This window comes from Salminus brasiliensis, chromosome 2 (genome assembly GCF_030463535.1).
Source record: "Salminus brasiliensis chromosome 2, fSalBra1.hap2, whole genome shotgun sequence".
NCBI lineage: Eukaryota > Metazoa > Chordata > Actinopteri > Characiformes > Bryconidae > Salminus > Salminus brasiliensis.
The window spans coordinates 34,653,343-34,725,431 of record NC_132879.1 but is presented as its reverse complement, the minus strand read 5'-3'; the positions used below and the strand labels follow the sequence as shown (position 1 = coordinate 34,725,431).

The window sequence follows — 72,089 nt, the reverse complement described above, 5'->3', positions numbered from 1 at the left end:
GGCACTGGATCATCACAGTTACTTTACATTAAACTGCAGTGTATAAGCTATGAACAAAGCTTCCGAGTGGTGGAATTTATATTTAGCCAGATAAAAATAGTGTCAATAAAGATGAAAAATGTTGAGAAGAAAACTCACTTGTGAGCCCAGGTAAGCCATTTCCAAATGCAAATATTTAACGCCCTAGTCGCTGAGAGGGTTTATTGTGATGGAAATTATTTATGGATTTCTGCAGAACACAAACAGCACTGCCGCACCCAAAATGACTGTACTCAACCACCAAGTCTTTGAAAAACAACATAATAATTTTTTTTGACACCAGCTAATCAAATTTAAGTGATGAATGAAGAATCATAAGAGTGGGTTTGATCAGCGTTGCTGTATCCTAAGCCACTAACACACTGCAAACTGAGACAAAAGACCCAGCTGCAGTTTTCAGTGATCTAAGATCTAAGTTCGGAACATCATTAGGCTGGTATGAGAAGTATGAGTTTGTGGTGTACTACAACGATATGATCAGAATTTGAGAGATAACTGTGGGGATGGATTCAAGCATAGGAAGTGGATGGGAACTAGTCAGGCACCAAAGAAGATCAGACAAACAGGAACTACAGTGATCCAGATCTGACTGTAGCATAATCATAACAAAGGTGTAAATGCCAGAAATCACAAGCATATGAAATGAATGCTGGTCATTACTGCTTCTGTGGGCAAAGCTCAGATACTGAGATACTGCTGAGAGTTCTGTCTCATGCTGCAGTTTTTGGTGGGTTCTGGTTTATGCATCTTTTTTGTATCTGAGAGGGAAATTTGAGATTTGGGCCACCTGCAAATTTGTTGTCCCTTTTCAAAACGGCAGTGCTGGCACCAACACTGACTGGTACATCTGGTTGGTGAAGATGCTGACAGCACACAATAACGAAAAAATAGATATATTAAGCAGCTTGTTAGCAAATGCAGTCACTAAACTGCACAGCTCTCAGATGTACCGTTGTTGTTGTAATGAATTAATACCCGACTATCCAGACAAGCAAAAAGACAAAAAGAAAGCCAGAAGAGACAGAGTATGACTGATTGTTCCCCGTTGGCATGGCACTGGCTTGACGCTGGCACCGGCCATCTAAGTGGCCAGGGTTCAACTAGACAGTTATGTAAGGATTTACTCCCACACTGGAATCTGACAACGATATTAAAGACTGGATTAAGCCTCAGTCACATACCTCACATCCCTTATACACTGTAACAGCTGTAAGAGACAAGTGAGTGCCTAATGAAAGCTTAAGTAAACCCCACAAGATCTCCACAGCTGGCTAAAATTCAGTTTGTTGACTAAACATAGAGAAAAGCATCCGGTTTACCATCGATTGTAAAGAGAGATTTTTTGACGGACAGCAGAAACCAGCACATGGCAACTTATCGACATTGCGCTCTGTTTTCTGTACCAAAAAGTTCACCAGAGATGAACTTCTGATGGAGTGTAGGCCAGCGTACCCATGTGTCAGCCAGTAGGGGACTGTATGGGGCGGGGCTTCAGTCAGACTGAGATTTTAAACGACCTAAAGGAGATACTGATTGCTGCTGTCAGCTCGCACACAGTTAATCCATTTAATAAACACACAGCAGGACAACGAGCGGCCTGATTAAACCTACACACTTGTTGCTTATTACATTTCATGTTTGAGTTGAGTGATGAACTTTTCTAATTTTGCCTCATCTCTCAGTCCTCAAGATGTTGGGTTTTTCATTGTGGGTCATCTTCATGCTAAGATTGATGAATATATGCATTTATATAAAGTCAAGAGGGTGTTTTCTTTTTAACAGCTTAGCTTGTAGCCATGATATTAGAGTAAGCAACATAATGGAAACAGTTGGTTGTGCCTCTGATCTTCTTTATATTACACCGGCACAAGAATATTCAAGTATTCTCTGACATGGGGGGAAACTGATGGTTCTGTAAGTAACCTTGTTTGTTTGTTACTTATGGAGTAGTCCAGTAAATGCTTCTAGATATCCTTTGCTATTCAATTCAGTTCAGTCCATTGTCATTATCCTAAAACAGGCTTGCACATTACAACCAAACACTGTTAGGCATTTAGTCTCTGCTGCAGTAATAGGTAGGACATGATACAATAGTGCAAGGTCAATAGACAAAACACGAGACAGGGTGCACAGACAATAAGTACCAAGGCAATAAACAGCAATAATACAGATATGTGCATGTGCAGATGTGTGCATGAAGGCTGGGTGATAAAGGTCCAATCTAAGTTACTATATGAACAGTAAATGGAATAAATATGTAGAGAAGGGAAGAGTAAAACAGGGAGTGCAGGAGTGTATGCTGAGGTAGACCAGCATCTCGTAGGTAAACAGAGAGTACAGTACAGGAATAAGTATAGTGGCCAGTGTTCAGGTAGAGAGAACAGAACATAGCTTATGTCCAGAGAGTTGTAAGGCATCAGTTGCAAAGCAGTTCATTTATATATATTAGATATATCTATGTCTATTTTATATATATATATATATATATATATATATATATATATATATATATATATATATATATATATATTAGATTATGATTTGTAATTAGTTTAGAGGTTTCATTGCTTTGAATTAGTTTAGTGCACAAATGAAAAATGCAGGAGGGAAAATGTTAGCTTGACCTTTCTCAATAACCTAAGCTTTATGCAAACAAATATAATGGAGCCAACACTAAAACTGTAAGTTCTGACCTTTTTATTTAACCCTGGCCAAATATGTTATTCCAAACCTCTATTATGGAGAATAGCTTTACCAGTTTGTACAGACGACCCTGTAGTTACTGTGTAATACACCCTAGTGTGTAATAAGCCTTGCTGCGTTAAGGGCTTCAAGGCAACTGTTCTGATAACAAATGTGGTTTTACAGTAAAATCAAGTAATGGAAAGAGTAGCCCCATGTAGCCTAATTTTAACAATGGGGAAATGCTGTATTTTTGCACACGCCCCCTTTCCTTTCTGCACTGGCATTGGGAGTAGGACTCTCTGAGTCAGACATTGCGAGCGTCTCTTGCGCACACCTAAATTCTGAGCCGTGTTCTTCCTGTGTGTATCTGTTTTGCCTACTCTGTGCTTGACCCTTGCTTGTTATTTTGACCTTGATTTTATATCTGCTCTTTATTCCTTTTGTCTGCCTTGTGTTTAGATATCCGGAATATATCTGGAACATCCTGACCTTGTGATTGTGCCTGAGCCCTTGTTAAACTACTGTCTGCATTTGCATCCAGCTCTCTCTCTTCATTCAAATGTGTCAGAAGACTTCGTCATCCATGGATACGGCAGAAAAATCAAATACAGTGAACGTTGCTGTTGCCATCACCATCACAGTCACCGTCACAGAGCGAGGTCAATTGCTGGGAGAGAGGAAATTAGGCTGCGCCATTAATGAAGCTGGTCATTTGCTACACCAACTCACAGTCTCTCCTCCAGACCCTCTCTCAGCACCTCCCAACAGGCAGCATCTGTAGCCAATGCCTCAGTCTTCAGGCAGTGGAGGCTTACCCCAATGCAAAATTGGCACTGTAATACCCCTACTCACTGAACTGGAGAGCTCTGGACTGGGCTGCATTATAAGAGATGGGGTTCTGAGATTTACACATTTGATCATTCATTTCTACACTCAGGGCCAGGTTTGATCACAACTAATGCCAAAGAGGGAAGTAAGTAGCTCATCAGTATCTGTCAGGGGTCATGCACTGCTGAGTACGCTCTAGAATTTCACACTGTGGCAGCTGCTAGTGGGTAGAATGAGCCTGCCCTCCTCACTGCTTTCTGCAGAGGGCTCACAGAAGAGACGGCCTGTCGAAATGATATACTCACGCTTGACAAGCTCATGGACACATCCATTAGGTTGGACAACCTCTTCAGAGAGAATGAGAGGGCCAGGAGTTCCCACCATATCCAGTGAGAACGATCCTCTCTCTGAGACCTCCCTGAGAGCATGCACCTTGCCTCCATAGAGAGATGAAGAAGACAAGAGAGGGGAGTGTAGGTTATTTAATTGACAAATTCTCTTCATAATTTTTTATTACATTAGGTTGCTGTTTTAAAAACTGACCACAGAGGGAACTACAGATGAAAATGTAGGGCTAACTCTGGCTCATTTACAGTAGTTTGTCTTTTGGTTAATGAAGACTGTCCCTGTAAAATAAACAAAGAAATGAAATTAAATAAATGAATGAAGGAATAAGTGAAGTGCTTAATGTCCCAGCCAATCAATTCAGTAAGAATTGTTCATGCACCAAAGCCATGATTCTCTACAGACTGGAGCAAGTTCCTTGCTTCCATCATTGGCTAAGAAATCCTACCAACTACAGCACAGGAACCTTATAGATGAGGTGGCAACGGATCCCCTTGATTCTTTTCCCATTCAAGCCACTGACGGTAAACCAGTCCATAAGGTTCTATTAGTAACATTACTTCACCCATGACGGCTGTATAGACTGTGGGGGCTGTTAAGACTGTTGAGACTGTAAACTTGCTTACAAAACCCATATCCATCCTATTGTGTAAGGCCTACCTTGGCTGCAGCAGCATAACCCTACATTATCCTGGCCCACATCAGACATGACAGCTTGGTGTGAGTCATGTTTTACCTCATGCATCAACCTACCTTCTTCTGCCTCCTTCATTGAGAGCCCAAACACCTATTTCTCCTTAATACCACAACTTGTTGCTAGCAGGGCCTACTTGAATTGCTAGCATGTCTGTTTCAAGAGTATCAATGAGGTCAGGATCCCCAAGTCCTCAACTCATCCCAAAGGTGTTGGATGCTGGGGGGTTCTTTTGACCCCTCTAGCCTAGGCATGGTATTATTCAAAGTACCAAGAGGTTCATGTGTATCTGCTCCAGGGAACCCTTCTCCATTGGCAATACTGATCACTGGCCATGCCCCATTCCATCAGAAAGCAGGGTTCATATGGACTCTCTCCTCAGTCAGACATTGCTAAGCAGAAACTGTGCCTGAGGCCTGCATTTGCATCCAGCTTTCTCTTCATTGAAATGTGACACTAAGTGATATTTTAGTTCTTTTGTTTAGACGTGTGAGTTTTTGAAGGCTGTGGTTTTGAGTGAGTCACGTTGTTGGCTCGATTTCTTCCTGTATTATAGTATTAAGAGTGTTTATGCATGTTGAGCATGGTGCGTTTAGAAGTCATAACTATAGAGCATCAGTTAAAGTCAGCTCGTCTTAAAGCTTTTGCAGTGTCTTTGCTATTAATAGGAGTTCTACCAGTCCAACCTAAGCTCACAGGCATCACTGAAAGGGGTTTTTTGACCTCTCTTAGTATCATGACCAGGATTCAGACCAGGTCATGGCATGGAGGCTTTAACACTGAGGTGTGTTACTACAAGAGCAGGTATCAGTAGCGGAAGGGTGTATTCCATTACGCAACTAGGTTAAGAGTCAGAGTAGTAACTGACCTAAACAATGACTCATGGACTACACCAAACATCTCAGCCATTCATGATGATAAGTCACAGCACTGTAATACAAACAAGATACACACTACTAATACCTGATTAGTAAGAAGTACACGCTCATTGAAAGTGTGCTATTGGAATGATCAAATATCTGATTATGCAAAGGAGCAGTGATGAGGTGTTTCCAGTAAAAGGAACACGCTGTGTGGAACATGCTGCAGCCTGTGAAAACCCTGTCATTACATCGCACCCTGTCATACACTGTGCTGTGCAGGCATGTACTTTTAGGTAGCGCTGAAGAGATAAGTGCTGACCAAGGTGTTGGCCTATAACTTTTTTTGGCAGATACTTGTCCATGTGCTCCTGCCCAGCTTAAAAAACAAAAACATGGTTCAACCACACCATGGTTCTAGCTGGCGCATGTGTAGTCTGAGTGCAGCAGTGTGTAAACGGATGCTCAGTGGCGTCTCCTCAGAGGAGCTGCCTGAACTAGCCTTGCTCAGGGTGAGTCAGCATTTATTAAGTGATTCGCTGCTGTGAGTGACTTGCTGCCTCATCTCGGCGTAACATGCTTATGTGGATCATGTGAGCATCGTTAATGATGAGGTGTGTTTGTGTTTGAGCAGGGAGGAGCAGAGAGTGTCAGGTTTCAGGCTCGCTATCAGCACACTAGTAAATAAGGCAGTCCCGTGAGGTTTATATACACAGTGTGCAACACAGTAATTGAAAAGTGCTGATGCTTGTTTGTTTCCGCTGCAAATAACTGGTTAACGTGCACTACAATCCATGCCACTCTTGTCTCGTAAACCTGCTGTTGAGGAACTGTATGAAGAGACAGTAGAGTGAAAGCATAGGCACACTGTGACTCAGCAGAGATCCATGAAAGAAACCGGTGCTTTACTGGCATTATATGTCTCAAGGAAAGACTCAGACTAACTTAATGTCTTGAAAAAGTGCATTGTTGGTGATATGCGGATATGCTGCTACAACATGATCATCATTGATAGTTATTCTTCAGAAGATTTAGCGCTTTAGCCAACTCAGACATATGGAGAGCAAACGTATGTTAAGATAACTACAAAATTCCTGTCTGGCAAATGATTGTTTTTGTGTTTAAGATGCAGTTTTAGTATGAACAAAACAAGATAGTATAAATATTGATAATACACAAGTGAACACTGTAGTATTCGGCCAGCATAGTTACACTCAGCATTTCAGAAAACATCCACTAACATCCAGTCAATGAGAAAAGAAAAAAGTACTGTAAAATACTGCCGCATACCTAAGAGAAGGTAGCCTATAGGGAACGGCTACACACTGGCGGTGAGTGAAGGGGTGCGGAGGACATTCCTAAATAGACGGATGCAAATAGACAATGCCAGCAGCCAATGGCAAAAGTTCCAGGAACTGCTTGTTTTCTTGTCGTTCGTTGGGCACACGTTCAATCAGCCACATTGTGTAACGCAAAATGTCTTATTCAGGTAACACAGAGAGTCCTGTTGGCACAATATGGAGGGGTGACATCTGTTATCCATAGCATAGCTACTCAGCCATGGAATTTAGTTAATATTAGCACACCTATTAGCACAGAATGGCTTATTACACGCTAAGGTGTGTTATTCAGTAACTACAGGGACTTCTGCACAAGCTGGTGGGGCTATTCCTTGGTAATAGAAGTGTATGATAAAAAAAACAAGACAGTCATTTTACAGGGCTGAGGTGGCAACCCTGGAACCAGCATCTTAACCTCATTAAGGGAAACGGCTAATACACTTTCACTTATATCAATGTGGGACTTTGAAAACTTTGGATTTCCTTTACAGTAAGTAAAACATCACTAACCTGTGAAAACGACCCTAATGATGCGTACTGATGATTAACATTACTACTGCAAATTTGAAGCAAGTTAAGGGAGGGGGTCAGTGGCTTTTGGCCGAGAGGAGGCCTGTGCGCAAAAACGTGTTAACGGTTTATGAAAGCATAACCTCTTGAACCTTAGGGAATCTCTCGGTTGGTCATTTTCTGACTGAGTAACCGAATGTGCAGTGACTCCCACAGTCATTGGATGTTATTTTTTCCACTTCTATTAATGAAATAATCATTTAAAATTTGGGCTATTCTCTAAGGTTTCAACCTACAGGATCACCACAAGTAATCCCAAACATAGTGCTGAATCTGAAGCCTCTTCTTTTCAGTTCAGCCTCGTTTACTCTGTTACAGCAATTGCTGACCTGAAAGGTCTGGCCTTGATGCACCGTTGGGTAAATGTTGATTAGCTAATAAAGTGTGTCCTGGTATGTCACTGACCCAGCTGCTGCTGAACGACAATCCAGTTCTCGAAGTTTCCTGAATGTGTGCTTTGGTTAACACACACCTCCACAGTGTCGGCCACTGCCCCCTCGATGGTGCAATCAGGGAAATGATTGTCCTACCTTCATCACTTATCAGAGTCAACAGAGCAAACAGTGTAATGCTGACATCAGCATGTGTTTCCAAGCCATAAAAATACATGGTATTATCTTTTGAACAGTGATGGGTTTATCAGGACGAGGCTCTTTATAGCACGCTCTGGAGGAGTAGCACATGTGTTAGATGTGTGGCTCTGTTTATTAAAGTGACTCAGCACATTGGCACACTAGCATTCGATTAAGTCTAGAGTGCAGAAGAAGCTAGAGTGTGTTTCCGGCTGCTTTTTCCACCACAGCTTTAGGAGCTGATGTAAGATTCACTCTGGTGGATTTGCTTAAATTAAGTAAACCCCCTCACTTTAGGATTAAAACTCATGTGTGGGAAGAAATACACTGCATAAATAGACCTGATCCAGACTGGAGCTGGATTTGGCATCACACACTTTGCTTTGGTTTACCCAGTGTTGCCCTGAGAAAGAATTGTTCCTTTTTGATTAGCGGAGCTCAGCATTGGCCTTGCTATAGATAACCAATGCACAGCTGTTGCCCTGGGTTTATGATTCTTAGAAATTCCATAAGTACAGAAACATTCCCAGAACACCAGACCACCAGAGCTGCCACTAATGATAAAAAAAACCCAAACACTTAACAAACCACAAACCATCCCTATTCTGAAATACCTATAAAAGACTATAAAATATTATATATATATATATATACAGTCATGCCCGAAAGTATTCATACCCCTGTCAAAGTTTGACTTAAATTTACTTTTATTTAACCAGAAATTATATTTTTGCCTGGAAATGACACAGGTATATCCCAGGAGATAACACGATGATGTACAAGAGGCATCATTGTGGGAAAAAATATTTCTCAGCTTTTATACACATTTGAACAAAAAGTGGCATGTCCAAAATTATTCATACCCTTCTCAATAATTAAAAGAAAAGCCTTTATTGGCTATTACAGCAATCAAACGCTTCCTGTAATTGCTGACCAGCTTTTTGCATGTCTCCACTGGTATTTTTGCCCATTCATCTTTAGTGATGAGCTCCAACTCTTTGAGGTTCGAGGGTCTCCTTGCCATCACCCTGATCTTTAGCTCCCTCCACAGATTCTCAATTGGATTCAAGTCAGGACTCTGACTGGGCCACTGCAAAACATTAATGTTTTTGTCTGCTAACCATTTCTTCACTACTTTGGCTGTGTGTTTTGGGTCGTTGTCGTGCTGAAATGTCCACCGGTTCCCAAGGCCAAGTTTCTCTGCAGACTGCCTGATGTTGTTGTTGAGAATCTTGATGTATTGCTCTTTTTTCATGGTGCCATTTACTGCGATCAAGTTCCCTGGTCCATTGGCTGAAAAACACCCCCAAAACATTAGGTTCCCACCACCATGTTTGACAGTGGGGATGGTGTTCTTAGGGTTGAAGGCTTCTCCTTTTTTACGCCAAATGGTGCACACATCATTGTGGCCAAACAATTCAATTTTTGTTTCATCTGACCATAAAACAGAACACCAGAAGTCTTCTTCTTTGTCCAGATGAGCATTTGCAAAGGTCAAGCGGGCTTTTGTGTGCCTTTTCTGGAGAAGTGGTGTCCTCCTTGGCCTGCGTCCGTGGAACCCAGCAGTGTGCAGTGTCCGTTGAACTGTCTGCCTTGAGATGTCGCCACCAGCAGAGTCCAGATTCACCAGGATGGCCTTGGTGGTGATCCTTGGATTTTTCTTCACCTCTCTCACTATTCTCCTGGCCAGCACAGGTGTCACTTTTGGCTTCCGACCACATCTTCTGAGATGTTCCACAGTGCGGAACTTCTTGTATTTTTTAATAATACTTTGCACTGTAGCCACTGGAACTTGAAAACATTTTGATATGGCTTTATAGCCCTTTCCTGACTTGTGAGCGGCCACAATGCACAGCCGCAGGTCCTTAGTGAGCTCCTTTGTCTTAGCCATGACTGTCCACAAACCAACTGCAGAGAGCTGCTGTTTTTTTCCTGTTGAGTTAATTAAAACAGCTGTTCCCAATGAATCAGGGTAATTAGGATGCTTTAAAACAGCTTGGACTATTTGGAATGGTATAGAACTTTGGATTTTCCTATATACTGTGACAGTTTTCAAAGGGTATGAATAATTTTGGACATGCCACTTTTTGTTCAAATGTGTATAAAAGCTGAGAAATACTTTTTCCCACAATGATGCCTCTTGTACATCATCATGTTATCTCCTGGGAGATGCCTGTATCGTTTCAAGGCAAAAATATAACTTCTGGTTAAATAAAAGTAAATTTAAGTCAAACTTTGCCAGTGGTATGAATACTTTCGGGCATGACTGTATATATATATATATATATATATATATATATATATATATATATATATATATAAATAAATATATAACATTCTTACAAAAAGGGTTTATTGACCCCTAACAGTAGTGGACCCCTGTTAGTTACTAGATAGAACAAAACATGCCCTTGCTCTGATCTCCAGCCTAAGGATGAGCAGTGAGGACATTCAGGTGTTTACCTCATGTCTACATGGGTTTTCTCCAGGAACTCTGTTTTCCTCCCATCTCCCAAAAACACATGTTAAGAGAATTATACAAAATTGGCCCTAAGTGTGGGTGTGAGAGTGAATGGGTGCGTGTGTGGGACCCTGTGATGGACTGGCTACTGGATTGAATGCATTCAAATGTTGTTTTTTTTAAGTTGTCATGGTCACTGCATTCATTAAAGAACCTTTGAGAAGAACCCCTTTTTTAAGAATTGTGGAAGAATCAATTAAGAACTCTTTGATGATTCAGCTGGTGCTTTTAGTTGTCATGGTCCTATATAGAAGCAACCTCTTTTGTAATGGTGTAGCAATCCGACTTGAAATGCATCCAAATTGTGTCCATATGGTTATGGGTCCATGGGGACAAGTTGGAGTACATGCACAATTTTTATATAGTTTATGGTCCTGAAAAGTGCTGACTAATAATTGCAGATTTGTTTAAAAAAGCACATTTTAGTGTTTAAGTTTAATCAAGGTGCAGAAATCAAGGCACAGTGCTTCACACTGGGAGGAAATATATGACCTTTATGTGGTGGCATTTCTAAAGCGATTAAGGAGTTCACTTTTTTCCATTTCAGCTTCACAGTGGAGGGCAGCCATCGAGTTCAGAAATCCTCCAGAATGGCAGCTTTAGCCTACGCCACACAGTCATGCTATTATACTGGGATTACATGTGAGCTACAGGCATGGCCAACAATATACGTAGGTGCTGGACGAAATTATTGGCCCCTTTTCAAAATTGGATTTCAATTTAACGTAATTCATTTAACAGTGAATCATTAAGACATTACCTAATTTTTGTCCAAGGCCACAAGAACAGCGCAGTATTGCAACACTTTTGGTAACTTTGGGTCACACTCACAACATGACCCGGTGTCAGACCCCCAGCACTCTGTTACAAGGCCAGTGTCATGAAGTGCCCAGACATCTGACCACGTGGGTGGTGGACATAGTCCAGTGCTAAATGCTTTGCCAATACGGGAAGGTAGTATAAGGTATTGCACTTCCAACTTTAGCATGTGTTACACTCTCACTTTACTATGATTAATGGACTCCTCTTCTTATATACACACACTCATACATGTCCAGTAAAAAACATGTATGTCCATTTTTGTCTGGTCTTAGTTTTCTCCATGGTTTGAACCCTGTAGCTGCTCTGTACACTGTGTGTACAACTAATGCTGGATGACTGGACCAATAGAAATACTCTTAATAAACCCTCATTTTACACTGACTGCCATTCAGATTTGGGCCTTATTCTGTAGAGTCACCATTTTGGAGAAACATGCCTACAAAATGCCCAAATTTGATATGGTCAGTGCGGACGAGGTTTATGTACATATTAAACTTTACAGAAAAGAACAGGAACTTCCTAGACTTTGTATTCCAAGTATGCTTGGAATAACCAATCAGACAAGACAGCCTAACAGGTTTTGCAGTCTGAGAGTTTGATTATAATGCTTATAATTTGAAAAGTGAGCATACAAATGTAAAGTCAAATTCATTTAGTCAATTTTTTAAATACTTTTCTCCATAGTTTTACACACACACACACACAAACACACACACAAAACCCAAAATATGTTGCCTGATACCAGAAACATAGTTTTATTATGCGTGAGAAGCATTTGGCTGACAATATATTTTAAAACACATGGAGGCACATTCAAGAACACATGGAGGCAAATTAGTGCCTGAGTCACACTATTTTTCCATCATAAACATTAAAAACAAGTTTATGCTACATTTGCAATCAACACTGCTTTAAAGAAATTGAGAGAATTTGACTTTTTTACTACAGTGAACCATTTCACACGAAACCGCTCAGGACTGGGTTTCCTGAAAGACTGAGTACTCCGTCAGGGCCTGTGACATTTTCCTCGGAAATGAGACACAGCGCACCCACCTGTCCGTGTGACCCTTGTGTGTGCTGGAACATACTGTAAACTAGGCTGGGCTGAAATAGTCCCTGAATCACATATTTCACATGTTTGGTTTATATTATAGACTCAATGGACTCTTCATTCAGCCAATCAACAGCTGTTGCTTCCAGCCCTAATTCACCACCAATGGAATCAGTTAGGTAGAGTAGGAATTCACAGATTCACAAATGTATATCATTTCAAAGAAAAATTGTGCTTCAGCTTCACAGTGGAGGGCAGCCACCGAGTTCAGAAATTCTCAGGACGGCAGCTTTAGCCTATGCCACACAGTCATGCTATTATACTGTGATTACATGTGAGCTACAGGCATGGCCAACAATATATGCAGGTGCTGGACGAAACTGTCGGCCCCTTTTCAAAATTGGATTTCAGTCATGTGAAGCTTCTTTAATGTAATTACTTTAACAGTGGATCATGAAGACATTACATCACTTTTGTCCAGTTAGAGTAGAGCAAGAATTCACAGTGAATTTGTGAATTCCTACTCTACTATAACTGGACAAAAGTGATGTATATAATTATATAATTATATAATTATATAATTAAAAGTGATGTATATAATTTCAAACAAAAACTGTGTATTTTTGCAGAAAGTAGATTGTAAATCTGATGCACTTTTCCTGAACACTCGCTCAATCAGTTAGGACAATCATAACACTAATAATTGCTGAACTACTTTGTTTACATCTCAGTGACTGACTTCTGTAGAAATCCTTAAAAACGTAAAAAATCTACTACTAATGCAACATTTGTAAGCAGCCCACGAGGGAAAGGTTGTGCAGGAAACCTTAAGCGGTGGCTAAAACCGGCCAAGAACCAGCACAGGTCAGGGTCAGTACAGGATCAGCTGAGCCGGTGTGTTCTGAAGGATCGTGTTTCTACGCTCTGCTTGTTTATGGAAGAGCGAGAACTCTGTAAGGCTTCCTCTGAGGCAGGCCTCTGGCGGATCTCGGCAGGGGCCAAGCAGCGGGGCAGCGAGGGACTGGGTCAGTGTATTACAGTACGCAGCGGGAGGTCAGCATGGCAGAAGCCTCAACGGTCTGGCTGCTCTAACGCCCGGCTGATGCTTTTGACGCGTTGTTGCTAACTCTGGGGTTGATGTGAGCGCTGTGGAGAGCGTGTAGAAGGGGAACAGAGTAAGCTAGAGAGGCAGAGGCAATGTGTGGGCGAACAGCTGGACTCCAGCTCCATCAGGGCCTGCACATCTTCCCCAGAAAGAGGACAGAGAGCACACACCTGACTATGTGACCCCGATGTGCTCTGGAATACACTGTTAATTAGGCTGACCGATTTTTCATGTGTTTGTTTCATATAACGGCTCTTCATTCAGCCAATCAACAGCCTGCTCATCCTTAGGCTAGGTCTTCCTTATTTTCTTTCTCCAGTCTAGTTTTCTAATCCCACTATTCCCAATCAGTGGTTTGGCCTGTGCCTTGTTTCTCTATGTATTTCATTATGTATTTTTAAAATGATTTATTTCTAATTTTCCATTTCCAATTTGGAAGGCCAATTACCCAATCCCTGTTCATGTGAGCTGCTCCCCATTACTTGCAAGGCCCCAAACACTAAGATGGTGAAGACTAGCACATTTCCTCTTGTGCTCCACATGTGTATCCAGCCACTGCCTTCTTTCAGACTGGTGCTGATGCAGCATTTGCTATGCAGGCAGCGTGCTCAGGGAAAGCGCAGCTCCCTAGTTCAGATGAAACAGCTAAAAGTGATGTGGGGAGAAAGTGGCAAGCAGCATGACCCGGGATTCAAACCAGCGCCCCCTTAAATCATAGTGGCAGGTATCAGACGGATCAGAGCCCCCATCTCTTTAAGTTTAGTCCTTTCCTTGTTTGGGGCCTTGTTGTGATCAAAGGACTTGAGGGGTATAATATAATCTCCAAGGATAGGTCTTCAGGAGCTGTAGTTTTCAGGAAGGGTCTCCCAAGGAGAACAGGCCTGGGTGCAAGGTCCAGAGGATGAGGTGCAATGCCCCTGGCATCATGAACCATGGTGATTGGAACTGGGTTTTTTGGGGGGGGCTTTGAGTTAAAAAAGAAATCTATACCTGCAATGCTGCTGGTAATGAATGCCGGTATGTGGAATGTAACCTCATTGTAGGGTAAGGAGCCTGAGCTGATGTGGGAGGTTGAGAGATACCAACTAAATATAGTGTGCCTCACCTCCATCCACAGTTTAGGCTCTGGAACCAAACACCTCGACCAGGGATGAAGTTGCTTGGGAGCTGCTCAGGATGATAGGTGCCAGGAGGGTGTGGAGGACACTGACAGTGAGGCAGTTGCCCAGTTGGAGTTTGGCCTGGTAGACGAGATGGTGACCTCAATACGACTTTGTCCAAGAGCAGTTCAGAGTATGCTGCCTTCCTGGAGAAAGTGGGTGAGTGGAGAGAGTCCTGCTAGGGGCGCCTTTAGGGCTTTTAATTCAGGGGCTCAAGCTAGCCCTCAAGATTTCCATTAGACAGTGAATGGTTAAGCAGAATGTTCCATTCAAATTTTTAGCAAACTGAACCCCAGTTTCACATCCCCTTGCGAACTTTGACTCACCCCTCGGTTGTGTGTCACACCTACACATGTAGCCTCTCGCAGCATAATGAGTGGAGGGCAGAAGGAGGAGTGTCATTTTCATTAGCCTCGGTGTGCTAATCAGTTAGCTCTGCAATCTTTGCAAGTGAAGAGCATGCCAAGGTCAACTTATAAGCATTGTCCTGCTTCAGTAAAATGGTTTGCTGGTTTGCTGCTATAGCTTGCAAACAGCCGCCATTATGATTATTATGTGGATACAATGGAAGAAATGGCTAAATTATGCATTTTAATGAGGCTGATGTTGTTTTGCTAGCTAATAAAGTTTATTTCATGGTTTCCTAATTCGGAGTTTGACCTCTTAAAGCAAGAGAACCGTTAAGGAGAGGACAGGAGAAAGGATAAACATGAGATGAGAGGACAGATGAGAAAGTAAATGAACCAAAGATTTAGAGAGGAGATAATACATGGAGGTAGAGGGCCAATACAGAGAGGCGAGCAGATGCACAACACTACATCTCATCATATGTGCATTAAACTATTCCATTGTTCTGCTGGGGGACTTGAATGCTCATGGGGGCAATGACTGGAAAACCTTTGGACTTGGTCTGGACTAGGGCTCTCTCATTTAGACTAGTTCTGATCTTGGCACTTGACTCAATGATTCAGTTGGTCTCTTTCATTCAGGCTGTCTTATTTGGACTTGGTCTGGATTCAGTCTTTGTCATTTGGACTCAATCTGGATTCGACCTCTGTCTAAATTGGGCTTGACCTTGACTAGGCCTCTATCTCATTTGGACTTAAAATTGATTCAGCCTCCATTTCATTTGGACTTGATTTTGATTCAGTCTCTATCTCATTTGGACTCAACCTTGATTCAGTCTCTATCTCATTTGGACTCAAACTTGATTCAGTCTCTATCTCATTTGGACTCAAACTTGATTCGGCCTCTGTCTCATTTGGACTCAAGCTTAATCCAGCCTCTGTCTCATTTGGACTCAAGATTAATTCAGCCTCTGTCTCACCTGAGGCCATATGTTTTGAACATCCAGGTAGAGAGAGGTGCTGAGCTGTCAACTGATCTTGTAATGAATTGGATCAGGTGGCAGAGAAAACAGCCACACCGCCCTGGTAGGCCCAAAAAAGTAGTGGGGGCCTACTGAAAGGGGCTGGCAGAATAGTATGCCATGGCCAAATGCTTGTTGGTGGGATGTTATGGTGGCAACCAAAGTACGCATTGGTGGACACTGGCAGTGAGGCAGGTTGTCAAATAATAGAAGGAGGCTTTCTGAGCTTGGCTGGCTTGGGGCACTCCAGATTCCACTGATGGGATCTGCAAGGCCAAATAGGGTGCAGTTTTGGCAGTGGTAGAATCTCAGGAGCAGCAGGAGGGACATTGCCCAAATTGTGCCCAGTTAGGTATTTTGTTGGGTGCTGGGAGAAACACTTTAAGCAACTTTGAAACCCAAGAAATATGTCTTCTTCTGGCCTTGAACTCTGGGGAATGACCAAAAGAATGAGATTGTGAATGCAATCCGGGTGGCTGAGCTCACTCTTTGTGAAAGGATGAAGAGCTCTGATATCTAAGACAGGTTTGGAGTTGAATTGTTGCTCCATTGTATTGAGAGGAGCCAGATGAGGTGGTTTGGGCATCCTCCAATTGGAGATGTACCCAGCATGACTTGCTGAGAGAAACCTCTGGGAAAAAACATGACTTGGAAAAAAACCCAACACCTAATAACTGGATAATTCCTTTAATTTGTAACCAGTGTGTTTTTGGCTCATGGGCTCATTGGTGCTGAAGAAAAGACAACAATGACTGCAGCACTTTTTCAAAATAAAAATATGCTAGACAAAATCTAAATAAACTATTTTTATTGTAATCTCTGTATAAAGAGAATAATATATGAAGACAATGACGAGTGTGTGTCTTTGTTAGGTCTAGTTTTTGGTATGTTGGCTGTGTTGTGTTGGTCCCTTGTATTTCCCCTTTTGTAGTCAGTGTTTAGCCATATTGCTTATTTTATCTGTTTCTCTCTAGTTCTGCAGAAATTAGAACTAGAAGCAGGTAAAGACTACACCAAAGACTCTGGACTTGGTCTTGACTAGGGCTCTCTCATTTAGACCAGTTCTTGATCTTGGCATGTGATGACTGAATGATTCAGTTGCTCTAATTTGGAATTGGTCTGGATTCAGTCTCTCTGATTTGTGGACTCAACCTTGATTCAGTCTCTATCTCATGTGGACTCTACCTCGATTTAGCCTCTATTTCGTTTGGACTCTACCTTGATTCGGCCTCTATCTCCTTTGGACACAATCTTAATTCAGCGTCTATCTTATTTGGACCATTTGAACTTGGTCTTGATTCAGTCTTTTCCATTTGGACTCGACCTTCATTTGGCCTCTATCTCCTTTGGACTCAATCTTAATTCAGTGTCTCTCAAAGGTCTGGGTCTCCAAAGGCCTGGAATTGCATGATAAATGGACCAATAGGCATATTTTAAAATGATCTGAAATAAAACTGTGGTACATCGACTTACACTATAATAGTGTTTATATAATAGTATAAACAGTTTTCTCTTTTTTTAAAGTTGCGACATGCTGGTGTATATTTAGGTCTAACAAGAGCAAGAGATTATTGTGCATTGTAGATGTACGGAGAAAGTGGAAGAGGATCATCTTGGGGTGCCTGCACTCAGGCTTTACATAACCAGCTGTTTATGCACACACAGGTCATGGTGGGGAGTGTGGCTGAGGCCATATACACATTCTGCCTTGTTTTGATCTCTGTCTCTTATTTGGACTTTGTCTTCCTCTTGTTTGGACTCTTGATTTTGACTAGGCTTTGACTGAGTCTCGACTAGTCATAATCTTGGACTTGTCTTGGATGGAACATAGATGGTCCTGACTGTAACCCTCTCTTTAGGAAACCACATTGTTCCTCTGTGGCATTGCTCCTTCACACATTTTTCAGGGATATACCAAAGCAGTTATATGCATATTGTAATACTGTATGAAAACCCTGTAACTCCTGTAGGCCTATATGTGACAGCTGTCATATGTGGCTTTCCTATGTGGAGTGTTTTTATATAACAACATAATAATGTTTTATCTCTTGCCCTTTCTTTCTCTGTCTTTCACTTTCTCTTACACACATACACACACATACACACACCTCACATACTTACACATACTTGAACACATTGTTCTTTCAGGCATTACGCTGTGGCCTAATTTCCTCTTACCTCTTCCGCTTCCTCTCTATCTCAGTCTATTTTGCTTTGACGTCAGTGATACGCTGTTAGGTAGCCACCTTTTACTGACACTCCAGCATGTGCCAGTATGTTCTTAAAAACACATTGCTACTTGTGGATAGCTGTGTAAAGCTAATAGCAAATTAATAATGTGCAGTGGGCTCAACTTTCTTTTGCATTTACTAGAACTGTAGACTACACTGTTAAAAGTATACAATTCTTGAGGAACTTTTAGAAGTGTGGAGGAACCTCTTCAGGTGCTTTGAGGAACCTTCCTCAAGGAAAATGATCTTGTACTTTTAATAGTGTAGGTACAGGTATAGAATCTATGAGTACAGGTGGAAGAAAGAGAAAGAGAAATGATTTAAGATAACAAAGAGTTCCTGGCCAAGTTTTACTTTTCTTTTCTGTACAGTGAAAGGTACAGAGGGTTTCAGGGATTTAACATATGATGACCAAAAAAAGCCACATATGATATATATATATATATATATATATATATATATATATATATATATATATATATATATAGTTCACAGTGCATCTGCAAAACCTATGTAAACACATTTATGCAACTTGAGAAGACTTAGGGAAGTGTTGAGCATGTACCTCAAATGTCAGTTGGTGGCTGTGGTGAACTGTGATTATGAGAGCTATGCCTTATATTCGGGCTATATATGTCAAAAACACCACTTCTACAATGAAGCTCATCTCTGCTTGCGCCTCAATAAGAATTCTAAGAGTATACTACTGCACTAGACTCTAGATCTAGGCTGTTCCAGATTAAATAGATACATTTAAAACTTGTAAAATATATTTCTCATGTTTTATTTGAAGCTTGTATCAGACAAAGAATATTTCACCGTGCGTGTTTAAGGTGGTAGTAACTTCAGACTCCTGCAGATGGTGTTATACAGGGATGAACGATCAATAAGACCTGCGGGGTGTGCGACGGAATACATAGGTCAAGAAGAGGTGATACAGTGCAGTGAATGCCGCGTTCAATGTGTGGGAAATGGGCTTTTTTTTGCCACTGCTGGTAGACCCGTATGACCGTACGGTTTGATACGCCTACAAATTCAGCTACTTCCTTCACACTATGGCCTTTGGCGCGCCCCAATGCAGTCACTCCTTTATGCCAATCATTAACATCTGCTTTGTGACGCATTTGCGACCCACTGTACCACCTCTTCTCAAGCTACGAATCCACAGGTATTTTTAGCCGTCTGTAGACGCCCAGTTCAGCTACAACTTAACGAGAACAACTACAAGTTACAAAACAGTGGGCTTGGGCAGTATAACGGTAATACCATGTACTACGGTATTTGAAAATCTCAAATATCTCAAAATGAGGACAGTACTTCAACATTACGAGGTGTCTATTGTGTCCGATTTCTATTCAGTGTCTATCTCGAACATTGGCCAAATAAGATCATTCCACCCATGAATTTAGTGACGCTACGTTTGACTCAAAGACAAGCAAACCTGAATGAACCAGTCTGCTAAACATGGCTGAAAACAGTCGAAAAACACTTCTAAGACCAGATATGAGGTTTTGCCCTCTAAATGTGCACAATTTGAGCCTCAGTTAGCTGAAACAGTTAGACTGCTAGCTTAGCTTAATTTAGCGAAGCCTCCACAGTCAGATGCCAGTCCAAACACGGCAGAACCGGCCTCATTTCGACTTTCTGTTACTCTCAACACCAGTCGCTCGACTTCTCTTAACACTTGTGGCTGTAGCTCAGCAGATAGTCAACAGCAGCTGCACTGGGCAGCTGATACTCGACTGAGCTGTAGCCGAGAGCTAGGCCCAAAAAGGATCCAACAAAACCATGAGGAAAAACCTTTAAATTCAGCTTTCTGTCCTTTCAACAGCAGTCACTCCATCATTAGTGACCACTCGCTCATGTCATTCTCGTCTAGAAGTGGGCTTTCTGGCAGACAATTGAATTTGTTCTGTGGTGAGCAGACGGTCATGCTGCTAACTAAGCTCATGTTGACCAGCCTCACTTCTCCTGATGCAGAGCAGTTTGATAATTATGATGGTCAGACTGATGATTTATCATTTTTTGAACGATTTAACCCCGCACAGTGTTCACTTTGTCACCCTACGAGCAAACTGAGCGTTGTATTTGGTCATTTTTTGGTCTTAAAATATGGCAGGGTGAGATCGTATGGACGGCACGTAAACATACGACCAGCCACGGCAATATCGTATAGTGTGGTAATATTTGAGGCTGGATAACCCTATTTAAAAAAGTGGATACTGCCCAACTCTACAAAACAGCTCTTTTCAGTTCTCAGAAAATAATAGATATCTAAAGGGCCTGTTATTTGCAGTGGTATTTTTTATTATTAATTAAAAATGAACAAATAGATATGACTTTAAATAATGTGGAATAACCTCTTGTTGCAGTAGGTTCAATAAAAGCTAAAACATGTGTATATTTAGGTCTAATAAGAGCAAGGGATTATGGTGTACTGTAGATGTACAGAGAAAGCGGAAGAGGACCATATTGGGATGCCTGCATGCAGGCTTTACGTAACCAGCTGTTTATGCACACACATGTCATGGTGGGGAGTGTGGCAGAGGCCATACACACACACACACACACAGATACACAAGCACACACATGCTCTAATGTGTCCAAACACAGCTTTGTTCTATGATGTCCACAACTCACACCTACCATTGGTTCAGTGTATGCAGTATGGTGTGTATGTGTTGGGGGGAGGAAAGGGCAGTGTCTGTGCGTGTATAGGTGTGTGAGTGGTTGGCAGAGCAACGTGTGTGGACAGGAGGTCAAAGAGAGCAGATCACCAGTGTGTGAGGAGATCAGGCACCATTGCAGGCTGGTGAGATATTCTGCTGCCGGGTAAAGGTGTGTGTGAGTGTGTGTGTAAGGATTTCACCGCTGCCCTCGCCTGCTCTCTGGCTGAAGAGTTATGACCACTGCTCGTCTACTACCGCTCATTTAGCTGGACTGGTAGGCCAGCCTGACGGCTTGCATCACATACACACTAACTGTCAGAAGCCTCTGACATGTGAACTGGTTTGAACCGGTCTTTCCTGTAGAGGTGTAAGCTAAAGAAAAGCTACAGCAGAGGGTAGCTCAAGTGGTTTTGGACCTTTGTGTTTTCTATCTATTTGACTTGAAGAAAACCAGTAGAATTACCAGTAAAATTACCAGAGATCGTTCCAGGGTTGAGCATTGGGATTTGTAGTGTGGGCAGTTGCGATTTCTATTAAAAAGTGGTCAGACGCAGCTCCAAAACCTGGCTGTTTGCCTCTGCACTGATGAACATTTAATAAAACCTAAAGTCTAGAAAAGCATCTCAGCAAACCTGAGGAACATAAGTTTGATGTGATTTTAAATCCAGATTAGAAGCAGAGTTATTTGTTTAGGCCAGTTTAGCCTAGGCCCAGTGTTGGGTTTTGGCTGTTATTTCATTTATTTTTAGCTTCCCCATGTGGCTCAGTGGTATAATGTGCTACCACTGTGGCTCGGGGGTTGTGAGTTCAAATCCCCAGCCATGCCATTTTGCCATCAGCAGCCGAACTCCAAGAGAGCACAAGGCCGCGTTCTCTCCGAGTGGGTAGATGGCGCTCTCTCTGGCCAGCGCAGGCATCTGTTATTGGCTGGTTACCTGCCAGTGAGCTGCCACACCATGTGGGAAACTGGGGTTCGATTTCCAGTCTGGGTCTTTATGCTGTGCTATACCAATAAGAGTTATTGGGCAAGTCATTGGGTCATTGGGCAAGACTCCTAACACTACATTGGCCCACATCTGTAATACGAGTAACCTTATAAGTTGCACTGGATAAGAGCGTCAGCTAAATGCCATAAGTGTTAGCTGGTGTGGTGGGGGTGAGCTGGGGGACCCGGCGCTTTCCTCTAACTGTGTCAGTCTACAGAATTAAGGGGGTATTTGTGTGTTACATGAATGAGTGAGTGCTCTGTCTGCAGCGTTCTGAACAGGTTGTGTTCTGTCAGTTGTGGTTTAGGGTACCCCACAATCATTTCAGGTAACCCATCATAAGATGCCTGTCGCTCCTGTGCGGTTCAGTGTTTAGAAACCTTTAATGTAGTTGCTAAAACTGGACCACAATAAAATGCCTACTGTCAAATTAAGTCCGTAAGTGCCGTAACTGAGCCATATTTGGGCAGGCATCGTCCACAGTCTTGGGAGATTGATAATACAAACATATAGGACTCGTACAGTCATGTAATTCGAACATATAGGGCTCATACGGCAAATGCTTGGGCACCCCGGAGAGTATTTCACAAAGCAGGATTTCTCAGCTTAGCCAGCTGATGTAAACCTAAAGTCTAGAGAAGAGGTGAGGAACACTCTATAACTAAACTAAACTGATGTTAAGTAATAAAGATTATACATGTAGGACGAAAAGCTCTATTCCACTCTATTAAAGGTTTCATTGAAAACCTTAGCTATCTAGCTGGAGAAGTGATTCAGTGGTGAAGAATGCCTGCCTGAAAACATTGGAGGACTTTTACTGTGCAAATGTAATTAATCAGAGGTTTGGCCTCCAGCTTTCGCTTTCTTTAATTTCACGCTAGAGGTATGAGCTAAATATAGCTAACAAGTAATGGACGTCACTGAGCATCAATTGGCAACATATTAGCATCACAAGCATCACAAACTGCATGGAGTTGTTAAGTAATCTCAGACAGACTTGCTAAGTTGCTAAGTTGGTTTCTTACACTGTGTGACATGGTTATCTAGGACAAATATGTGTCATCCTGGCTGGGTTCACTCAAGTTTGATGGTTTAGCTGGTCTACATACATGCCCAGCTTAAACGGTTGGAATGCTTTTACTCAGTCCAGCTGGACGTCCAGCTTTGACAGTATAATATTTTATACCACTTAAAACTGGGGCTCCTTCGGTCATTGAGATATTGCGAGTTTGACCCCTAGCGATGCCACAACCATTTGGTGTAGCATAGCGCAGTGGATAACACCACCTCCTTTCCTGTGGGAGACTAGGGTTTGATTTCCTACACCACACTTCACCAATAAGAGTCCCTGTACTAGAGTGCTAACGCTACATTTGACTGACTATCTGTGTAACATTACACTCTAGTGTAAATCGCTCTGGATAAGAGCAGCATGAAGCCCAAGTTAGCATAATTGGGGAATGATGGCCCTCTATTTCTATATTCCCAATTCTTGCAATGATGCTAGCCAGCACAGGCTTCTCTTCGCTGGTGTAACAGAACCAGCAGTGAGCGTTCTCCTCCAAGCGTCTACAGATGTTTAATGATGTTCAAAGAGAGCCTCTAGGATACGAGATGCATATTCCAGCCTTTCCTCTCCAGGTGCAGGTAGCTGTGTGATAGGGTTCCATCTGAAATCAGCTACCAACGACTGCTCTTTCAGCATGAATAGCTAAATGCAGTATTAGCAGGAAAATTGTGCGTCTTGCAGAGGACTGTCCTCTCATGCCAGTTCTGCATGAGGCTCTGTAATGAGGAACAAAGACCAGGACAGCACAAGGAGGAAGTTCATTTATCATTCTTTTTATTTTTACGTTACATAATGTTGAAACAGCTTCACTGATACAAAATAAAACCCCTTTTAACCTGGCAAATATACAAATTACGCTTAATTGATCCACAGGAGGCAGACGCTGGTTGGCTAAACAGTGTGCCAGCGCTTCTTGTGGGTTTGATGGCACTCAGGTAGATCGTTTAGCGAGACAAGTCGAGCTCCAGCTGCGGAGTCGAGCTTCATCTGCAGAGGGTCGTACGGCTTTGAGCTTTCTGTGTCCTTATTAGCGCTTTGAAAATCAAGCAGACGCTAAAGAGTATCGTACAGTAATAAATAATTCTGAGAACACGACTGAGGTATTGGTGGGGGGTGTGGGTGTGTGTGTGTGGGGGGAGGTATCACCGTCGTAACCTCCACAAATCCAGCTGGACTCTGTTTTTGAAATACCTGAGGGAAAGTCAAGGCACAGAGCTGAAGCTCATCCCGCATGGCATGACACTGGTATAAGACACTGGGCACACAGGTGTGTAAAACATGTATGACTGCTGCCTGGTGTGCAGCGAACAGTCTGAACTGGACACAGCCTCATGTTGAGGTGAGACACTGTGGCTATGCTTGCTTGAGTTTAAAGGAGTAGTCCAACATTTTGGTGTTTTTTTTTTATTTTTTATGGTGGCACAAGCTTTACCTCACATGGGCTCCCAATGGGCATAAAACGAGCCAGTCTCCCTGAAACTGAACTAAAAAGTTCCATTTCTAGAAATCTTCAACAAAAGGAGAGCAGTCTCCGAAATGTATGCTTTATAATTGATTTTCCATATTTAAAATTTGACTTGATTTATCATGAGTCACACATGATGACGTGGTCAAAAGTTCTTATGCTTGCACTGTAAAAGCAGAACAAGGCAACTGAACAAGGCACGTTTTGTGAGGTTTGGATTGATGAAGAATCCTGGTTCATTTAAAGCGTTTTCATGAGTTACCACATAAAAGTAGACTAACCAGACTGTGTCCTTTTTTAATCTGCAGTTCCATGCCCCATGTAAGCCTACAGTGAAGCCTACATTTCTGTGCCTCTTTAACTTTAGAAATGTGAAGTTAATAAGAACTATGAATGCAAAAAGTTGGACGATCCCTTTAAAGCATGCACATACAACAAGGCAAGAGCAAGGTGCCGTACAGACGTCTATGCTTCTGTGACTGGTATGTACCAGTACTCAAGTAACATAAAAAACCCTTCAGTTTTTTTTTAAATTCATAAAAACAGCCAAGAAGGTCAAGTAACATTAGAAATACAATAATGTTTGTCTTCAAAAATTTACAAAGCAAGCTCAAAAAAGGAAGTAAAGGGAGGATGAAGGGCAGGAGGAAGGGCAGGAAGAAAGTTAGATGACAGTAATAAACACCACGATCTAAAATACATAATACCAAAAACTGTATTGGTAAACTTTTGAGACGCTATCCCATCCCACTCTCAACTACGTGTACCTTCTAGCAGATTATTTACAAAGAATATACAACTGTCCAAAAAACAAGACCATGTTTGTGATCCAAGACATGCACAAAATATACCATTTCATTTGAAATATTCATTTGCTTATGTCCGCATAGACCAACAAAGGATCTATAAATATTGTTCACTTTGGCTGAATCGGAAACGAAGCGCGCTCAGAGTGAAGTTTGCAGTGTTTGGCTTCAACACCTATGCTTACAGCATGATGGTCTCTGCACCCAAACATATAGACAACTGCTCTCTCCGACAGGGCGGAGGAGATACGGAATCAAGAGCGATACAGCTAGTCCAAAACATAAAAAGAAAGAAAGAAAGAAAGAAAGAAGAAAAGAAAAAAGGCAACACCTCTATTTTCTTATTTTAAGCATTCTAAGCATTTTCAACATGCCATGCAAAAAAAGGCAAACTACATGATTTTAGGGGGGAACATAGAAACTATTCAACAGAAATTGTTAAAGAAGTGATTTCAGCCAAATTGAATGTAGAGCATGTATGAATGTAGGCCTGGACAGGACTTTGGTGTCAAGAGGAGGAAGCTACCCTGATCTGAATCATGGAACAGCACTCAACGAGCTGCTTGGAAGCCTCCAGCAGAAACGTACGGACAGTAAATGTCCGCCATCCCAGCAACGTCTGTAGAGTACGAAAGAACAGACTGAGCTTTTATTATTTATTTACTTATTTATTTATTATTCTTCGCCCCCCTTCACAATGAAGAGGGTTTAAGCACAGTTCAGTGCTTCATGACCTTCAGCGGCTAATCACTAATGCCGTGAAGGCCTTCTGGCACCGAGTGCTCAGATTTCACCAGCTGTTCTCGTTCTCGTTCATGTCTCTCCTGGGTTCAGACGGACAGCACAGGAGTCGGAACGGAGCTGGATATTTAGCGGCCACACTCCGCACTCAGAGGTGAGATTCTTCAATATCTTCACACTACCTTGCATAAGGTTCATCTGCCTGTGACTTGGTGGGTAAACACAACACAAGCAAATGACAATACACAATGAGTCCCAGCCGAGCAGAAACACAACGGCAGCACGCGCGGCCTGCGTTTTTTTGCTGCGCGGATATCACAACGGAGATACGGAAGCGGCTCTAAAAAACTCAAGTGTTTTCCGAGATTCAAGAGGATTCTTTCATTTCGAGTGGAAGAATCCGAACATTGGACCATTTCCCTCACAAAGCAAAGATCTCATGACGCCAAAAGCCTGACAATGAAAGCGATGCTATTTGAGCTCGGGCAGAAAACTCTACAAAGCTACAGTTCAGTAATGAAATGCGAACGTAATAGACGTAACGGTGTCAAACATATGCTCTCCGAGGATGATGAGGAAGAAACGACTGATGCCAGTGAAACACAAACCTAGTCGGTATGCATGTTTGTGTGGCTGCGCCAGTGCGTGAACATACATAAACATCTGGAAACACAATCTAGAAGTGCTCTTTGTACATAGACAAAATCCCCACAACCTCCAGAAGCATCGAGGTGGCCTTTGTTTTCCCCTCAGAATGTCTGAGGCAGTTAGGTCAGACTCGTCATCTGTCCATCTTCCTTTCTCTCTCTCTCTTTCTGTTCCTCGCAGGGAGCTCTCGGCATCATCACCTGAAGCTAGGCTGTTGACACAGAGGCTGTTGATGGAGCAACGCAATGCAGGAAGCGCGAAGCAGTTCAGTCTCTCTGTGTCGCAGCCGGAGTTTCCCAACTACATTCACTACGGTTCAGCTTTCTCAGTACTGTAACGGGACACACACACAGGTGATGTGCGGTGGTGATGGTGGTGATGGTGATGATGATGATGCGGATGCAGAGAGGACAGAGAGAGAAAGAGAAAGGTGGCTGAACGTCCACTTGTAATACTGTGTGTGAAGGGTGTACGCTGTGACGGACGGTCACATGGCTCATAGTAACACTCAGTCTGGGTGTCTTTGGGGAGGTTGGGGGTGGGCTGCCGGCTGTTTAGTGGCCGCCTCCAGACCCGGAGGGGTTGTGGATCCAGTCAAGGATGATGAGGGACAGGCTGCCTATCATGAAGATGATGCCCACCACCAGGAAAATGAGTGCCTGTAGAGTCAAGGGAACATTCTGAATGAGTGGCATCTCTAATGGTAAAAAAATGGCAGTGGTGTAACATGTCAGACAACTAATACTACGATAACAGCCAAACTGAGAAGAGCAGGTTTAAGGCTCTGCTGTTCCTGTACTCCATATACAGCTCCAGTAAAAAATGAAGAGACCACCCCACATGATCGGTTTCTCTGGTTTTACTATTTATAGGCAGTGTATTTATTTTATACTGCTCAAAACAACTAATTAAATAATGCAAAGAAATGATTATAATAATTATAATATAATATGTTATTATTCAATTTAAACAACACAGAACTAGTATCTGAACTTGGAGAGCATTCAAAAATCACTATGGTGAAATAACCTTGACTGCTAATCACAGCTTTCATGTCTTGGCAGGCTCTCCACTAGTCCTTCACATTGCTGTTGAGTGACTATGCCATTCATAGTCTGCAAATTCAGGTAACTCAACTTTGTTTGATGAAATGCCTGGAATAAAATAGCTGCCATACACAGATATACAAATGGTGATCTCTTCATTCTTGCCAGAGCTGTATGTTGAAAGTGCCCACAAATAAAAAAAGACCTGATAAATGTAAATTAGGTCTATGTCATACCCAACTTTTGGTTTAAATCTGAATACCAGCAACAGACGTTTGGAGTGGGACGCTGGGACAGACTTACTGATATCTTTTGGGTGGATCTAAACGGTATGCTCTTGACCAGCCGCAGGTAGAAGGCAGCAGGTAGGATGAAGATCAGCATGGTGGCAGCAGAGGAGCCTATGGGCGGAGGGGACAGGGAGGATGGCATTATTATTTTACTGATGAGATTGTTTGTGCAGTCCTGTTCCTCGTGGTTCTTGCCATTGATAACATCACTCACCTATAAAGCCAAAGATGTCTCTGATTGTTGGGACACAGATGACGAGTAAATTGTTGAATATCAAGATGCCGAAGGCGATCAGGATGTGTCTGATCCAGCTGAATTCCCGGCCAGCAAACAGCAGCGTGACGATGGATGAGCGAATCTACAAAACATGGGCACACAAAAGAATACTCAGCACAAAGAGATATATGCACACACACAGAGCTTTCTTCAGTCTCCTGTTTTTAAATACAGAATAGAAATAATGACTTGAATGCAGACTTGACTGATCTTTGTGCCACTGTTTTACTTTCCTCACATTTCTTGGAAGAAGAGCGTGGGCTGAACATTCATCTCAGTAAGAACACAGGATATTGTGGTTTTGTAGCGAAATGACAGCAAATGAAAGACAAACAGTTTCATTAATGAAAACTGAACACGGATTTTCGGCCCAATAAAGGGTTCTGGACGGATAAAGTGAGAGGATATGAAAGTAATATGTACAGTGTTTTCCTTCAGTTATTTATTTCTTTTTTAAATAGGCTGATGTGTTCTGCTTTGTACTAGCAGCTGCTAAACCATAACCCGAATGAGGTTTGCCTTTGTGTTAGTTACACTACAGAACTCTTTGACCTGATATTTTCACATCCCCACTATACACACACACACAGACTGACCCTACAATGGTCCAAAACATATTGACTAGTCTATCACTACATCTAATCCAGATTTATTCTGCACAGTCATGAGTTTTTCATCCATATTCATTCTGTATATAAAATATGGACGCTTGATGGGACTTTCAGGCCTGTTGGTTCTACCTGTATCAAGATGAAGGCAATCGAAATGATCTGTACTTCTGTTTTGATGGGTTTAGCTCTGCATATCAGCAATGCTTTCGGCGAACTGTCCCACAAACTATTAAAGGGTTCTGGGAGCAGACTAAATACACTGTGTATCATCTTAATAGCAATGTAGGGTATTGATGTATTGCGCTTCAGCTACGAGATGAAAGAACGGAGCAGCATAAAATTATAAGGTGCCGATGTCTGGCCCCACCTATTAAAATATGTTCTGTGGGCTATGATACTTACAAGATAGGAATGTGGTAATACAGTGCCTCCTTTTGTATTAAATTGTATGACAGTGTATTGCATGTTAGCATGCAACTAGTGTGTTAGCTTTACACTATAAAGCACAGCTTCGGTTTAAATCTTATACTTTTATAATGCTGAATGCTCTAATAAACTGAAAATGGAACCATTAACATATTAGCACTCATTCTTTTTGATTTACCGATAATTGTAACAGACTCTGAATTTTATGAATCGTTACTCCTCTAATACACACAACTATACACACATGACTTCTCTCTTGTGCACACACACATGGTATATAGCTGAATGGACAGGGTTGTGTAAGAACACGGTAAGGGCAGGTGTTTAAGAGAGATCAGTTAATGAGATGAAGCGGGTCACAGGACCAGCTCTGATCCGCTCAGAGCAAAGGCCTGGGAACGCCAGCTCACTGGGGTAAAGTTCAACACCCAGTGAGGTGAAGTGAAGCCACCCTGAGGCCACACACACACACACAAACACACACACATAAGAATGGACACAGGGCGGGGCCTAGGCCTCTGGATTAACTCTCTGTGTGTGAAGCTTGTGAAACAGCCTGTGAGAGTTGCATCAGCCAGATCGCAGGCCGCCTGCCCCCACGCTGTCTTTGACGTCTGCTGTCAGTTTACGGTACAGAACACACTTATTGAACTATATTATACTTCATTATGAGGTGAGCGGGGGAGACAGAACTTTGCAGAGCAAAGGCCAGCTGACCTAAAAAGTGGTAGAAAAAGTGGTATTTTTTTAAAAGTCAAGCATAAAATGTTTTTCGATCTGAATGAGGCTGCATTCTTTTCAAAAGATCTTAAAGACAATTATTAACCATCTGCAAAAATAGCCTTTGTGTAGATCCACCAACACAGGCAGCGAGAAAGATATGAAACCATATCTGGGATAATTCCACAAGTTTATTTGATGAAGTTTATAAGTTGTTCAAAGGTGATCAAAATATGTATTTTAATAATTTTAAAATGTGTCACTGTTTCTTAATCACTGATTGGTGGTGTAGGGGATCAATGGTTGGTGGTAAAGGTGATCAATGGTTGGTGGTGTAGGTGCTTATTGAAAAGGGGTGTAAGAGATCAGTGATTAGTGGCATTGGAGCTTGCTGATGGTTTGTGCTGTGGCTCCCTGATTAGTGGTATAGGGGATCACTGATTGATGGTGTAGGGGATCACTGATTGATGGTGTAGGGGATCACTGGTTGATGGTGTAATAGGTTGCTGATTGGTGGTGTAGGGGATCACTGATTGATAGTGTAATAGGTTGCTGATTGGTGGTGTAGGGATCACTGATTGGTGGTGTAATAGGTTCCTGAATGGTGGTGTCATGCTGGCTGATTGGTGGTGTAAGGGATCACTGTTTTGGTGGTGTAGGGGCTGGCTGATTGGTGGTGTAGGATTTCACGGACGGGTGGTGTACAGAAGTAATCTGTATATACTGACCAATGCTCATAATCACCACTGTTCATTGATCACTGATCATTAGTCACATTTTTCTTTGTTAAATCTAATAGACATGTGACCGACAATCATACAGTAATATTCAAATTTGCAACAGTGACCGGTGTAATTGAAGATATGTTTTTGGACGAAACGTTTATTAAATGTGTTTAATAACTCAATTTGCTCTGGATCAAATAGCAGAAAGTAATAATACAAGTAATAACAGAAAGCAGTGATTTAGAGTTTTGTAACTAAGTAGAAACCATGAGCAAAAAATGCTTAGTTATCTTACAGATAGTGTGACACAATAAAAACTCATCACCACCCCCCCACCCCACATCTGGTAAAGTGTTTTACTATTCTTTCTCTCTCTCTCTCTCTCTCTCTCTCTCTCTCTCTCTCTCTCTCTCTCTCTCTCTCAGCTAGGTGTCTGGGTTGTATTTTTAGCAGGGTGATGCCAGTGTCCCACTCTTTTGCACAGGCTCCTACATAAAGGGCTTGTTGCTGGTTGGCACCTGGATGTGACATTTGGGTTCCTCCAGTACTCTGGGCTAAAAGAATTCGGCGCCTGCTGGTGAGCAGCGGGGAGTCTTTGGAAGGTGCATGTGTGATATTCACCCAGCAGCCCTCTCTGTCTGCCAGTCGCCATGGAGGTGAAGCATGTGGCTACGGGCCACTGCAGTGAATCACTGGGGCGGTGGTGAGAGCACGTTAAAAACTCATGCAGCCATAGTAATCAAACTGCACAACTGAGACAGAAGCAGCTCATTATAGGGGCAAAGAAACTACAACCATAACTGTCTGTGAGTCCCTACATCTTGCTGTTATTATCCTGTCCACAACTGAACAGACACAAGTCCCACAACTGCTCATTTCCAGCTAATGCTAGCGTCTCTCTCGGAGTCACCGAACAGCCCGATCCACAACAAAAGACCTCAAAGAGCTTTCGGGGCTTTCGTGTGCTGGGACAAGTCCCAAGCTACGCGCTAATTCTTATTCAGCACTTTACAGCTGCACACTTTTGCATTGCTGGAATACGTGCTTATTAATCCTGTCCCCAAAGCAGGTTTTAGCGCTGTGCTAGTTAGACCAAATCCGTCTGCCCTGTGCCTTGCAGTTGGAATGCTGATTCTTCAAATGCCGCAAAAACGTCGTATTCAGTTCCATCTGATGATATTCTCATCTGTGGTGCATCATCACCCTAAATTGGGCAAAACCACAGTGGACAACGAAGGTCTGCCAGCGGACCCTGCGGTGACCTTAAAAACAGGGCTTCTGTGTCTTCACTGTTGACCTCATAGAGCCCCATTCAGCTCCGCCCTACAGGCAGCTTCCAGTAATACCAGAGACAGAGCTCATGCTCTAATGGAAGTACCATACACACATTTAAACCATTAGTCACAGTCCTTGCCAGTGCTTCTAATAATTATGTGTCATTTCTAGCACACTGAAACAAGACCAGTTAAAAAGGTAGAGGTTCCATTTTCCATCTATTTCCATCTATTGTCCAAAATAATTCATTGGTTAAGATATAAAGAAAGTCCTATAGTGTGATTTGGTGTGAAATGCTTCATTCTAGAGACACTCGCTGAGTCAGAATTGATCCCAGCAGTGCTAGGAGCCACATGTCTGTAGAGTGTAAGGCCTGCAAAAGCTACACTTAAACGGCCATACTGATAATATTTGCATTGCTGACATGCTATCTCTGATTTGGCAGCTTTTCTGTAAGATATGTTTCATAAAGGTCATTTTAGAGTAAGTCTGACCACAATTAAGGTGCGTTTTTTTAAACGTTATCTGAAATGTTGCAATATGACAAATGCACCAGTGTTCAATAAGCAACTGAAGTTATAGAAATGATGGAAAATGGTTGCAGTGAACCATTTTTCAACCAAACAATGGAGCTCATTAACAACAGACTATGGTTGCCAAGCAACACAACCATCAAAGAGTATTTTACATGTCCTTGGTCACAAGTCATCGGCCGATGACTTCAACACATATGCCTCCTGATGTCTGTGGTTTTTAAAAAAAAAAGAGTCAGAAAATCCAACTGGCTCATTAAGTCATCGTAAGAGAGCAAGTCATGAGATAAACGTATTCCCTCCAGTCACATGCGCATCACAGTGGAAAAAGCCAGGCAAGTGAACCCGTGCCCACCGGTGGGATAAATGCTTTATCGCGTTGTATCACTGTTGCTAAGCCAAGGTCTCCGCAGCCCAGAGACAAAGCAAATGTAATCTCGCTCTTTCTGTGAAGAGCTGTGACCTTTAGGAAATGTGAGGGGCAAGGACTGCCAGAAAACACAAAATGTCTCGTTCTCTCGTATATCCACAAGCCCCTAAACCAGTGTGCAAATGCTATCTCTCTCTCTCCCTCCAACACAATGAGCAAAGCGCACGGTTCGTTTACGTCTACGCCATTAGGCAGACGCTTTTTCTTATTCAGGATGATGTACAGTCTAATCATGCTGGAGCCTTTTGCCCCAGTCTTGACTATTATTGGTAGAGCATGGACAGACAGAAGAAAGCTGGACTATTTTAAAGGTGCTAGCAACAATGCTTTACCAGCTGCTAGCTTTCTGCAGTGGCTTGCAGGACATAAGGTGAAACCGAGCGACAGAAACATGAAAACAGGATGCATGAGCTGACATTAGCCAGGTTTCCATGCAAACATTTAGCCAATTTTAGGCACCTTGTCAAAAAGTCGATTAGAGAAAACCATCGACTGTGGTTCTGCCATGCTAGCACCTCACTGCAAGGCCCATACCATATCTTACAGCCAATGTTTTTCAGCTTAGTGTATAGTGGCAATGGGCAATAGTGGTTTAGCAGTTAGAGTTCCAGACTATTGATGACAGGGTTGTGGGTTCGATACCTGGGCTCGGCAAGCTGCCACTGTTGGGCCCTTGAGCTCTGGGTGTGTGTGTGCCCCTAATTCACTAGTGTGTGTGTTCACCACCACAGAGGGGTACATAGTGACAAATACGTGCACCTTTACCTTAGTCTTGCCACAAGCAGTGAATGTTTTTCCCTGAACTAAGCAAAAGAAACTCATCAAAGACTTGAAACACAGGCATGCTAACATGCTCAGTTGACAGGTTCCTACTAGAAGTGTGTTTTCATTTAGTGAGTAGTTTTTTGTTCCTTTCTACACACAGAGAAATTTCATTTGGTGGGAATTGCTACAGATGTGGCAGATCTGGTTGAAAAACGTGGGAGCATTCAGTTTTTGGCTTGTGATTTGAGCTGAAAGATCGCATTTAAGATCCTATTTGAGACTTCAGCCGAAGGTTGCAATTACAGTTAATTACACTTCCACACCAGAGCACCTAAAATCTCCAACGTCAGTTCCAGCCTATACTCCAAATTAAGGTTCCACCTACTGCATGGTGCAGGTTACAGGCTGAGAAACGAGTGTAATGTATACTCGCAGCTCTCCTAGTGGCAGGAGAGTGGCACTGCATTGTCTGATTCTCTGCAAGGTCGATCTGTCTGCACACACGCAGCTCAGTACAGTGGAATATTCCACACGCCCTCCCTCTGTCCCCAACAACCCCCCCCCTCCCCAACCCACACCCCCCACCCCTCCCATGTACCAGGGCTTCTCCGCTCCTATCATGGATATCCATGTTAATCTGCAGTCATGCGTACTTACGGAATTTGTGTGTGCTAGATGTGATAGTGATACACTTAATATTTAGACCATCTTGTCTGACACCTAAGACAAACTAGAAGCTGATTCTGAATGCTGCCTCCCTCTACAGACCTGACATTCAGAGGTGCTGAATCTGACTGAACAGTCCTGCACTTGTGTTTCCACTAGGAGACACCTAATGTTTAATAGGTCAATGCGTTGATAGAGAGTTTTAGTCTAAGGAGCAGTGGGCAACCTCGGAAAAATCCATTATAATCCATGGCATTTATAGCTGAAACAAACAGCTGGTTGTACAATAGCGCCATCTAGTGGACACCCCATGTTTTACAGGACTTTATGTTTATACTGTTAAAAAAAGAAAGGAGTTCACAGTGTGCTGCAATATGAGAAAGATTTGTCTCTTTAAAAAAATCATCCATCTAGATTTATCAGTGCCAATTCTGTTTGTACAACGGCACCCCCTAATGGACACACAATGCCTTGCAGGCCTGTATCTCCAAAAAAGCTGCTTACCAGTCTGCTCTATTTGCAGAACTGTAGTCAGGCAGTCAGAAACGGGCAGCGATTCCTGACACGCAAAGGTAAACGGATCTCTACATACATAAATGAATGCCTAACGTGAACAGCTAACAAATAATTCCACAAATTCATATCTGAAATCTCTTCTCAGGTAATAAAAGGCCAGGTTGCAACGTTTGCAGCTGTCTTGAGCACAGCCAGAAAAATAACAGATCGACCAAATGTACCAGAGCAAAAGTGGAACAGTAGACTCTGGAGACTTTCCGCAATCAAACAGAGGTAGGGCGCTCCAACCAAATGTTGTTGGGTTTGTTTGTGTTTGGCTGGTCGGTGTACTCTGGCCTTTAAACACTCCTGTTCTACTTCACACAAAACTCCACAACACAGCCCTAAAAAGATCACCTCATTTATTGCACACAGTGATGCATTCAAGAAAGGAAATCCCATAAAAAAGGCTCTCAGACAGAAAGAGTAAAACAGGGGTAAGTGGGATGCAAAGGATATGAGTGTGCGTGTAGGTGTGTGCTCGAGCGAGTAGGTCTAGAAGGGCCCCAAACTACGCCACGCCCCTGCTGGCCTGAGTACTGTGCGGTGTTGGGAGTTGGGACCCTAATATAGCTGCAGCCATGTAGGGTCCCATAGCTCCAGTGACAGATATCACACTCCTCAACCTCAATCACCCCAGTTAGTGAGGCTAGAGGCTAAAAACCCACCCAGGCGCAGATCACAGGGGTGAACCAATGTGTGTCTTAGCACCGTCACTATCAATTCTATTAGTATTTGATTAATCTACTGATTATATTCACAGCACAGTTCTAAAACAAGGGCAAATAATACAAATAAACTTACTGAGCAACAGCAAACAACGCATGTCCTTTTAGAGATTCCAAACTATTCCCTAAAGATAAATTAGATATCATTGACCCCTTAAGGTGTACTGTTCAGTAACTACAGGGACTTCTGTACACACTGGTGGAGCTATTCTTTGATAATAGAAGTTTGTAATGACACTTTCCACCTAACAGTGGGCCATAGGCTGTTTGTCAAGAGGTACATAAATGCATGTCTTCCAGGCTCTGATTCTTCCTACACAATCACTGCAGAGTCACAGAGTCACACAATTCAAGTCAAACATTGATAAATCGCTAAGTTTTACAGAATAGAGTGTCTTTGAGTAGATTCTTGGGGTTTAGCGTTACAGCACTTCTAAAACTTTGTGGGCAGTGTGAGCTCTGAGGAACTGGAGCAGTTAAAAGTGTGTGTTGAGTGGGAGCTGACGCACAGCCACTGAGACTCTTTCATACTGTTGCCATTCACTGACCTCATGATGGAACACTGTGTGCTTTTGGTCAGCACATAACAGGTTGGCCAGGGTGACAGGCTGAACAGCAGAACACCCAGAACAAGCTCTGCCCAGTCAATCAAAAACACTATTAAACATCGTGCTGACAAACAAGAACCACATAATTGGGCTGTTTGACGTATATGTTTAATTTCCTAAACACAGACAATTCAGTGCAGAACATGCCCTGGGGTTTTAAGTGTGTGTGTTTGGTGAAAAAACCTGCAACTCATACACTGTCGCACAAAACCCTCATATCCTCAAAATGGCAACTTTAAAAGAGAAGGAAAAAAGTCTTCTTGACTTTCAGTGGAAGTCAATGTAAAACGATTTCATTCAGCATCATTCTGGGCCTGCCAGAGTTGAAAAAAAAAAAAAAACGCAAAAGTGTTTTCCTACTACTAAATGCTGATAAATCATCAGATAAATACCGAAAAAAGGGTGAATGCATCTAAGAGTGTTCATTTAATGATACCAGATCATTTTAATTTCTTTACAATTTGACAGGATGAGTTATTATCCTTTGTATATCGTGCAATTTTTAAATATTTTATATCTAGAGCAGGGATATAAAAGATACGGCCTAAAACTGCTATGACAATAGCGCTTGGCCTGTCCATTTAATTCAGAGTCCATGTTCTTAGTGGTGACTATTTAATTGAGTTTAGTCTCTTATTAAAAGACACCCACTCTCCCTAAACTGCGCTGACCCATAGGCACAAACAGTGAGAGAGTCACTCCACAAACTCCACAGCAGAACCTATCAGAATTTTTATGTCCGAAGACGGGCAGGACAAAAGAGAGTTAAACTCAGAAGCAGAACCTTGGGCTCAGAATCAGCCAATGTCTCTGAACCACTAAACCAGTTCTGATTCAGTAAGGGATGCAGCTCAGAAATCCGGTACATGTTTTTACTGCGATGTGCGAAATAATATTTATACATTTGGTTCCACCGTGTGGAACTGTCTAAATGTCAGTCACAGCATTCCTTTTTAGGGCTACCTCACCAAGATAGAAATGTTAGCTAGCACTGTTAGAACTGTGTGAATCTTGCAGGCTTAAAAACAACCACTGATCACTAACTTTGTACATGTACAGGTTTATTGAGACATGTTATCATATTATAAATGAGGTTGAATGTAGAGCTGAAAGTAAGGGCGTTTTATGGTTTTTCAATAAAAATTGGTCCAGCCCTCTTTGACACTGGACTGTGTGTAATGCGGCCCATTAACTAAAAATATATAAATAATGTAAACCAAAAATGTTTAAATGTTAATTATTACACTGTAATTATGTGTAGGCCTTATAATTTGGCTAATAATATGTCACTTTACACAGAATATAAATCAATATGTGCACCTATGGAAAATAGTGAAAGTACTCACAGGGAAGAGGACGATGGGAACGGTGAGCGTTACAGCAGTCAGCACGGCCAGACGCACAAGGAGCAGCATGGTGTCAAACTTATACACCTTAGTGAATGTGTGCAGCAACTCGGCCTCCACATTACCTGTGTATCAGAGTGTGTGTGTGAGAGAGAGAGAGAAAATGGGAAAAGGGAATCAAATATAATAAGAACACACTGCATAAAATCATAAGTTAAAGACTTTTGATGTTGGAATGTACTGCCACTAATGGCAGGTGGACACCTGTGTGTGTTTAGCATTTGTGTGTTTATGAGTTTGGGGGTAAGGAACATACCATAGAACGTGAGGTAGCCAAACAGCGCTGACAGCATGTACATTACAAGCATAGCTAGAATGGACAGGTTCGATACATTCTGCATCTTCTTCCGACTGCGACTGCAAAAGGAACACACACACAAAAACAAAGTGTGATTTTTGAGTGTGATTTTCCAGAATAGGACTTTTGTGGCTTTTTACTGTTGAAATATGTGAAAAGGTTCTACTTACTCTTTCAGCTCACTATAGATGGGAAGGACTTCTGGGTGACACACAAAAGCAAAGGCCAGAATAGGAACAGTGTACGCAGTCTGGAGGAACAAGAACATCAGAGAGGAAACATTAAATGGGACGCAGTTCATACCTCCACACATCTCTAAGTCAAATTACATCTTGAGCACACACACACACACACACACACACAAACACTAGCCCTGTGTCTTTACCTGGGAGTTAAACACAAAGTATTTGGGTGTGCACATGTCTTCGTAGTCTTCTGAGTGCGGGCTGAAGTGGACCCCGCCGTGGGCCACAGCAGGAGAGTGTGGGTCCACGTGGGCGCTGCTCATGTCCGCCCGAGAAAACTCCATCAGTCCCGAGTTGTTATGGAGAGCGTATGGACCTAATAAATCGGAACCGTTCGGGCTCAAACTAGAGGAGTGGTTGAAGAAGAAGGGCAGCGGGCAGGGCAGCTGAGTCTTCTTATAGATCAACTGAGAGAGAGAGAGAGAGAGAGAGAGAGAAGGATGGAGGGGAAAACAGGTGATTATGTTATTAAACTAGTTTGGAGTTGATGGTTCCTGAAATCAAATTTACTGTATATTCACTGTATATAACATATGTATATAACACATTATGTGCACAAAATCTTAGAAAGAAAAGTTGACTATACAATCAGAACAGTGGGATCTGAGGACTGAGTACAACACTGCTTTCTAGTGGTCGGGGTTTGAACACAAAATGAACCACTGTCAATTAAAAATACAGTATTTTGCATTTTATATATATATATATATATATATATATATATATATATATATATATATATACTGAAGTCTTACAATAAATAATAAAAAAGTCTGAATAAGTAAATAAACTCAAAAAAGTACCAGAGAGCATCCAGCTATAAAGGAGGCCTTTTTTTTTAAAAGATAGAATGATTAAATCCTATAAGCAGAGACATTTAACTCTGGCCAGTGTCAGCAAAAATGTACCGTAACTGGTCTGGTGGCAGTTTTAAACATGGGGACATTGCTAAATGGATTGCTAGCAGGATGCTCAGTTCATTGAGGTTAATATAGTTTGACTTCACTGACCTTGACCTCACTGACTCATCCTGAATTCTCAAGTGAAACGTATTTAGGACTGAGGACGCACTGAGGCAACATGAACTCATCAAACTTTGCTTTTCTCGTTTTGCGTCGGTGACTCCATTAATTAGGCCTGTGGCTGGCAGGCTCATTGAGTAATAAAAATGTCCCTCTTGTTCACTAATGCTCCATGTGATTGGCAAAAAAACAACAACAACAACAAAAAAGAAATATACTTACCACCCCCAGGAAGAAAACCATACAAGAGAGAGAGAAGCCACTAGTGTAGCCCAGGTAGCCTGCACAAGAAGAGCAGATAAACATAAAACATAAGATACAATTGCAACACAAACACCTCAAACACAATGCTCGAACACATACAAAGGGGCAGGCTTACCGAGGTTTTTAAGCAGGGACAGGGGTAGGATAACTCCAAAGGAAACAAACACCACCAGGTAGTTACCATTCAGGTACCACTCACTACAGAGGGGCAGAGGAGCACAGAAATGTCACAAACACGTTTTCTCAAAGGGATTAATAACGACCAGACAGCTTTCATTACAGATAAGCAAAATACTACATCATATCTGTAAGATGTATGTAAATGTAATTTACACACTGGACACAGGGGACATGACTTTTTATATTGGACAGTTTTTCCTCACCACTGTCCCCAGTGTGGTAGATCATTGCAGATATTGCTCTAAAAATGTTCTACTGTACTTAAAGCCCTATTCGGATGGTCTTTCACAGGTCATCCGTGATTTTACTTCTGCAATATCTGTGTTTTGTGAAAACTGAGAAAATCTATTAAAATCTATTAAAAATCTATAAAATTTTCTATTTGCATTATCTCTTCAGTTTTACATACCACTTGGCTTGCTCGCTTTACAAAAACATGCATTACTTCATTACCCACTGATTTTCACAAGAGTCAATGGTCATCTGATCATTTTAGTCCCCTCTGGATTCACATCTCTATGCAGATGTCACCTCATGTTAGAAAACATACACTTTTGCCACTGCTACAATGACACTAAAGACTTTCCAAATCATGAAATCAATTTCGAAGTAAAAAGGATGCTTTAAAAGAGTTTACTTGGTCTAGGGGCACCATTTGAAACCACCATTTACCACTTGGTCTAGGTGATAAAACTTTGACTCTGTACTCTATCTGGGAGAGCATGAACTGAAGGAGAGAAATAAATAAATAAATGTGAACAGAAACTTCTAGCTCTCCCTGCTGTGATTTTATTTCAGGTCATTTTAATTACAGACATCCCCCTGCTAAACTAATCCAATCTGGCTTAATAGGGCTTAATACAATGTACAAAACTGTCGATGGTCATCCCTCGTGTTTAAATCGACACATGACAAAAAGTGAATCTTTGACATTAAATAAGAACAGTTTTTGTGTTGTGTGTGCTGAGGTAACAGAGATATGCAACTGTGCTATTTTTTTTTTACAAGAGGGGAGTGTAGTGGCTGTCTTCTGTCTGCTAGCAGGTAATTAAGCCAAATCCGTCTAGCATGACGTGAGTCAAGTTGTTGTTTTATATTTGGAAATAATACAACTCATTGTTTACAAGAGCTGCTAGTTAGCTCTGTTGCCACGGAAACTTGACAAAACTACAGTGACAAGGCATATATTGTTTAGGATAAACATTATAGCTGTATGGCCCTTATATCACCTTGTCCTTTTTCAAAACACAGCTATGCCTATGATGCTGTAAAAGCATGGGCGGATGGACTTAAACAATGTCTGAGAGAAAATTTGGAAAACACACGGCCATCCTGATTTCTGCTACACATGTAATTTTGTCACTTGCTTGTACTCCAGATATCACTTATTTAACATGTTGCCACACACACTCTCACACACACACACACACTTACCCAGTGTTCTCCTCAATTCCCATGAAAGCTCGGATAACCTCTGGCAGCTCATATTTCACTATGAAAAGGTAGCTGGACATAGCTGAACAGAAACAAATCAATCACAACATGCTCACATGGGACAACAACTATCACCCACCGTCTAAACAAATAAATTCACATCATTTACTGAAGCAGGAAATCAGTTCACTAGCAATATTTAAAAAAAAGACTACGATGAAAAGTCATATAGACTGGAGTGCAGAATTTAGTCTTGGAAACAGTAGCCATGAGTCAGCGTGAACACAATTCACAGCTGCAAAACTGAAAATGCCCTGTTTTAAAGAATTAAACTTTTGTAAAATAATATATATATGACCGTGATTCTCAGTCAGTAGCTTATAGTTTTTATCGAAAATGCAAATCCTCACCTCCTATATTCTGCAGAATGATCGACCCAAACGCTGCCATTTTCCCCGGCCAGCCAAATGCCCTTTCACCCAGTTTCTCATAGATAAGAGAACCTGAGAGGAAAACAACAAAGAGAAGAGTTACAATACGGCTCGTACCTTTTCAGTGTGCTATATGTGTGAACGTAAATAGCTAAGAGGCTTACCTCCTTCTTTAGCTGTCACAAGTAGGAGATGAATAGAGTACAGAGAGAGAATAGCCACACCCAAGAGGAGAATCCTGCAGAGTAAAGAACAGAACAGTGACATTGCCATGACTTTCAATTTCTCAAGCAATATACCGTACATTTCACCACTTTCTGCTTCACTTTTTTAATGCTGCTTTTGGCTATCTGGGTTATTGTACCTTGGGAATGCATCCCAAGAGTCATTTCACTGCGATTTGAAAAGTGCATCAAATCTACAGCTACAAAAGGAGAGGGAGATGACGGGAATCATCAGAATCCACTCAGCGCACTTCAGTCTGCTGCTGGAGTCACTGGACACCAGCCACCCTCACAGCAACCAAACAGAAATAGCCATCTGACGTGGGCTGGAGGAGAAGAGTGATGGCGATGTCTGACCTCTTTACCGGTCAGGTGAAAACTGGACAGAGTGCTGATGAAGGTGTGTTCTTTACCTTCATGTTATGGGGGGAATGTAAGGTCAGTGATCCAGCTGCCCAGTCAGTCAGTCAGGGCGCCTCAGGGCCACAGCGTCCAAACAAGGAGTAAGATAACCCTCTCTCTGTCTTCATATATTACTCTGTTAATTTCTCATCCTCCCACCTCTCGCTCTTTTTACTGCTTACTCTCTCTATCCCGCTCTCACCCTCCCAGAACCCTCCCCACCCCATCCCTGATTCCCATTCACTTAGCTCCCTGGCTCCTCAGGGGATAGCAAAGGTTTAGAGGAAGAGGCCAGCGATGGGGGCTCTGCTGCCAAAAATAGGGTCATCGTCTGCTTCAGCTATGTTACATATATCCAGAGTAACCGGAACACGTCCGCTCCGGGATGTGGCACAGGAGACCCCACACCGCTGCACTGAAACCTCATTTCCATGTCAGACACACACACACACGTACTGTACCCTACAGCCAGACACACGTGCACTTACACAAAGAGGACGATGCCTGTATTGGCCATGGCGAAAGACAGGCCCAGGATACCACTGCCCATGATGGCGTTGCTGAGGTTAAAAACAGACATCCCAAAGGAGGCATGGCCTGGGTGCTGAGAGAGAGAGAGAGAAAAAAGAGAAGTAAAAACAAGTCATTATGATCCTTGAATCCATGATCCATGAAATGATTTTAAGCACTGATTATGTTGCAATACAGACAATTACATACCGAACAATTTTTTTGGATTTCAACATTTGAAAATAGCCAGAGAAATGGATTTGGACCCAAAACATGAGCACATTAATTTCCCAAACGCGATCAAACTCTATAATATAATATTCCAAACACAACACAGCTGAATCGCCACCTTCCAATTGACATGTCAACAGACTTTTTCAGTAGCTAGCCTTAATTACAGCTGTCGTGAGTTCTGTGAGTGCTATTACGTAAATGCCTGCACTTTCCTAATTAAATAAATGAATCATGCGAGCAGCTCTCACCACAAAAGCCAGAGAAACACTGGCTTGCTGTGTCCCTGTGGTAAATCTTGCCTGTCATGCCTGTTAAGCTTCTGTTTGAAATATGTTCTCCTCGCCTCTCTCAAGACGCCACACATCCACAAACAGGAGCTAGCCTCTGCCTCATGTGTAATGCTTTACATTAAGTGTGTTATATTCTTACGTATTCTTCATGATACTCCTCAAATTTCTTCTTCTTAATTCCATTGGCAAGGAACTTCTGGCTCTCTGCATCATCTTCGTCCATATACTGACTGCAAAAAGAAACCCAGAACAGGTTATTATGGGACAGATGAGAGGAATGACAATTTCTAATTTGAGGTGGACAAGGGGAATTACAGCAAAAGCTATGGGGGATGTATTTAATGGCACAAGGTTAATCATCCACACCGCATGGACAATTTCACTGTATTAAGAAAGGATCAAATGTAACATGATTTTATAGATAACCTGCGCTCTCTGCATTATTTGTAACATGAGCAGAGCTGGCCATGAAAACACAATTACCTGAGCAAACACCTGGTCAAACACAAAAAAGCCTGGAAGCCAGGTTGGAAGCCAGAGTTAGTGCTAATGTTAGCAGCATGCCTGCAGCCATTGTCAATGAAGCATGCATGTGTAAAAGTTTGAAATATGTCAGTGTGGAATAGAGTTTTTCGGCTGCTGTAGCCTTTCACACTGTTTATTTCCATTGATACATGGACATGTGTAGCTTGTTTTCCAATGCAAGACAAACAGATACTGCTTTCGCTCTCGGGATGCGCTGCGCCTGACCTCACGTGTTAGATTTTGCTGCACTTTCCACTAGAAAACAAGTCTGTTCACTTTTTCACAGTATCTAACACAGAATCAGCCAACGCTACTGTAGAATGTGTAAGCCTAATGAAGCAGAGTAAGTTACACACTGAGAGAAAGAACTGAGGGAAATGTGTACATCACAGCCCTGTACAGTGAGTATCAGAACACAGCAGAACTAACACTAACAGCCCTAACAGCACAAAAGGCTGTATATGACAATGGATTTATACAAGCATGGCCACACATTGGAAGTGACACAATGTATTAAATAAATAACCAAATGCTGACAACAGCTTTCTTTTTTTAACTAAAATAATATTTTTATATAAATATAAATATATTGTTATTACAGAAAAAAGTACCAAAAAAGTACCTTTGGGCACCAGAACCAAATTCAATAGTACTGGTTCTGGTATTAGTTCACATATGGACGGTACCCAGCTCTAATATTCATACTTAAAATTATGACCGATGATTATTTGAGAAAAAAAACTGAATAGACTTTATGGAACCCAAAGTGGTTCATCTACGGCCTCCCTCCAAAGAACCTTTATGGTGCACTTTCAATATGTATCTCTCAATGTGAACCACAGCCTGGTCCAGTGTAAGTGATGTTCCATGGCCAAAAAGCTGAGTCAGGTGTAAGTGAAGTAGCCTTGTGAGCAGATGTGTGGCCACTGACCTGTTCATGGGGGTCTTCTCCTCGATGGGAGTGGGGTAGCGCTCGTCCGTGCTGTCATCGTCCGCCTCGGTACTTACAGGCTTTAGCTCCATACGGTCCATGGCGCTTAAACTGAGCGAAGACTACAGACAGAGGAGTGCAGGACAGGGTTTTCTTCTTAGTCAAATGATGGGAAACACTGCCTGCAAACAAAAACACAAGGAATTGGGTTAGAGAACGTGGTCAGGACGGCCACAATGACCTCCAAAACCTCTAAAACAGCACCTTGGCAAGGCTGCTGGACGGGAGACATTCAACAAATTAGATAAGATATTGCTAAAAAGAAAAAGATAACATCTAGCCCAAAAAATGCTTACAGTGGCTCCCATCTGCTGAAGATGGTGAGGCGAGTCTCTTTAGAGTGGATCTGGCTATATGGACAAAACGCTATATTGCAGATATGTTGTCACCCACAAGGTCTGAGATGTTATGTATGTCCAGATACTCTATATGTCCAAGTGTTTGTGGACAACTCAGCTAAGAAATGCATGCAGCTATTTTAAATTGCACCCATTACTGACGAAGATGTGCAGATGCACACACACAGCTTATCATGTTCTTTAAATTATACTGTATTGCCAACAGAATAAAACTCAATGGAGCAGATAAACATGAATGGCTAAAGAGGTATAAAGCTCCCCAGAACTGAGCTCTCTGGAAGGATGGTGCTCCATCCAATACTTTAGGGATGGGCTAGGGAGTTTGTGATGGGTTGCGGTGGTGATCATCCAACATCCTGACCTTACAAACACTCTTGTTGCTGAATGCAATGAAATCCTCAGATCTAGCAATCTAGCAGAAAACCATCCCTGGATAGTAGAAACACTTACGCAACACAACACTTCCGACACTTACTCTTGATATCAGAAAAATGAAAGAGTAGGTGTCCCAATACTTTTGTCCATATAGTGTAAATGTTTTGACAATTGTTCTGTATGATTCATGGCAAACGTTCATGAGGAACCAATAAAAATGCTCCAAAATGACTTGGACTCAGACAAAAGCAGAATTTCTGAATACTCTTGATTTCAGAGGAGTGGGAAACTCCGGACCTGGAGAGCCAGACAACTGAACAGCTTTCCGGTTTTGTAGCTAAAGCACATGCAATTCAATTCACCTATTGCAATCTGTTTCCAGGTTTAGGAGATCTGTTAGAGCAGGGAAATCCCCAAACTCCGGCCCTCAGTTCCCCACCCTTGGTCTAGATTTTCACATCGCACAATTAAACACTGAGTGTTTGGTTAGAAGCTCAATTGCACACTGCAGGCTGCAGCAATATCGCTGCTGCACTGGCCTATATGCCAATTAAGAAAGAAAGGCATAATTCCTTCCTGAAGGGGACAGGAAAAAGGGGGACAGGACAGAGAGAGAGATTGGGTGCGCTCTATGTGGAGTTTTAAGCTGTGGACACTGCACACTAAGTCAGACCTTATGTTTATGTACACAAACAGAGACACCATGGTGTGAACCTACTTCAGGTCACAATAGTGACCATCCCTGTTGCTACGTGCGGCTGGTCATGCTTATACAGCCAATGTTGTGGGAGGGAAACCATAACTTCGCTTAAAACTCCCACCACTGGGCAAGATTACAGTACTGTGGATTCTAATTATCATTAATGATTGCTGTCTTTATACAGTTTTTACAGTCACAGTATTAAAACGTGCAAAAACAGTAAAAAAAATAATACTACAGCACCCTTGATCTGATGTTGCCTGCATGTCTAGCCTTCATTTATTCAGTCATTTACTAAAATACAGTCTTGAATTGTACTTTTCTACGTTTTTTTTATGGTAGGACTGTCCCAATAATTATGCTTGCGACTTATTGCACAATATACGGACATGACCTTGATAGTTTTTGCAGACCTTGATATTGCCCATTATGTTTACTTAGCGAGGAGAGCCCATTAACCTGAATCATTTGGTATGTCGACCTAAAAACAGTGGTTTTATTTTATTTTAATTATTTATTTTATAAAATGTTTCATTTGTCATTGAAAAAAACAACATTTTATAAAATAAGTAACAACACCATTCTGCAGATGAGGTATAGCCAGAGCTGTAGAAGTGCTAAAAGCTAAAAGAATGGACTATCACAGACAGCCACAACCTAAACAGGTTAACTAGCTGCTGATTTTTTTGGTGTAGGACAATTACTAAAAACCTGTCCATCCATTTAATACCAGTGGAGAGGTGATTTTGATGTGTATTAGTCCTCTAGACAGACTACTCAAGCCACACCAGTGCATTTCCATGGCTCACACAACCGGAAATCACCTGTTGACTTATTCAGATGCTTTGAATCAGTGTCTGAAAAAGAAATACATCCTCCTAAAAAGCGCCACATAAGATATGATATGTATGGAGAATAGTAACAAAACATACGTGTGGACATTATGTAGACTCTGTAGCCCAGTACAGCAGCCTTTTCCCTGAGCTCCTCAGAACCCAGGCCATGGATAGTTATTTAGAGCTGCAGCAGAATAGCACACTGTTGTGCTACTACCTGGAAGACTTCCCTCCTTTCCAGTGAGGAGAACAGCATTACGTAACACGTCATGCAGCAGCAAACAAGACAACACTGCCAAAGCCATTCGTACATCAAATTACCCACAATTCTCCTCATCCTCACACAAAGCCCTCTTTGATAGGTTTAATGAGCGTGGCCAGAATTGTTCCGGACCCGTTCGGGATGCACGTTTATGGAAAGCTAAAAACTTTCCACTAAGGAACTCCTGGCCTGGCCGTGTAAACGGAAAGCGAGCTGAGCAAGCTGCCATCGGTACCAGAGCACCTCTAATTGGTTTCTAGATTAATTTAATGCCAAATTACACGTTTTTTTTTTTTTATAAACCGAAGCATCACCAAGCTTCGGTTTATGGAATCACTTCTTTTCATTTTTCCAGCTGGATTTCTAATTGGGGCTGCATAGCTGTTTGACACGTCTGAAAGAACTCTTGTCAATTGACTTGAATCTCGTCAAACCAGCCCTGCCAATATGACAGACATAGTCTTCCTACGACTCTTGGATACCTGTAAAGCACCTAACGCCTTCAGCACACAAACCCTGTGACAGCGCAAGTCAACCATAGCAATGCTTAGGTTTTTCTGTGTTGCTTCTTCTGCTTAATTCTTCATTAGAAGTGTATACAGGATTGTAAATCATTGTCACTTTATCGAATACAAAAGTACACTGTCAAAAGTACAAAGATCCTTGAGGAACTTTTGGAGGTTCTTCAATTGAAAACCTTTTAAGGAGCTTTAACGAACCCTTTTCTCCGTAAAACATTTCTTTTCATTTCTGAGGGTTCCTCAAAACATCTTAAGGGGTTCCCCCAAAGTTTCACATTGAAGAACCTTCAAACATTTCAATTCGAAAAGGTCAGAGTCTGTGTGCCACTAGAATACACCAGTTGGCATCTCCCGTTCTTGAAAATAAAGGTCCTACAAAGCGTTCTTCCCACAGAAGAACCACCATTGCTTCCATAAAGACCATGATTGAAATAGTGAAAACCTTCTTATAGTGAAAAACCTTGCAAGCATGGTTCTTTATGGAATAAAAGTGATTCTTCTATGGCATTGCTCAAAGAACTCTTTGTAGGACATTCACTTTTTAAGAAAGTACTGCTCCAACCACACTTGCAGACTTCAACACAACAAACCAAATGAAACAGAGGCGCACAGAGGCGAAGCTGAGCGTGCTCGGAAGAGCCTCACACACCGACTCTGTGAGGAATGCAGGGCAGCTGGGTGAGGCCCATGTCCTTTACGACAGGAAAAACAAAGTCTTCAAAGTGAACTTTTGGTAGGACTAACATCCCACGCTCATGGCCAGTCCTGACACTGACCGTAAAAGCCGCAAACCCCCCTGGAGGGAGGGGGGGAGGACAAAAGACAGCATCTTGCTCTCAACAAACTTGCAACTAGTAAACACAGCTGTCCACTCAGAAGACAACACTGCTGAACTGCACACACAAGATCACGTACATGACAACAAAGTGGATCTGCTATAGAAAACGACTGAAGATGGCTCAGTATGAGGTGTGTATGGCTCATTGTGGTGTAAATGAAGTGCGCTCGATTCAAGCATTCAAGTACTCACAGTCAGGCTATAGAGCTCCGTGCTGAAGGCAGGAGGGAGAAGTGAAGCTTTTACTCCTGCAGGTGAGTGGCAGCTATTAAGAGCGGAGGGAGGGCCTTCTGCAGCCAATCAGGACTCTGCTATGCTGGAAGCATTCTCAGCCCCGGACCACCCCACCCCTCCCCACCTGCGTCATCGGAGCACACAGGACTCTAAAAGTGCAGTACAAGATAAAACACGTTGCATCAATGGCTGTTTGTTCTGCTCCTCTGGGATGACAGGGATGGGTCACTTTTTGGGATATTTTGTCCTCAATTTACACAAGAGCACAGGCTCATACAAACATGCCTGCACACACACGCGGTACGACAGAGGCGCACTCCAGAAGCAGCTGTTCAGCTGTCAGGGGGCAGAGCTAGCACCTCTCAAACCCACTGACAGACACAAACACACATACTGTAAGGCTGATAGTGTACCCTAGGTCTGAGAAGTACTGGATAGCATGTCTGCTCCGGTGACCAGACAACACTTCACGTTTTGAGCCACGCGGCGTGGGGGTAATTACGAGGTAATCTTCCCAAATCACAGCACACACCTCAGAAAAGACATAAGAGATGGCTGTGGCTTAGAAAGAGGTGGTGTAAGTAGCGTAATTAAGTTGAAAGAAAGAAAATAAAAATGGAGCTGGATTACTGCCTCAGATTCCCAGACTAACTTTAATCCAAGCTTAGGCCTTGGGATAGGCAAACCTGACATCTGTAATGAGTTCAATTTTAAAAATGAAGTCCACCATTCACTAATAAAAGCTTCAACTGGCATCATAAATCATGCAAATTTGCAATATTATTACACCAATACAAGAACACCATCAGTCAAATGACTGACAAAGCACTTGAAGCAACACATACACAAACAAAGAGCTCCAGCACATCATCCACTGCGGGAGATCCTTCAGAAACCCAGCGTGATAAAATAAACGCACTCTTACTGTCTGGATGCAGATGCATTTTCTCATCTCAAGGAGAAAGAGCTTTCCTGGGCTGAGGGCCATTCCTTATATGGAGTGACCCCTCGCAGACGAGCGCAGTTAAACCCACAGAGCCAATCACCAGCTTTGGCTCAAGGGTCAAAACAAAGCAAAGAATTTTAAACTTCACCCTGATATCAAGCTAAAACCCACACCAGGCTCAAATGCCCTTCACCACTTAGGCTCACTAGCGGCCATAGTGTAAACCGAGTGAAAAATAATAAGTGGGGGTGTGAAAATGTCTGATTTTCTGGACTTTGATGTCGATACAAAGTCTAGTCTTGGACTAACTTTGTGGCATTTGTGGTGAACCTTTGATTTAGTCGTCAATTAGCCTCAATCTAGGACTGGAAAACTAACTGTTCTGATGGATTAAAGAGAGGGGAAAAATATGAATGAAAGAATGTCCTGGAAGTTTTGAAACTCTTGAAATACTTTATAAAACTCTAGGTGGAAAGGTATTTAGCTGTGTTCTAACACCACAATGTATTTTGTGCTATAAAAGGAACTGTCTGTCTGGCTTCTCTTTATGAAGCCGTTGAAGATAATGTGATCTTCAGTGTGAGAACATGAACAAATTATTGTCTTCTATTGTAAACAAAGAAAAATCGGACACACAGAGAGACCAAGCCAAGACCAAGGCAGTTCCTTTCACTGGACCTGAGTAACAGGACACCAAAACAAGCTCAAACATCTCTCCCACATGAACAACGTTGTGGGAACATTAGCTTTCGAGTCATTCTCAGAGCAATAATGGCCTCAAAAACCAAACGTCAACACAGTGTCAATCCTAACGACACCTCATACAATTTGTATTCACTGATTTAAAAGCTTTAAAATTGTGTTTACACTCCACAGACAGGCCCAGAATGTTGCAACTGCACTTTGCGATCCTTCAACTGGTCAATAAATGCATGTGTCTAGCTGTCAATAAAGGGAGGAAGGGGGCGCACAGTGGGATTTGTATATTGGTATTTATGGCACTGATGTAACAAAAATACCAATTCTTGCATAATGCTGCTCTAAGTAGTTCAGCATCAGGCTGACTTTTAGTTTTAATAAAAAAAAATAGACATTTCTATGTTCAATCCAATAAACATCTGAAAGCAATTTCCCCCGATATAAATGTTTGGTTAGTAGAATGTTACGTGAACATTCTAAATTGTACAATTTAGTTTTTTAGAATATATGGTCTGTTTTCAATGTGTAGAAACATTTTCTGAAAGTTTCTACATTGTTTTTATATAACTATGTTTTTTTCTCATAACTGAATTTGGGCTTTTCACATTTGGTAGGCACATTTCAAAAAGTAATACTTAATCAAGTTCATCATTTAAACTTAATCATCAGTATAAATTCAGAAAATATTCTATTCTATGTTTTAAATTAAGTTTAAATGTTTAATGGCACAATAAATATTATTTATTTATTACGGTAGGTTTTTGCTAAAAAGAACTTATTTTCCAAACTTTTGGCAAAAGCATATATTACTGTTATCACGCAAAAACGTTGCATCTGCAATATTGCGGCTTTCAAAGAAAGTCAATGTAAAAAGATTTTATTCCAAGTCATTTTTAGAGCATTTCTAATGGTCAGTTCATCATGAAACTTTGATGTAGCTAAACATTCACCTTGAACTCCAAATCACATCATTTCCAAACACTATGAAATTAAACAAGAAAAAAAGTGCTGGTGTGTTTCCAAATGCACACTGCACAACTCAAGTTTAGGTGTTAAAACAATGTCAAAACAATGATTTATTTATTTCTGAATACATTAAAATATCAGATTTTATTTTTCTAAAAATAAAAAATGAAGGCATTTTTTTGAATAGTTATTATTTCAGTCTAGTCAAATCAATAGTAATTTTAATATGTCATTATTTTGAGCCAATGTGTCATCGTTTAAACCTGAAACAGAAGAACTGTTCCTCTTACCTGGACCGAAATGAGCTTCCATCCAAACTGAAACATGCATGAGTAAAACAAAGCTTTATACTGTTCTGCTCATATGCTAATTCTGAAGTTGTATGAACATTTGCATGTGAGCTCTTACAATGGTTAACCGGTCAAACTGGCTGCCCCCATTGGCGCAAAGTGTTAGTAGACTGTCTACTATTAGCACCTCTTTTAGTTCGGACAATGGAGGAGTGCTTTTAATGCTGTGCCACAGTTTTCTTTGTTCAGTGTTGAGCATTGTGATACTATCACCAGTATCAGTACTGAACCCATACATTTAACAAACCAAGTGTGAAATCACCCTGAATATAAAAACATACTCATTCTGTGACCCCGTGACCAATGAAGATTAGGCCAAGCGTGCCCATTCACCTAATTCTGATCTCACATCAGTGCCTCTGTAAGAGGTTGGTGGTGTTAGAGGTTGTACTGTCGAATTTACATCATCTTTGTTTGTATATGATGAAATCAAACACTCGTACACAGCCCTATGAAAGGCTATGAAAGGCACTTCCAGAGTAAATGCCATAACCATCCACAAACATGCCTTCATGAAAAATCATTGTGTGGTCTGAAGTCAGGAAAGAGTGCGCAAATCAGTAGTTTGTAGTGACAGGGAGGAGTTTCTGCTGGGATTAATAGTGATGTTAGCATCTACAGGGCAATTTAAACAGTGATAATACACTAATCCGGCTTCTGCAAGTGGATCCGGTTATAACTTATCCCTCATAACAGCCACCTACAACACCATGTGACAAGGGTGTCTGAATACTGAGTAAAGCAAAGCACACTGGAGTATAGCTTACATTTCTTTTTGTTCTTATAAATACATATATGACAAAGATCAGTAAAGAAAGAGTATGAATTTGAATTTTAAGGTTTGAAGAAGAGCAGTATAAAATCTGAAACTGCAAGAATTTGATGGATGGTGGCTTCAGTGGTGGCAGAAGTACACAGATCCCATGATTAAGTAAAAGTTGAAGGACTGTTCATATTTTTACTGATGTAAAACTATAAAAGTAGATGCTCCTAAACATTTTAAAGTAAAATATTTATTTAAAAAGTGCTTGATTTGAATCATTTTTTGAATGTTTTGAGTTACATGTTTGAGTTACAGATGAACACAACCATGCCAGTGTAAATGTTGGATCTCTTAGAGGATAAAACCTCACAACTGATTGGGTAGATTTCATTATGCAACAAAGGTAATAATCTTTTTTTATTGTAATACTGTAAAGCAATCAATGGTCTATGGTGTCAAGCTGGTGAAATTACCATGTCAAACTCGCAAACCAAAGCATGTCTGCAGAGAATAAACAACAAGCCATTCTGGGTTTGGTCCATTAAGACATATTTTAGTCGCTGGTCTGTAAACCCCAGTGTAATTGCTCCGATAGTGCGGGGGGTGTTCTGTGTTTGACTGCTAGATCCCTGGATGTTACTCTGAAAGTGATTCTGAAAATGTAAACAAACAGAAAACAAACAGAAAAAGTGAATTCTGTTCAAAAACTGAATTTCACTTCTCCCCTACATACCTGCTTGATGATGCCAGGCCAAGGTCAAGCTTAGGTTAAAGAAAGCTACAGAAAAAGAACTTATAAGGGTAACTGATCATTCACTTTTATGGCTCTGATTCTGATTCCCATTTACGACCAACTTTTACAAACCGTTTTTATTTTCTATTTTTCTGTCATTTTTTATTTGTCATTTTATTTTTTATTATTTCTATTAGCTATAAGTTACATTATATATAATATGATCTGCTCCTTAATGGGCCACAATGCAATTTAAATTCAAAATAACAAACATGGCCGAATGTTGACTGCTTGCCTAGAGCGGAAGTTGCCTGATTCTAGAGGCGGGCGATATGATGATATTTTATGCTTAGTGCTAGAAGTTTTGTAATTGTGATGAGCAAAATGTTTTTTTTGTATTTGTATTTGTTTAATGTGAATATTGTCACATATCATGCAGTTGTTTTGTATCAGAACACTGAACAACTGCATGTTTTTATTACAGACAGAGTTGAATTAGTCCTGTTTAACCCCTTAATGTAGAAAGGCTTATTACACACTAGGGTGTATTACTCAGTAACTATAGGGATTCTGTACAAACTGGTGAAGCTATTCTTTACTAATGGAAGTTACTAATGGAAATTTGGAAGTTTATATATATTTAAGATACATGATACATGTCATGTATCTCATGCTTCACTGCTAAAACTTGCTTGGGACAAAGCATTGGGTAAATTAGCACCAACTAGAACAACGCTGGAAGTCCCTTTATGCAAGCACAGCATTACACAGCATTGTTAAAAAGAATTCAGTTGGGAAGAGCCCCTTCAGTGAACCTTTTTCATTCTTAAATATCTGCATCTAGACCTCACAACCTCATTATCAAATTTAAATATCCTTATTTAAAGATTTTTGCACAGAGATGATGTGACAAATAAGTCCTGAGACAGAAGCATTCACACGGGTCTGTGCATGTGAGCTGGCGTACGTTTAAAGTGTACATGTAAATATTGCTCAAAGCACTACCTCTGTATGAGCTTGGACAGAAGGCTTCACTCAGTTAAGGAGTGTCCTTAACCCCGTGAGCACTTGGCTGGATCTAATAGAACTAATATAAATGATTGGGTACATGCAATAAATTATTCAGTAATTATGACGAAGCTGATATGTAATGCAGGCTAATATACAGACTCTTAGGATTTAAGGAGTTAAACACACATCTCCAATCTGAGCGTAGAACTTTAAAGAAACACCGGAGGGTGTATCTCCCAAATGGTGAGATAAACTTAAAGTCCACACCTTTCACATCATAAACAAAATAAACTTAAGATAGTCCTCAGCATTGGGCTGATATTAAAGATCACAATCAATTTCTCTCTGCAGACAGAAGGCACATCATTGCCGATACACTAAATTCAATGGTATGCTATCTAGGAAAAGGTTTGTGGACAGTTAGTAAGAATTAAAAATGAGTTTGTCTGCCTTTTGCTGCAGTTACTGTCACTCTTCTGGTAAGAGTAATGGCATTCTCTCATTTGATTGCATCTGATTTGATTGCAATTAGCATTAGTGAGGTCAGGCATTGATGTTGGGTGATCACAGTTTGATAATTAGCTAATAGGGGTGCAACAACTAATCAACAAAGTCCTGCCCTTTTGACAAAATAGCCAGTCAGCTTGCTGGTTATGGATAAAGTCCAGCCCTTCAACTTCAGCTTGCTTGTTATGAGCGGGAAGCAGTGTCACAAGCAGTGACACAAAATACTTAAAATACCTATTTGTGTTCCCACTTGTTTGATGATCTGAAAAATGATGGGAAACTGATTATTAATATTTTCTATTAGCAGAAAAGTTCATTAAAACATTTCTGAACAAAGAATTTATCTTTATTGTCTTCGTTGTTAATTATCAAATGCATAAAACAACCATAAACTTTAAATGTAAATATCAAATTTAAAAATAAAAAAGGTTTTGGTAATTTAGCAATTCATAATCTAAACGAATGTATTCCTTTCATCCAATCATCAACAAATTATTTGACTATCAAAATAGTCATTTGTTGCAGCTCTATTAGCTAATGAGTTCAATCAAGATGTTCCTAACGTCATGCTCTTCAGATACTGGGCTAAGAACAGCTTAGCCATATAGTTACCTCATCAGACTTGGGCTCACTAGTCATGTAGCACTACAAACGCAAAAACACTTCTCCTAGATGAATAGTGAGTTTAAGGAAAGGAGAAGACACCTGTTTTCGCAACTAATTTGTCATGTCCTTGACTGCAAACACTCTCTGTTCATGACCTTACAGGACTTATTGATCTGCTAGTCTTTTGGGACATGGGTGACACAGCAAAACTACGAATAACGGTTAAACTCACAGATGGCTTTTTGGGGACAATATCCTTATGGCCTTGAGACAAGAATTGTCCTCTAATGTTCCACATGGGGCACAGGTTGAAATGGTACTGTTTAAGCTACAGTATGTTGTGTGTTAATCATTACTGCAGCAGTGGCCTTGTTTTGGCAACTTTCCTGATGTGGAGAAATGTGGAGGGAGTACTCAGAAAAAAAAATGCTGTAACCAATCAAAGGATGTTTCAGTACAGTAGTGCAACTGTAGATTCAGCGTTATTTCATCTATACTGTACAAGTATATAAAACTTAAAGCAGCCAAGTGCAAATTAGCTTGACAAAATCAGGGGCATCTGCTTTGATAGACTATTTATAGAATACTAAATATCGATGGTTCTAAAGATATGTGACTTTAGGATTATTAACCAAGTCAGGCTTGAAAACACAACTTATGGGACAATAGATGGTTCTCGCATGTCCAGAATTCCCGGAATCCGATCACAGAAAATGCATTCTGTTATACTTGCAATTAAATGTGGATAAAAGTGATCTTACGGGTGTTTATACCTGGCTTTTTTTCATACGGACAAATGAAATCTGAACGAGATCCAGAAACGCGTGAGATTGCGAAGGCCTGCAGTCCTGCGTTATGTTGTACAAGCTGATTGTCTTTGCAGCAGGCTGAGAAGATTTCTATTGACCAAAACACTGGAGTGGATCAATAAGGAGAAAATTAGGTAATGTTCAAAAATATCTGGACAATTGTGAAAAAGGCCCAGAACTGTGTTATAGTCCACTGTCCAGAAATTCTGGCACACTAGGTTGCACTTTAGGTGTTGACAGTTGCTTCTGTGCTGCTTTATGAATGAACAATACGACAAGTTTTTCAACATTTCTCAATTCTGTTTCAGCCTCTAAAAAAAAACACAACACATTTTTTGAAACCTACCCCTGACAGCCTTAATCTGCGACAATTTTTTTGTAACTGTGTAATGACAAAAATATTTTATGCTCTGTTCTGCCAGCAAGTGAACCAAACTTCTCTCTTTGGTTCTTAACCGATTCTAAAAAGCACATTCATTACCGAGGACGGTGCTAAAGATTTTAAAAAGTGGCTCCAAAGTAAATCTGTTTAGAATGTAGTCTGATAATAGAAACTAGTGATTTGACTGCTGTTTACAATTGTGTATTAATCTTTTCGAAGTTGTGGGACTGTATTATTTATAGAAACACAAAGATCGGATCAGATCGTGGACAAAAAAACAAAACAGATCGGAACATCCCTACAAAGAATCCTTTCACCAGGCAAAGAATCATTTAAACATCTAAATGAGTCTTTGAGAGTTCATCAGTGTGATGCAGGTCATGTCCACCCTGCCTATCGCTTTATTAGCAGTAGCACTGTAGTAAAACACATTGGTCTAAAAAATTCAACCACAACAAGATTAGACGATGCTGCTGTACATAGATAACTGAATCATCTGATTTCTGGTTTCAGTACAGGAAGATGAACCTCAGCATAAAAGAGCACACTCTCCCAAGGGCTACACGTCCAACCCAATTTTAACATTTAGCATGCGGCCCTATCTCATGAAGATCAGACTGGAATTTGATTGATGTCCTTGCCAACTGTAGATCAGAAATCGGCCCATGAACATGCCACCGTAACGAATCCATCCTAGAAATTTCCACATCCGACCTGAGGGGGAACATTTGCAGAAGTAACCTCCGTCAAGTTCATTACGAGAGGGCCTGAGGACAGGATTTTGTGCAGAAATGTAATGTAATGTGGAATAGTTGCGCTATAACCAGGGACTACCCTGAGACTACACTTGGACAGCAGGTCCCACATTCCAAACGACTGCTCGCTGGATCTATTATGAGGGTGTTTTGAGGTAGCACTTTTAGAGGCACAGGGAAACACATCGGCATTATAGTCTGTTGTAGCTGAACCATGATACAGATACATAATGGGTACAGATTTAATACTTTGAAAAAATGAAAAAAATGCTTAAGTAGTCCTTTAACCTTTAGCTTTTAGTTTAAATTGTACGTTTACAGTTGTACATAGACACGCAACCAGAAACGATGTACTGATATGGATTTTTTTTGCAGTTTGTATTTTGAGGTACAAATGAAATATGCGCTGGACGTGTGAAATCAATCAGATTTAAACGCCCGTCTAACTATAGGCTTACACACTGCACACTACAGTGACTGAAGATTCCATTAAGGCACGTTGTGTTGGATGAGCCGGCGTAAAGCGATACTGTCTGAATGCAACCAGTTCACATCTGCAGCTGCAATTAGTTCACACCAGCGCATCCCTCTCAGACAGCGCAGTGATTCCTTTAAGGCCATTCCAGAGGGCCACGGGACCGTTCCAATGCTGCTGCAGCATTTCTTTAAACATGTAATGAATCTTTTTATTATTTTTGACCACAAAAATGATATATATAGATACTGATGGGTATCAGTAAAGACTATTAGCAGCAGAAAATGCTGGCCTGGGTGTGAGACAGATAAAAGGACCGAATCCGATCCAGTAATACATCAATCCTTAAACTGCAAGCTCTCACACGGCCTATTTTTAGATGCTCATCTAAAAGGATTAGTTTGGTGAAAAATCTAACCTACATGATTCATTACTCAGTTGATCAGCCTGGACATGTTTGGTATGTGAAGTTTGCGGCTTTAGCTTACATGCTAGGCTAAATGCTGCTAACAAACAATGGACTTGCTACCACTCTCGTCTCTGTAAATACACGCCCAAAAATGTCTCTCAAACCCACAAAATGCATCCAGATATGGTCCATCTATGCCGTGTTGCTATAAAATTTTACAAAGCTTTTTCTATAGATTTCTGAAGCACATAAATGAAGCTTTTGGGTATTTATAACTAGGGATGCCCTGTTATTTTGCCCAAAATTCGGTTTGAGTCTCGACCTGAGTATCACAAAGTTTAGATGATAAGATGAGCTGCTGATTAATATGTTCAGTAAAATCACTTTATTGTAAGTATCAGTTTCTATAATAAGACATTTTGAACTGGTTGATTTAGTTTGGTAGAGACTTTTCTTAAAATAACATTCTTTAATATCTTATAATCCGGTCTAACTCCCTCCCTGACCAATCAGCAACCAGTTCCTTTAAAACGCTGCAGTCAAATCACTGTGTGTGTAGTGGTACACACTCTGGACTGATACTGGTTGTTGTTTGACGATTAGTGAACTAAAAAAACTTTTTATAGTGAGGCGACAGTGCTAAGATTTGGGCTTCTATAGTGTTAATATCTACTCAGTTCTGAATGAGCTCTTCAGTGCTGGTTTAGAAACAAAGAAAGGTGTGCGGTTCTCCCGCTGGTAAAACAGGTTGTTTCAGCGACAGTTTTATTAAATTTCAGATACTATGGTCTGTTTTCATGTTCCACTGTAAAATAGCTCCACACTACAGACTGTAAACTCCTTTATTTACCTTCTCAGAATGTACACAATGCTGCCAGCTAGGCAGTAATGTCTATTAATGGTGCCTTCAGGACACTAAATGACGCTTGAACACTGTGGTTACAACAAAAATTCGGAACTGGATTAGGATTAGGATTTACCGAGATGGTGACACTGTGTCTTGTGTTTGTTAGTGTAGCATCACTCATTTTACAGTAAAAAGCAAACATTAGCAGTCAACCATGTCTTGGCTGACTGAACTCAGTTCAAAAATAAAAACATCTTATTTTTAGGAGATTTTAAAGACAAAATATTAGATCAGCATTATTTTGGAATCATTACTGACACTGAATGTTTTTGGCATTATGGGAAAAAAATGTGGTCTCATCTATCTATGATGAACAATTCTATACCAGTCACCTTTTATCATTGGTCTGATCACACAAAGCAATAACAACCGCTTATCAATTTAATTTAAACTATAAAGGAAGGCTAGAGTGTCTTATACATTGATAAAAACCCAGTAGTACGCAGAAAGCTCCCGTTCCTTTTCACTATGGCCAACGTGGACATGTGCATGCTGAAACTCCTCTACTGGCACGTTTTAATGAGTTTTAAGGGCCCACCGCCAAAGCCGCTAAAAGGACTGCAGGTGAGAAGTTAGGTTTAATAGGATTAAAGTATTAGTTCATTGCCATGAGCTCTGAGTGAAGGTTTGGATACAGTGCTGCGAACATAATAATGAAGACATCAAAACACACCATTAAACCACTTATCCAACCACTATGCTCAGGACAATGTCTAAAAATACCTACAAGTAGATGGTGTAACTTGTTACGCATCCAGTATCGCACATGAAGCTACGAAACACAAAGCAGTCAAGATTAGGGCGTTACATGAGTTACCTCTCACATGAGTACACTCTCAGAGTTGTGTGTAACACTGTAGAAGCACCAGGACCAGCCTGTTAGGCAACTATGTGAGGTGTTGCATCAGGCTCCGTCACAGGCAAAGGACAATCACTTCGTCTAGTTTTGGATAAAAAAGGAAGTTATCTTCAGCACAGTTAAAAACAAAATTCAGGCTTGATACTTAAGCACTGATGCCATGACAGAAGCACCACATGTGTGTCGTCAGTTAATCAGTTCTGTTTTTAGTGGGTTAAAAATGTATTTTTTTGGCAAACTCCAAAAAATCTGTAAACATCTGACTGTGCCAACCAAAATAGTGAATTACACACAGCAGCCCGTAATGAAATGACTATTTCTGTCCCTCTGTTACAGACCCACAGTTTGTATCTGACTGCAGGGGACCAGCTATTCCTATGAGCATGTTATTACACCGATTCTACAACTCCTGGTTAGCAAAACAGCTTTGGGATACACTTTGTCAACACAATTCAAGGTATATGTGACATAGTCAGTTAATAGACGTATTATTATTGTTATGGATAACTAGTGTGAACTAAAAAAAACCAAACAAACAGATGCAGAACATCTTTCGTCAGTTATTTCAAGAGAAACACAGACACAGTCTCTTATTAAATTGTGAACTGACAGTCCAGAAATGTAGTCCATGGCATAACCTCACACTCTTAAATCAAGCAAGCGAAGCAAGATGCAGTATGAATGCCAGATAAAGCAGATCAACACATGCACTAATCCCTATCCTGTGTCTTATGCAGACGTTTTTTTTTATTTTGTAAGCGAAAACAAGCTAAAACAATACATGATACCACGACTGTGCCTTTGTAGTGTGCCATTACTTTTGCACACGTCACACTTTATGCTTTTTTTGCGGTGTGTAAGTGTAATTATTAAACATTAATTATGCTTTAGAGAGTGCAGGCGTGTGTGCAGAGGATCTGAACTTAATCACACTTCGAAAATAAGTGGTAAAATAAAGTCCTGCTGTTTTATAATATTAAATCTATATTATAATATATTTTTTATTGATTGTTTTGTCATTTCTTTACAAAACAAACACTAAAAATATATATATTATAATACATATTTAATATTATAACACTGATCATTTTAAAATACGGAATATGTGGAGGTATGCAGTTCAGGTTAGGCAATGTGGCCAGTTACTGATCTGCATGTGCGAATGAGCAGAGATGACAGCCGATGACCTGCGTCAGTTCAGTGTGTATTAAGGGGCCTCGGTGTAAAGTTCATGTACTGAGTTTGTTTTCGGCAATCTTTCTCAAACAGAACTGTTGCTACACTTCCTTTATGTGACCTAGGATCCAAAGTGATGCTTCTGGGTAAGTCAGCGTTAATCACACAGGGGTAGCGAACTGCAGTAGGCCGTGCACCAAAGCCGGTGGCTCAGAAACATGCCAGCCAAGCTCTTACAACTCTTGAGGTTTTCTTTCTATTAGAACACATTTGTTAAGAACTTACTAAAATAACAACAACAACAAAACACACACACACACACACTGAAAACTAGTGAAAGGTCCTGTCTGTCCGTCAGTCTCTAGAAACGAGAATTACTTGTGTAGTGTCAGCTTTCGGATTTCCTCCAACAGTACACTGAGAGACACAGCTAGTGAACAGAGAGGAGTGGAGGTTTTAGAGGATAGGTATCCATACAGGAGTAAAGACTTAGCTAGATACTAAAAGAGTGACATTACCAGCCCAAGTGTGTGAGAGTCTCTCAGCAGTGGGTGAGACACATACACACTTCTCTCTCTCTCTCTCTCCCTCCTACTGAATGTTCTAGACCCTCCACCACAACATCACCTCTTCAGGAGATCAGGCGCACATGAAAGCTAGCTAGCGCAGGCTAACTGTAGCTCATTTCGATATTAGGGAACACGAGGGGTGATTATTATATTATTACACTGCAATAAGCCTAAATCACAGAGCCCGGATTAGTAATTCAGTTATTTCAGGATAAACTGGATGAGAAACACTTCACGACTTGACTCTTCTTAAAATAACTTTTTTTTTTAAATAAAAAAATAATAATAAAAAAAAATATATATATTATTTTTGTAGGTAATCCGGGTAACAATGCGCACTACAAATGCTCCCCTGTGACAAAACGCTAGCCAACTGATCACTCTCCCTCTCTCTCTCTCTCTCTCTCTCTCTCTCTCACACACACACACACACACACACAGGCGCGCTAATCGTAGGTAAAAAAAAAAAAAATAATAAAAAAATATATATATTATTTTTGTAGGTAATCCGGGTAACAATGCGCACTACAAATGCTCCCCTGTGACAAAACGCTAGCCAACTGATCACTCTCCCTCTCTCTCTCTCTCTCTCTCACACACACACACAGGCGCGCTAAGTCTAATCGTAGGTAAAAAAAAATAAAATAAAAAATATATAAAAAGAGCCATCATCCCCAAATACTGTCCTCACATGGTAAACTCGATCGAAACACCACATAAACATCGTTTCGTGGCGGATCGGGGAACTTTAATAGCCTCAACTTCACCGATACCTGACTTTATCGCGGAAGTAGACCATATTTAGCTAACGATACAGGTCCACAGCCTCGCGCGCGCTTGTGTGTGTGTGTGAGTGTTTTTGGCCACATTGGCGTCAAAACACTGTCAGTTTCTCTATTGCTTCTTTTTCTCTTCCTCAGGGTCGATGTTTTGAAGCGCTGCAGAAATGCACACAGTCTTCTCGGTTTCTTCATTCTTATACATGAACCACGACATAAAGGCGGCTAACGACGGTGCCGCGGTGCCACGCGCCCACACACTCTCTCTCTCTCTCTCACACACACACTCTCTCTCTCACACACAGTCATAAACTCATGCTCACATCACAATACAGCCATGTGTGCTCCCGTGTGCACTGAGGCAACACGATTTTGTCCCATAAAAGTGCGAAATGTGCAGAAACGCGGCTCTGATGGTCCCGCACAGCCCAGCTGAGGCGCTGAGAGACGGTGTGTTGTGTTTTGTTAGATAAGGCTACACACCCTAGCCCCCCCTTTCCATCGTGCAAGCATGGCTACACCTCTGGGTAGCCTCAGAACATAAACATCGCCTTTTCCAGGTAGTTCCCCGCTAACAGGTGGTGGAAATGGGTCTAGGTCAACTCTGAACAGCAGCCCTCGCGCCCCGCGGGTCGGTATCACCCCCTTGGACTGGGTTTTCTGGTGATGAGCTGCAGGGAAGCAAACCACAGTTCCTGCATGTGGCTGCTGAGGAAACCTTAAAGAGAATAAACATGTCTCCCGCCACCCACATAAACAGTGTGTTTTTGCGTGTGTGTGTGTGTGTGTGTGGCTACCCACCTGATTTCGTCGAGGAAATGACCGCAGATCTTTCTCTTACAGGCGATAGGAAGGAGGCGGACGACTGCTCCTCGCTCCTCTAGACCATACCCATTTAACAGGGAAGCCACCGTGGAAATTTCCACCATGTGATGGCAGCCCTCCTCGAGCATCAAATTACACCCACGGGCTGGGGGGCACTTGGTGGGACCAGCTGGCCGGGGGTCGCTTGTTGAAGCGTCCTTATCACGGCAGTGGGACACATAACTGAGCTTGACTAAGCAACGACCCTTCGCCAGCTTAGTCCTCAGGAGATTTTGCTAACGTGCTTCTCTGTTTAGGTTATCGTCGCCCCTTACCGACGCCCCTCTACTCAACCGAGTATAGGCTACCTCTGCAAAGGGAGAGCCAGCCGGGTCGGCTGGAGATAACCTCCCATTGGTTCATTCCTCTCACCGCCATGGCGTGCAAGCGTGGTGAAGGTCTTGGGCCCTGATACTTAGAAAGTCCCCTTCGTATTACATTGATAAGTGATTTCATTTAAAGTGGTTTGAGGGGGGAAATGGGGATTGTATAGATCCCTGTTTACACGAGTGGTGATTAAAACCAGACATCTGAAGAGTTTAGGGCCTCTAAAACCTACCCCATGTAGTCAAACATACAAGATGGCTGTGCGTTTCAGCAGCAGATTCCTGAGACATTGTTTTTTGGTAGGTTTGAGAGAAAACTGACTCAAACGAAAGAAGAAAGAAGAGTGGTAAAACGTTCGCTAAGAGGTTAACTTAACATTGCGAGCCAGTTGAACTTCTGGTAGTAAGTTATCTTACTATGTAGCTCAGGATTTCAAGGCAACCCAGGACTTACCTTGTTTTTACATTGTTGACACCATGACCCCTTATTTTTTAACCACCACTGTATAACACTGTCTACAATTCTCTAGTTTTACTATTCACGGATTTCCCCTTTAACATGCAACTGCTTGGGATCTTTAAAAAAAAAAAAAAAAAAAAAAAGCTAAATCTCAAGTCAAGTCATGGCTAATGCTAATCTTTTTTTCAGTTGTCCACAGCCAGGCCAAAGTCAAGGATAACCTCAAATTAAGGCCATAACCCTATACTAACCCTATCTCTGATCTTTATCTTAACTGTAGTCCTAATCTGAACCCTGAACCAAACGTTGCCGAGAGTCAACTGCATGTCATCAGCAGAGAGTTTGTTAATAATTTGAGCATCTGTAGATAATCTTATCAGGGGCAATCCAAATAAAGGGGGCCGCTTTGCACTTCCAGTGTCCACAAAGTTGGGATTTCCTCGAATGCAGTTGCACATACAGCAGTCTCCACTTCTTCTGGGTTGATCTCACCCTTGCAAGAGTTGTTTTTTTTTTTTTTTTTTCAATGGATGAATGAGTGCAGGGTGTGTCTCTCCCCAAGAATGGCTTCTACAGTAGTAGGTAGAACGACTTAACCCCTTAAACCCCAGCCTTTTAAGCTCTGTTCTTTAGTATGCACTAATCATTCAGTAAGTACTATGGATCATGCAGGAACTGCTGTGAACCTGACATGTTACTTCATGTCATTTGAGGGCAAGGAATTGAAGTATGGGCCCACAAACAGGCCTTAAAGGGTTAAGGTGCGCGCGGACTGATTTCTACACCTCTGTCCCGTGCACGACTGGCAGAAGAAGTAGGAGTCGGAATAGTTCAACAAATAGAATTAACACAGCCTTTCTGATGTTGCCCGTTTAGTTTACAAGAAGAACAGCTGGGCATTCACAAAGGGCCTTGTCAGATTACATGGCTTTTTGTAGTGAGGACACAGATGATCCCCGGGCAAATACTCCTGTCCTTGATCACAGTGTTATGGAATGCACCTCGTACAGCAGGTCTGCAATATGATTCATTTTTCAAACAGCCTCCGAAGCCCTTACAAAATGAAGCTTACAAAAAATCTTGTTAAAGCTTGAGGATCAGTTTTAGTTCACAGCCTTTACTTTTAGGATCTGCAATAATGACCCTACATGCAGAGTTACTTTTCTTGGTGCTGTATGTAATCATTTATATAATATATATATATATATATATATATATATATATATATATATAATATATACATATATATATAAACCCCACATATAGCATAGTAAAGAACCAATTAGCCAGGAAAAGAACCACTTAAGCATCCATCTGGCTATTTGAGTTGTCATGGTTCTGTAGGGAACCTTGTTTTATGCTCTGCTTGTGTTAGTGTAGCATTGCATAGCAAAGCATAGCTTTGGTTGAGCCCTGAAATGATTCCTGAGGCTTACTGGTTAGTGTTTTGCATTCCTCTCAGTGACCTCTAAGCGCAGTGTGTGGTTAGCTAGCGAGAGACTGAAGCCAGGTTAGCTTCTACCCTAGCACCCCCTTATCTAGCATTCATTTGCCTTCATGGGCTTTGCCTTTTTGCAAGGTGCGGTGATTTCCCGTTTAATGTGTAGTTAGCTTAATCCTAATGTAGGCCAAGGGACTGGACGCTGGACAGAAATGATGATAGGGATGTAGCCTAGCTGGGATACCAGCTTTATTCCCTGGCTTTTGCTTCATCGTGCAGATTTACCCATCCACCAAGGACATCGCAAAAAAGCGTTACGCTGCAGTTACGTAGAAAAGTTTGCAGATACCTAAAACCAATATGAAAAAGTTGGCGCTGGTGGGTGGTGGCTGGAGTAACGGCTGGCCCTACAGATGGTACAATCTTTACACACAGCTTCCGACATTCTGAAATGCCTCTTCCAGATGTATGATGGACGTCATTGGGGTGGCACAGAGATTTCAGCCTTCTTTAGGTGGGCCACTGCCCGTCCTGCCTGGCATCTCTAAACTGCAAACTCCACCGCCATAAAAGAAGATTCTGCTAAAAGCAAAGATGGAGCTCAGTCTCTCTATTTTGGTTGTTTAGATGCTGATTGTAATCATTATCAGCTATGTCATCTAAAGTTTCTTGCATAACTGGGGTGGACAGGGATTTGAATGGAAACCCGGCTACTGGCACTGGCACAGTCACAAAGCCTGGTTAGTGTAGCAACCTGTTTACCAACAACTAGCAGAATCTCTGCAGTTACAAGTGTTAAAAGCAGCAACAACACTACATTCTCCTAAAGCAGAGGTTGCGCTTTACTGCGTCACAGCCTTAGGCGTTGAAAGGCTTTTTCTAGTGGGCTGGGTGTACGTAAATTGTGGAGCCTTGAAAAAAATGACAGTTTTGGGGTTTAGGAATTGGCTGATTGGCGCTTAAAAGAACCATATACAATATACAAAAGGCTTTCCATAATATAAAGAAACCGTTTAAGCATTCAAATGGCTCTTTGAGTTGTCAGGGTCCAATGTAGGACCATCGCCTTTACTAAAGAACCACTGAAAAACACCTGTTTTTAAAATCGAAGACTCGTTCCTCCTTTTTTTGAAGGGTGACACCATAAAGCCTTGATTAGTGCAATACTTTCTTACGGTGCAGTCAGCATTCTGTTCAGGGTTATATGAAAACCATGTGCACACCTGTATACTGACACCTCAGTAAACTCCCTCTGGGAGAACAGGCCTGTCCTAACTAAACATTTCTGACACTTGACTGGCTGTTTCTCCTCTTTCAAGATACCTTTGCACATAAGGTGCCACAGCTGCCACAGTGGAGTATGATACATATACAAAGCCTTCAGCACACGCCGCGTCAGCAATTCCAAAAAGTGCAACAAGTTCACCTCAAATGTGGTTCAGCACTGCAGCCTATCGAGCTGCTTCTTATTTCTTCACAATAGAAAAACATTAGTAAATGTACCAAGGTGATATTCCTTCATGAAACGGACACGCACTAGAAAGAGCAGAGTGTGTTATGCTTGGGTGAAATACATAAGGGTTCTGCCAGAAGACTAGATTAGAAATAGAACACTGCTGCGGCTCCTCCCAGAACAAGTGGATACATGTGCGAATTTCACTGAAATGAGAGCATTCGGAGCAGGTCCTAAAAGAAGAGATTCCCGCATTTGCACCCCTTGCACTCTCCAGCCCATCTCCACGTCTGTCTCCGCACTCTCTGATGAAGGCCTATATTTATGAACTGGGTCACCCTAGCCAAGGTAAACCCTTTCCAAAAATACCATTAGTGAGCCGACACGCTGCATTCTGTTATGCTCTGCCAAATGTCACTGGAGGTGCTGTGTTCCAATATATCAAACATAAAACTACTTGCTTTACTGTAGCCTTTTCTAAGCTATTCAATTCCCTCGCACTCCGCGGCCCATTTAGAAAGTTCTTACGATAAATCAGAATTAAAGACATATTATGGAAAAATGGAAAAGAGTCTGTGTATGGTTAAATACACATTTACAAAGGACTGGAGTATGCAGCTAACTATGCAGAATGGAGACATGGGTAGAGTAGTCTGAACCAATAGTTGAGTAAAAGTATTTTTGTTTAAAATCAGTGACTGGAAACTTTCTAAATAAGCAGGAGTGCAGCAGTACCACTTAATAAATCTGCTTCGACGCAGAGTAACAGTAAGAAAGAAACCATATAACTCCATTATTTGGCTTTTGACTCAATTTGAAGCTGTCTCTTACAGTATGTCAAAACTTCCACCAGTAGATTTTTGTTTTTTTTTGTTACAGCGATGACACACGTTTACGTAATACTACTAGCAGCTTTTATGTTATGTAAATATGCACACGGAAATTCTACATATTTAAATATTGGGTGGTATGTAAATATTCACAGTATTGTATTATACTCTTAAAATAGAGGTGATGCCTTAAAATAAGCACTGTTAGTTTCATAATAAAAAAACATATTTGCAACCGAGGTATGTGAGTTTGAAGAACCTTTACATTGGTTACCATTACATTAAAATGGTTCTTCTATGGCATCACTCAAACAACCATTTTATTTTTAAGAGTATAGCTGCAGTCCGTCTCTTCTTTGGTTTCTAAGGGTAGTGATGTACTTCTTGTTTGGTCATGTGTTCACATAGACAACTGGCTGCGTCCTGAACATACCTATCCACATACTTACCTATGTGCTATGCATAATACTGCTTCCACTAGAGGGCATACCAGAGAACACTGACCATAAAGAATGTCTGGGTTTACATAATGTAAATATGGTGACGCTCAAGCAGATTGGCTGTGTTTATTATAATAAGGGCTGCACCAATCCGACTGTTTTGATAGCGATACATAAACTTTTCATATCGGCCGATACCAAACTAACACAAATTGATACAGGTATAAATGGACTGAATTGCTATTTATGTGTCACTACAATGAATAACTGTGCTGGACCCTGGCAGTGTGACCCTGGCACAGTGTTGTCTGGGCTCAGGACGTTTATTCTGAAATTGTGAGACCAAAGAGGAGCGAGCAGCTCCTTCCTTCTTGGTTCTCCTCAAATGGAAGACCAGCTGTGACAGTGACATCATTACCCCTCCCCCTCGCTCTCGGCTGTCCTCAGTTACTGGCCCAAGCCTCTCGCCTCTCTCTTTTAATGAAAAATGTGCATCATGTCTGTAGGTTACTCTGATCCTGAGTTTTGAAGCCTAGAATACTGGTAGTGTGGTAATCAGGTTCAGTGAATGGATTGATCCCGCGATTTAGCCTAATTTTCCGATACTCCATCTGACTAATTTTGTTCTGTGCAGTATCGGAAGCAATATCTGATCCTAGTATCGGATCAGTGCATCCCTAATTATAATTTGTCACTGTGAAGCAGCAAGGAAACATATTACGGGTAATTGCGGCCTTAGTCATACAGGCTTTCTTTCAAAACTTTGTGCCTGCACTGCCCTTACTGTTTTTGTATGTACTGGACCTAGTGTATGTGCAAAAATCTTCAGCCTAACCAAATGGAATAAATTATTCTCCAAAAGAGGAGTAATTGTTATGAAATGTGAACAGCAAAGATGGCCGAGATATACAGTGGGGTCCAAATGTTTGAGACATATAGGGAAAATGCTTCTATATTTATTGTTTACTAACTTAATAAGACAAATTGTCAGGAAAAAATACATTTTCAGCCAACCAATTTCAGTCCAGTTTTTTAAATTTGAACAGAAGTCTCAGAATTATTAATGTAGTTTGTTAGTATTTGTCGTCCTTTGGCTTTAATGACAGCATGCAGTCGAGCTGCATGGACTCCACAAGTTTGTGCAAAAGCCTTGGAGGAGTAAACACTTAAAAATAGTTCCTTAAGGGTTTTTAATTCAGATAATGGTCGTAAATTGAACCATGATAACTCAAATAACCATTTATGCTAATGAGGCTGAATGCTAATAATCTGAGTGCTAATGGGACTAAAATGAGTATCCCTACAGAAATGCTTCTGTCCACTTCTCCTTTGGTCTTACAGTTTTTTACAAAGAGAAATGATAAGATTGACCCGCCATCCTTTAAGATCTGGAGATGACAAACATCCAGACTTTATTCTGTCCTGGCACCAAAGTTCAAACGCAGACTGAAGATCCATTTCTTCCGAGAGTACTTGAGCGAAGTGTAGTGTTGAGTATTATGGTCTCCATACTGACTAGTAGTATCTAAGCTTAGATGTATCTTTGGATCCTAGTCTATACAAACTAGCTAAGGGTGTTTTCTGAGTAAACAGTGAAGCACCTTTGTAAGTCGCTCTGGATGAGAGCGTCTGCTGAATGCTGTAAATGTAATTGTAAATAAGATCGAAACAGCCTTTAACAGTGTTTAACATGTAAAGTTAAACACATGCCGAGTTTAAATATCTTATAAAAATCCCATAGAGGTGTCCATAATTGTTCGAAGAGCATAATATAGCATAATCATTTGAATTTATCTGAAGTTGTTGTTGAGTCAAAGAAAAGTAAGCAGTCATGCATGTTATTTCAGTCTGCTTCAATTTCATCGTCAGCATTCCTGGTGGGAATTTTTAACCAAAGATTTCCACATTGAATGCATTTAAAATAACAACCGTTTTCTTATTATTCTTTTAGAAAGTCTCAGTAAACATTATAATAAGGCCCTTATCAGTTTCCCTTAATCATTAACTCCACAGGGTGCTCTACGAAGTCCACCGTGTGTGATACCTGTATTCACAAGAGCAAATTTTACTCATTCTAGCTCTGTTGATTCAGTAGGTGGTAGGTGCTACTATAAAAAAATACTGAAAAATACTTTAAAAATGGCATGTAGTTGTACAGTGAGTAAAATATGACACAGCTATTACCAGTTAAATGAAAGAATGTAATATGACGATGTAATATATGGGCCATTGCAAAGCAACTCATTGGGCCTGCCGGGTCATGTCATGGGTTTCAATGAAAATCAAATTCAAGCTAAAACCTGGAGCTGTGCTCCATTTACTTTATTAGTGCTGAATATCAGCAGTCAAGTTTTCTCCACCAGGTTCTGAATTACAGCTTAATTACAGCTTAAATGTAGCTTGCGTCTACCTAACATAGGCCTGATTAGAGTGATAATATAGTGTTTATACACTATAAATATATCAAGTAATTCTATAATACAAATTCTATATGGGAATTAGGATTTCAGATTTTTACCCATTTTTTACCCAATTTGGATCGCCAATGACCCAACCCATACATATCCCGTACATTTAATCAACACAGTAAAGCATAAACATGGCTGTTTCCTCAGACATCTGTAAGTTTCTGGGGTTTTAAAGAAGAATTAGGGGGTGAGAGTTCGGGTGCTCTATAAACTATTGCCCATCCTGCAATGTTGACACAGGTGTAAGTGTAGGATTCAGAGTCATGGCCCTTTGTTAGTGTAAATCATAGTGACTTAGTCTAACTTCATTACAGTGGAGAAGTCTACAGCTCTCACTCTGTCTGCATAATTGTACTCACTATGAATGGAAAAACTGACCACTTTGCGTCTGCTCTATGCATGTGCTGTCGTTGATACGGGTTCTGTGTTCGTTTTGCAATAAGTGTCACTCATCTCGAAGTCTTAATCCTTAAACTGTTAAAGATTCCTAAGAACTCATGTATTAAGGAGTATTTTCAGTTGTTTGCTGATGTATGAATAGCAAGCATGTGATTTTGGTTGGGCTGCAATGTCCAGATATATAAAATAAGCTGATTATTTTGCTTTAGTGTTGCTGTCCTCTAACTTCCTCAGGTTTGTCTTTCTCTTACTGTTAATGTTAACAGTACAATGGTGGTCAGCTGAGGTCACCTAGCTTTAGTTTTAAGTCTAGCGTAGATTCCTGTTTGTCTCTTTTTTGGCTTGCATGTCGAGTTTGAGCGGCCCTTCAGCAGACACTGGCACAGGAAAAGCCGCAGTCATGAGGCCTGGTTCACGTAGTCCGTAATCTGTATTTCCATAGCTAGCAGAGTGGTGATGATGTGCTGCCCTCTAGTATCAATAATAGCAAATTAGCCCCCTCAACACTGCTGGCACGCTTTACCATTTTGCCAGCTTTGACTAGTGCTTTCGCTAGTATGTACATTATAGGCCCGTAAGGTTAACGAGTCTAGACTGTGATGTAACAGTCTGGGGGTTTTGGAATTGGCCCATTTTAAAGTTTTACTTTTGCAGGTTTACTTTTGAATGAAGAGACAACAGTGTTTGAGGATCACAGAGATTATACAGGCCTATGTACCGAACTCATTATTCATTATTCAGCAGTTCTAAGATAAATACAGTTTGACCTTCTCTGGCCTCTTTAAGGTTAATTAACTGTAGTGGTCAACATGAACCAGCTTCTTTGAAGATCTCAATGAAGAACTCACTGAGGAATCCTTGACACTATTTTCTGTCACCATTTACTGTGCAGTGG

At 41.3% G+C, this 72,089-nt stretch overlaps 1 protein-coding gene across 2 annotated transcripts; it reads right to left on the bottom strand.

The window, feature by feature from the left end:
• Nucleotides 1-23,691: 23,691 nt before the first annotated feature.
• slc38a4 (solute carrier family 38 member 4) lies at nt 23,692-63,401 on the bottom strand. 2 transcript variants are annotated; one of them, XM_072672455.1, is made up of 16 exons: nt 63,315-63,401; nt 44,628-44,809; nt 43,311-43,401; nt 42,626-42,741; nt 41,676-41,749; nt 41,491-41,583; nt 41,081-41,162; nt 39,582-39,664; nt 39,425-39,483; nt 38,321-38,587; nt 38,106-38,185; nt 37,894-37,994; nt 37,578-37,702; nt 28,127-28,271; nt 27,926-28,023; nt 23,692-27,235 (listed from the first exon to the last, which is right to left on the bottom strand). In XM_072672455.1, the coding sequence occupies exons 2-16, from the start codon at nt 44,726-44,728 to the stop codon at nt 27,131-27,133; spliced, it is 1,620 nt and encodes a 539-aa protein (XP_072528556.1). In that variant the 5' UTR covers nt 44,729-44,809; nt 63,315-63,401; the 3' UTR covers nt 23,692-27,130. The 2 variants fall into 2 exon arrangements, with proteins under 2 accessions (XP_072528556.1, XP_072528557.1); XM_072672456.1 differs by lacking the exon at nt 63,315-63,401 and adding an exon at nt 48,771-48,823.
• Nucleotides 63,402-72,089: the final 8,688 nt, after the last annotated feature.

Excerpts from the sequence above, each read along its gene's own strand:
- slc38a4 (XM_072672455.1), bottom strand. The coding sequence starts at position 44,728 with ATGGACCGTATGGAGCTAAAGCCTGTAAGTACCGAGGCGGACGATGAC. Across the intron at positions 41,584-41,675 it reads TGTGACAGCTAAAGAAGGAG|GTTCTCTTATCTATGAGAAA; the intron begins GTAAGCCTCTTA and ends TTTTCCTCTCAG. Across the intron at positions 39,665-41,080 it reads GGAATTGAGGAGAACACTGG|TGAGTGGTACCTGAATGGTA; the intron begins GTAAGTGTGTGT and ends GCCCCTCTGTAG.